The sequence below is a fragment of the Rhineura floridana genome, chromosome 16, assembly GCF_030035675.1.
Source record: "Rhineura floridana isolate rRhiFlo1 chromosome 16, rRhiFlo1.hap2, whole genome shotgun sequence".
In the NCBI taxonomy this organism is placed as follows: Eukaryota; Metazoa; Chordata; class Lepidosauria; order Squamata; family Rhineuridae; genus Rhineura; species Rhineura floridana.
The window spans coordinates 16,328,906-16,400,673 of record NC_084495.1 but is presented as its reverse complement, the minus strand read 5'-3'; the positions used below and the strand labels follow the sequence as shown (position 1 = coordinate 16,400,673).

At 43.3% G+C, this 71,768-nt stretch overlaps 2 protein-coding genes across 4 annotated transcripts; one reads left to right on the top strand and one right to left on the bottom strand.

Annotated features, from left to right (window-relative positions):
• Positions 1–5,218: 5,218 nt before the first annotated feature.
• Positions 5,219–8,415, top strand: LOC133371329 (SH3 domain-binding glutamic acid-rich-like protein 3). Its single transcript, XM_061598633.1, has 3 exons — positions 5,219–5,282; positions 7,183–7,350; positions 8,207–8,415. Exons 1-3 carry the CDS (start codon positions 5,235–5,237, stop codon positions 8,306–8,308), a joined length of 318 nt encoding a protein of 105 aa, XP_061454617.1. The 5' UTR covers positions 5,219–5,234; the 3' UTR covers positions 8,309–8,415.
• Positions 8,416–11,668: 3,253 nt separating this feature from the next.
• On the bottom strand, positions 11,669–70,742 carry SH3BGRL (SH3 domain binding glutamate rich protein like). 3 transcript variants are annotated; one of them, XM_061598223.1, is made up of 4 exons: positions 52,576–52,911; positions 31,074–31,259; positions 23,860–23,940; positions 11,669–17,421 (listed from the first exon to the last, which is right to left on the bottom strand). In XM_061598223.1, exons 1-4 carry the CDS (start codon positions 52,852–52,854, stop codon positions 17,389–17,391), a joined length of 579 nt encoding a protein of 192 aa, XP_061454207.1. In that variant the 5' UTR covers positions 52,855–52,911; the 3' UTR covers positions 11,669–17,388. The 3 variants fall into 3 exon arrangements, with proteins under 3 accessions (XP_061454207.1, XP_061454208.1, XP_061454209.1); XM_061598224.1 differs by lacking the exon at positions 52,576–52,911 and adding an exon at positions 70,507–70,742 and having other exon boundaries at positions 16,535–17,421; XM_061598225.1 differs by lacking the exon at positions 52,576–52,911 and adding an exon at positions 45,361–45,683 and having other exon boundaries at positions 16,535–17,421.
• Positions 70,743–71,768: the final 1,026 nt, after the last annotated feature.

Sequence of the window (71,768 nt, the reverse complement as noted above, 5' to 3'; positions counted from 1 at the left end):
TCCATGCCCATGGGGCAGTGGAATCCACTCTGGGTTTTAGTCCAAAGAGAACAGTTCATTGAAAGTTCAGACTAAAACCTGGAGCGGATTCCACTGCCCCACTGACATAGAGCCACCAGTCCCCACTGTTACCAACTCAGATTGTAGCTGGGACTCCAGGTCTGTTTTAATCCCTTGCAGCAGCTTACTTGGTAGGGATCTCACCTCATTTCTCTTGGACTCTCTTTTGGATTCTCTTGAACTGCCACTGTGTTAATTCTAATTCCTGCTGAATGTACTGTTGGACCTTTGCTGGACTGTGATTTCTGTTATGAGTGCTGTTGCATGCTCCACATGGATTTCCTCACCAGACCCAAAGAAAGAATTCTCCTGGAGATTAAGGCTATCGATGGCTACTAGTAATGATGGGCATGTTCTACCTCCACTGTATGGAGGCAGTATGCTAGGAATCAAAAGCAGGGAGAATGCTGTTGCAACCAGGTCTTGCTTGCGGGCTTCCCTCACACATGTGGTTGGCTGTTGTGAGGACAGGATGCTGGACTAGGATGGGCTTTTGGCTTGATCCAGCAGCCAGGCTCTTCCGATGCTCTTCTCAATCCCACTCCTAGTGCCACTGCTAAGTACCCCCAGCGTCCATGAGAGGTGAAATATCCAGGGCCAATGCTACAGGAGGATTTAGATTAGCCGGATGTGAGAATGAGCGCTGGGCATTTATGGTGTTTCTGTAATGGCAGTTTCTCTACAAATGTACGAACAGATCCTATTGGAAGTAAGCAGGTTCCTAACAGCAGGTGACACAACTGCTAATCCTGTACAGATTTCCGTGACACATCACCAGGCGCATCACCATAAGCCAAATCAATCACAGCTCACTTCCCTTCTATCTTTACCCAGATTCAAGCTTCTTTACACTATTCTGTGCTTCTCCCCCACCCTATTAGCTGAAAAGTATCTCCTTCCAAAGGCAAGGGAGTGAGATTTCCAGCTGTCAATGAATGTTAATGTTCTTCTGTTAAATCCCTGACCCCAGACTGATTGTCATCTGACAGGTGCATTCATTCAAGGCAGTGAAACTCACTCATGGCTTCCCAATGTTGGAATTCTCTTCTAGTGGAGAAATGTATATGCTCCATCACTGATATCTTTTTGCTACTAATTGAAGACCTGTCTGCTCTGCCTGGCCTTTGGGGGTTCATTATATGGCGAATTGTTGCTGTGGGGCAATGTCTCGTCCTGCTGTCATCTGTTTTTCTATTATTGTAGTTTTATGGTTTCCTTGCTGATAGTTTATTCTGTATTTTAATATACACTCCATACCGGCCTGAGAAAGTCAGTTGAAGGGTTGTCTAAAAATATGATGGATAAATTACACACACATACACACATACAATCAGGAGGAACAGCATTTCCAAATGATCTTATGAGGCTTGGTTTACACATGTGTATGCATGCATGAAAAAAATAAATTGCTCAACACCAGAAGCATTGTAACTTATACATTTCCAATCCAGCCAAAGCTAAACCTTGGATTTCAACAGGATATTTCAGCACATGTTTAGATCTACCTCACTGAAATCAACAAGACTTACAACTGCTTAATATTGGCTGGAGTATGTCCCATGTGTGTTGTAGAACTGGAGAGCCAGCTTGGTAGAAGAGGTATTACAACGTTGAAATGAAAGCTGGCAAAGATTTTATCCAGTGTTGTTGTTTTTTAAATGAGGTGCTGGTACTCATACCTTGAGAAAAGAACTGTGGATGTCAGTACCCATGAGCAAAAAAAAAAAAAGGTGCCGTTACTCCATTCCATACAAAAAAGCCTGGTTTTATTTATGGGAGTATGAACTGTTCACAAACCTAGTGACATTTAGAACCCCTCAAATAGTTGCTCTTCTTGGAGAATCATATGCATGCAGTATGGACGCCTTCCCCCTCCCCTTTTGTCTTACTAGATTCTTCACCAGGCCACTTCCTGTGTTCCCCCAGTGGCATATTGAATTCCCTCCTATATATGCATAAATGGTCATTGGCATTATTTGGTTCACAGCATAACAACAACAACCAGTAGTAGTAGTAGTAGTAGTAGTAGTAGAGTAGTAATACACCTAATGCTGGACTTTGCACAAAATGAATGCTCAAACAATCTGCTTCACCACATTACTTCCGGAGGCTGACAACTCTTAATAAAGAAAACACTTAATTTCACTTTATATTCTCATAAAAGGAAATCCATTCACATGTGGCAAGTTAAAGTGAAAGGCAGCATACACACCATACATTTAAAGCACATGACTTTCCCTAAAGAATCCTGGAAAGTATAGTTTGTTAAGGGTGCTGGGAATTGTAGCTCTGGGAGGGGTAAACTACAGTTCCCAGGATTATTTGGGGGAAGTCATGTGCTTGAAATGTGTGGTGTGCCTACAGCCTCAGCCTTTCTCTTAAAGCTGTGACCTGGCCTTTGTTATAATCCAATATGCTAAAAGCAAATACTAACAGCAGGCCATGGGCAGCCATCACCAAGCCTTGCACTTGCTTATCACAAATCCAATGCTTAACATCTTGGAAAGCTCCTTGAAAGTTCGGACTAAAATCAGGAGTGGCCACACTGACATGGAGCCACCAAATCCTCTCCACATCTTTAAAGGCAGAATTCTGACCATCCAGCACCTCATTCCCACCCACCCCCAAAATTGATGCTGGCCTCTTGGTAGCTAAATAAAATGAACTGCAGTTGCATGGATCATTCCTAGTTGGAATGGCCCCACTCACTTCAGTTTCCTGCCTTTCCCCTTTCAGGCAATCAAGAGTAGCAGTGGCCAGTCTTTCTGGTAAATGGGCCACAAGGAAGTATATTGGATGGTATTCAACTAGGAGTTTTGCTTGTGCTGACCCTCATCCCTGTACTCTTACGAAATCTGCTGTGAGGAACCCCTAGAACGGATTTAGGTGGCACGCAAGGGGAAAGTCCCATCGCTCAGGTGGAAATCCTTGCGCTGATAGGATGTTTTCCTTAGTGCTACTTTGGATATATCCCCATGCCACTTAGTGTACCAGTACCCAGGGCCAGCCCAAGTCATTTTTCTGCCTGAGGCAAAAAACCAAAACAGCGTCCTCCCATTCCATATATAAAAGGTGATCAGCCTGGCAACTGAGATGTTCTTCAACAATGGCGACAGGAGAGCATCCACCAGAAGACAGTGGGCTAAGTTAGGGGGCACACACAACCCTGTTCTGCAACACTTCGCTGTTGCTCCCTGTCTCCCAGGAACTGTTCACTGTCCCTCCACCTCTGGATGCCAGGTGCTGGGAATTACAAGTGGGGAGAGTGTTGTTGCGGTCAGATTTTACTTGTGGGCTTCTCATAGGCATCTTGTTGTCCCCTGTGAGAACAGGATGCTGGACTAGATGGGCCACTGGCCTGATCTAGCAGGCTCTTCCTATGTGCTTAAATCCCTTCTAAGGGAGGCAGCCCTCTCACTCTACCTGATGGCAGGCAGCCTGATGCTGTCACACAAACACATCTCCCATGCCTTTGTATGGATTTGCAGTGTAGGACTGACTCTGTGCCACAGTGTATCCCAGAATAGTGTCACATGTGGCATCTATATACCACACTTAGCCACCCATAACACCCAGTTCAGACAAGCATTGAAGTTCATTTGTTATCTAGTTTGTTTTAACTAACTTTGGATAGAACAAACAACTGTTCCCGGAGATTTGACCCTTTTTCGGCAAAACAATGCAGTGATGGGATACAGCTGTATCTGATGAATTGCGACTATTAAAGGTTGAATCACGAATAGGCAAAAAAACTTGTGGTTTAAGAATGTACCTATAGCCAACAGATATTTCTATCAAACTTTAAAAAGCGGAGAAATTGGGCAGCTATAGTGAATGCACCAGGGGAGCAGGAGACCTGACCTCCTCTCTGAGATATTGTACTGCCCTACAAATTTGTAGGGCACCGTTAAAGACCTTATCTTGGAAGGCAATCTTACTCGGCCATGAGTGATTGCAATGATTACTATTACTACTACTACTAATAAAATGGCAGTATTATTATTTATTAAACTTATATCCCACCCTTCCTCCCAAAGGAGTCAATTAGTATTAAAAATACTAGTAGTAATAATGATGATGATAATAGTAATAATACCACCTCCTCCCAAAACAAAAGTAACAACCTTACAAAATAATGAAATAAATAGTTTATTATCTAACACTTTAACAAACACATAAAACTAGTAATTTAATTCACTGTGGTGTGGTGTAAGGGTTACAGTCTTAGACTAGGGCTGGGAAAATCTAAGATTGATCTCCATTGAGTGACCTTGAGTCAGTGCCCCCACCCTCTCAGCCTAATCTGCCTCATGGGGTTGTTGTGAGGTTAAAATGAGGGACAGAACTATCAACTCTGCCTTGAGCACCTTGGAGGGAAAGTGGGGTATGCATGTAACAAACACATAAAATCAATAGAGCACCAGCCATCCTCCAGCGGGCCCTGGATGCTCTACAGCAGGAGCATGAGATGCTGCCTTATAAAGGGTCAGGCCATTGATCCATCTCGCTCGTCATTGTCCACACGGATTGGCAGTGGCACTGCAGGGTTTCAGGCCAAGACCTGGAGAGGCCAAGGACTGGACCTGGGTCCTTCTGCATACAAAGCAGGTGTTCTGCCACTGATCTAAACTATGGCCCTTCCCCTCCATCGCTGCACCCTCCACCTGTTTTGGATTACAACTCCCATCATCATCCCTGACCATTGGCGTGCTGGCCGATGCTGATGGGAGTCGGGCGTCCATAACATCTGCAGGGCTCCAGATGTTGGCTGTCCCTGCAGCTTTACTGCAATAAAGCCACAATCAGAAGAACAAGTAACGCTTGCTACGGCCCCCCCGATGCTGTCCCGCGCCCGCCCACAACCTTTTCCACTTTTTTCCCCCGAACGCAGCCGTAGCGTTCCTCGCAAGCTTGGGGGCGCCAGACAGCAACGGCCAGGAAAAGGGAGGGAGGGAGGAGATGAGTGGCAGCTCAAACAGACCAATCGGAAAGCACTGCAACGATGAATGCATGGAAGAGGACGAAGAGGGTGGGGGAATCCAGGCACATCAGCTGTTTCGTTTCCATAGCAACTGCGAAGAGAGCGGCTCGGGCGGGCGGCAGGGGAGTTTATTGGGGGTGACGGAGAGAGGGGAGGTGGGTGGGCGCGGATCGGGGCCCCTTGTCGGTGCACGATGGGCAGCATTCGGGTCTATTACACCAGCGTTACAGGATCCAGGGAGGTGAGGGAAGGAGGAGGAGGTTTAGGGGCGAGGTACTGCCTCTGCATCGCCCCAAATTCCCATACAAATGGGATGCCATGAAAGACTCTTCCTGACTGAGCATCAAATCCTGTTTCGGGGTGGATAGGGATCTAATCCACCACCTAGCTCTGAATAGAGGGGATCATAGCGCCCGAGGAGACTGATTGGAACACTAAACAGTGCAACCCTAGGCATCTCTACTCGGAAGTAAGTCTCACTGAGTTCAGTGGGATTTACTCCCAGGTAAATGCGTTTAGAATTCCCATGGCTACCAAGTAAGGCCTGCATACACAACATGCCTTTAAAGCACATGGCTTCCCCCAGAGAATCCAGGGAGCTGTAGTTTACCCCCTTACCTAGCTACAGTTCCCAACACCCTTAACAGACTATAGTTCCCAGGATTCTTTCGGGGGGGGGGCAGTGGAATGTGCTTTAAATGTATGGTGTGATGAGTTGGGTCAGGCTACATAACACACACTACAAAGCACATTTGATGCACATGATGCCCCCAAAGAATCCTGGGAACTAGTTAAGGGTGCTGGAAATGGTAGCTCTGGGATGGGTAAACTACAGTTCCCTGGATTCTTTGGGGAAAGCTGGGTGTTTAAAATGTGTGGTGTGTATGCAGCCTCCAGCTTCCAGTAGGTATGTGTGTTTAGGAGTGAAGCCTTACACAAGCAACACATGCATGCTATTCACCCATGCCAATCAGAGGGGATTGATTTAAATCAACAGGATTTAATTCATGGTTTGAAACTACCAAGAAAGGAGGAAAACGCAGATCTGGTTTCATTCGAAAGCTGAGCAACATTGAAGAGCTCAAGTAGTTAAGAGAACATAAAAATGAGTATGTACAAGATGCCTCAGGCTGGCATAGTGGATGATAATCATAGGGTGATATCACCAGCTGCCAGAGGCGTGAGACCAGTTTCTATGTTTGTATTCTAATTGTGTCCTACTGTTAGAATATTTGTCTTTGTATCCTACTTTGAAAACTATTGAAAAGCAGGGTATCAATAAAGGAAATTAGTACATGAGGACATGCCATATCAAGCCTGTATTAATAATACAGCATATTACTATGTTATTATAATAATTTATATAGTGCCTTTCATTTCAAGAAGAAATAGCAATATTGGGCCATGTTCATGGTGCTTGATAAAAAAAACCCTGCACCTAGGCGTCTGCTACAAAGAAAAAACAGCTTTTAACTCAACATATTTGATACGTCGCCACAGATTTCTTTTCAAGACGTGACAAAAGCATGTGGTCAGATTTAATTTTAATTGGGCTACTTTAAAGAAAAACTTACATTTTTCATTTTGTTAAAACAAAAAGTCAACTGATACAGAGTCCATTCTTTGGGATCAGGGAAAGCTTGCTCAAAAAGATGTGTGTTTACAAAATATCTGAAGCAACTTGGAAGTAGCTGATAAGGCTTCACGAATGGCATAGGAGAAAGCATTCCAAAGGAACAGCGAAAAACACCCATGTCCGGGTCACTGTTCTGTGATATTCTGGTCAGGTGCAGCGTCATGATAACGATTTCCCCAGATGGTCAGAGTCGGATGGGGAACCTCAAGTCCAGGGACCAAATGTCTACCTCCAGACACCTCTATCTGGTCCTCAGGCCCTCCCAGGCCATGTCCCCTCTCCTAAGGCATGGCCCCTGACCTGTCCTACTATGCACCCTCCTTGAGTGCTTTTTTTCTGTGGCTAAAATGTGGTCCTGCGTTGTAAAAATGGGTTCTAAGTGCTCCTACAGGTCTGCATGGGGGCAGGGGAGTCCTTCATTTAAGAGAGATTCTGTCATCCAAGTCTATCTGAAAGCCTTTTCATCTAACAAACCTCTTCAACAGGAATGTTTGTGTCTGGCTAGGTGAAGCAGAGGCAGTCTGAAGTCATTCGTATTCTGGATGGAAATCGTATGAAGTACCAGCTAGTGGATGTCTCCATCAGTGAAAATTTGCTACAAGAGATGAGGGACAAAGCTGGGAAGCCAGATGCGATTCCGCCTCAGATATTTAATGGAGAGGAGTACTGTGGGGTAAGAAATTAGACTTCTTTTAAAAAACTAAACAAAGCAGCTAGGGTGCATATGAAAAGCCTTGCTGGATCAGCAAGCCATCTAAATTGGTGACCATTACCTCATCTGTGGAAACAAGTTCCATAGTTTAACTGTGTACTGTGTGCAGGTTTTCCTTTACTTTTAATTATTATTTTAAAAACACACACCAAGATACACTGTTCATTCTGTTAATTTGTACTGGCATTAATTGGATCTCCGAATTAACACATTCACAAATTATACATATTATAGCTATTATACATATTAAAACTTATATTAAATCATTCCAGAGTATAAACAAATGAGGTGGGGGGGGAGTTATCTGAAGTTCTCTAGTTTTGTTTCTAGATTGAGTTTTCTATTCCAATACATAATACACTTATACCAGTTTTTCAGTTTATCTTTTCCATGTGTACCTTCCCACAATGACATTATTTTTCAATTTGACCTATTGTTTACATGTTTAGTCTATTCTTCCTCCAAGGTCAGGGCAGCATCCATTGCCCTTTGCCCATTATCCTTACAACCATCCTGGGACGTAAGTTTGGTTGAAAGATAGTGACTGGTCCAGTAAGCAAGAATGGAGATTTGAGTCCAGGTGTCCCAGGTTCAAGCCTGCCCCAGCTTGATGATGCCATCCAGCTATGCTATCCCAGCCAGCATAGCCAATGGTCAGCTATGATGGGAGTTGTAGTCCGGGAATATCTGGAGGAAATTAGTTTAAGTAAGCCTGCACTAGCCACTGTACCGTACCATCTCTGTGAAGCCTGGACATGCAGCTGAAGCTTTGTTTGTTTCCTGATGCTACAAAATGTACTGTTTGCATTTATTTTAGGATTTTGAGATGCTGTACGAAGCAACTGAAAACGAAGAAGTTAGGAAGTTCCTGAAGATAGGACGTGTTGACAATGTGGCAAGAGAAGAGATTACCATCTGAGATGGGGCTCTACATAGAGTTCAAATGATATTAAAATATTGATTAGGTTTTTTTTACTTAGACAAATTACTTAGACAAATTTTGTGAATTCTGCACACCAAAAAGATTCAAGTCACCCTGAAAAACAAAAATACTTTAGTTGCATGAGTGACTATCAGCTTTTTATATGTTTGTCTGTGAAACAAGGTTCTACACTGCCTCCTTCTGAAGCTTAGCAGAAGCTCACTGTATTCACTTTTGGAAAACCACAACATGAGAACAAGAGTGAGCAACCTGTTTCAGGCCAAGGGCCACATTCCCTTCTGAGCAACCTTCTGAGGGCCACGTGCCAGTGATGAGCAGGGCCAGAGGCAAAAATGGGCAGGCCAACAGACATAAAGTTTACCTTTCCTCTCTATGCTAGTTTCTACACACACTTGCATTCCCTTCTCTATCCCCCATCCAGGCAAAAGTTCAAGGATACAGTCCAGCCAGACAAAACCACGGAAGGAAGGTGTGAAGCAAGGCCGGTGGGTGGCGTGGCCTGGTGTGTGTGTGTGGTTTGGGGCAGGGCCAGATTATCCATTAGGCTTAGTAGGCTGAAGCCTAGGGGCCCGGAGCTCAATCCGCAGAAGCAGGACAGGAGCCGCGGATCGTGGGACAAGAGCTTCCAAACTGCCCACCATCCCCCCGCTTCATTTACCTTTTTCTCTGCTACATGCACGCATTGCTGCCATAAACCAAGATGGCGGTAGAGGCTTCAGCCCCTTAGGGAAACCTCGGCCGCCATCTTGATTGACCGCAAACCTGTGCGTGCAGTGTGCGCAGCCGCAAAAAAACAGGAAAGGTAGGTGAAGCGGGGGGGATGGGATGGGACGGGAGGCAGCTCAGAATCAGCCTAGGGGCCCTCCTCAGCTTAATCTGGCCCTGGTTTCGGGAGAGTCTTGAGGGCCAGATATGGAGGCTTGGAGGGCCCCATGTGGCTCCCAGGGCAGAGGTTCCCCACCTGTGCAGCAGAGTGTAGGCACTGGAAAACATTGCTCATGTGGAATATTAATTTAAAAGGCAGCTGTTATGAACACAAAATTACCTTAACTTTATCTGACTTTTGTCTTAAGGGTAATAGGCCCACATCCAGATATGCCCCATGCGGCGTCTCCAAACAGTTTTTAGAAAGAAAAACAAAACGGAAATGTTATTTTACCAAAGCGTGCACCGCCACACAACTTGGGAGCACATGGAATTAAGTTAAGGCAAGAGCTTTGGGATGACGGGTTCAGATGAAAAGGGGCCTGACTACATGGCCTCCTCCGCTGTCATGTCTTTGTGACATTTTGTATTAGATGGGCAAGATTCAGCCATGGATTCAAAAGTTATCCATTGTATAAACATTACGTTATGTGTATCACTATGAGATAGGGAATTCAAAGATTCCGAGGGCAAGATGGTTGGTTTTTTCCAACCCTTGCACAGCATGTTACAATAGATCTATCAGCAAAACTCCATGTGTACAATGCAGATCCCACTCGTTGGATGGGCCAATGGTTTTTATTCTTGCATTTGCAATTCTGACCCTGAATATCTCCCTGGTCAGTGGAATTGTTTTGCAAGCCAAGCTCCCAGAGTTGTACATTTAGTGGCCAGTTTTCACATATAAAACATGTTTTCCTTGTCTTCATGACTGCACAGAAACATTGAAATGATCTTGCCCTACCCACAGCACAAAAGGCACCATTTTGTCATGAATTCAGGGTTTGGTGGTGTACAGTCTATGAAGTCGCCATCCTCTAATCTAGTTCCCTCCCATAACAGAGCAAGCACATGTATGAATGAATTCCATTTTGAAGTCTCATCTTCTTGGGGGTGGAGAAAGAAGATTGTATTAGGGTAATAGCATCTGCAAGAAAGAATTGTCCTGGGGCAGCAAGTTTTGTACACCCATTGCTCCCCTGCGTACAAGGCTGATTAATGATGGTGTTGAGACCAACCAACTGCAGTGGTGTTGGTACCAGCCAACCTACAAAGCTGATCACTGTGTCTTTAAAAAGGAATGGAGCGGCCCACACCTGCACTTGAGAATAATAGCAAGACAACACTGTGATAGCTATTTGCATTGGGAAGAAAGCTTCCATTGGTGCCGATAAGAGCTTTCCTCCCACAGCAAGCAGCAGCTTCAGAGGATCAATCTGCAATTGTTTTTTTAAAGATGTCTTCAAAGCTTTTTTAAAAAATGTTTTAAGATGTTTTGTTTTAATGTATTTTAAAGTCTGTTTTTATGATGTTTTAAAGTGTTTTTGGTGCTTTTGTTTGCCACCCTGAGCTCCTGCTGGGAGGAAGGCGGGATATAAATCAAATAATAAATAAACAAACAGGACCACAGCAGTACAAGGCTGGGGAGGGGCCAAAGCACACTGCCAGAGCATCTGGTTTGCATGCAGAAGGCCCAAGGTTTCATCTCGGGCATCTCCAGGCAGATCTGGATATATTGCCTGCCTGAAACCCTAAAGAGCCACTGCTAGTCAGTGTAGACCAGGTGTGGGGGACCTTTGACACCCCAGATGTTGCTGAATACAACTCCCATCATCCCTGCTTGCTGGGACTGATGGGAATTGTCCATGCTTGCCAGGGATGATGGGAATTGTAGTTCAACAACCTCTGGAGGACCAAAGCCTTCCCACCCCTGGTGCAGACAATACTGAACTAGACAGACCAGTTGTCTGAGACAACTTCCTATGAAAAAGCCAAATCCTTTCTCCTCAGCTATTACGATCCTGGTAATCACCATCACCACCATTAAATGTAAAAATATGAGTATCATGTTACAGGTAGTTTGGCCCAAAATGCTGCTATGCATCATCACTTCCTCAACAGGAGTTCCAACACCCACCCTATCCATCGGCTGAGGTTGCATGGCTACTGAGCATGCTCAATCTTCATGGGCTATTTTGGTGGCAGCCCCCCTCCTTAGGGTACTTCTGCAAGCCTCAGTGTTTCTCAGTGCTTGTAAATATCTCCCTCTTATTTTTCAGCACTCACAATGCGAGGTTGCTGTTAGAGAACGCGATTAAATAAAAGATAATGAAATAAAAGTTGGGTCCGCAGTTGACGATAAAAGGAAACTAGAAGACAGGCAGTGGTCTCCAGCTTAACACAGAGACATGTTGCACATTACAACTAAACGGAAGTTACTAAAGCTTGCAGGTGTTGTCAAGTAGAAACTTTTTATTATGAAATGCTCACCCCGTAACATAAAACAGTGAATGGTAAGAGGCAGATGTGCAGCCATTACTACAGATTTTTGGAATTTGAATTTCGTCACGGTGTGTCGACTATCAATATTAAGACTAACTTAACGGAAAGACAAAAAACTCTACTAAGAAATTTGCAATTCTTGTGAAATATCTTTTAAAAAAAGAGAGAAGGAGCTAGAACATCTCATGACTAGGGTCTCCAATGCAGAACCCAGAACAGTCACAGAAGGGAAAAGGTTTTTTTAAAACAACAACTCCAAACCATTAAAAACAATAAAGACAGCCATGAATAAAACAACTTTAAAAAACCCAAGGTAGTTAAAATGACAAGCCTGATTTTTATGAATAAAAACAAAAGTGTTCTCTCTTAAGGAAAGAGTAAATTCTCTCTTTGGGCTTTTAAATTCAAAGCATCAGAATGCAATTTCGTTAAGTCTCATAAAGCAAATGGGAAGGACTGCAGAGATCTCAGCGTAGCTCTCACTTTGGTGGACATACACCTGGGTTTACTACTATTACTATTGGACATTGGAATGCTCCTCCGTACAAACAAAACAAAAACACACACAACCTCCACGGAGAAATCTAGAAGAATTCTAGGTTTCTCCCTGACATGCTAGACCCTTATATAAAGGGACTTTTCTTTCTGCATGATGTAGTGCCAACCTATGGTCACACAATAAATTATATAATAGTAGTAGTATCATTTTTGTACAGAAGCACATTAGATCACTTGAGGCTCAGATGTATGCTTACCACCTCAGTGAGAACTAGTCTCTTGCTGGATTATTAAGGTAGACATTGAAGCATTTTGAGGTACATCATCTTTTTCTTTTTTGAGATAGCAAAAATGTTGGTTATGTCAGATCTCCTATAATCATTGCTTGCTGCTTCAACCAGTAAGCCAATCTAGAGATAATAATTGCCACAATGGCATTCAGAGTTGAAAATCTTTCCTCCCCAAAATCAGAAATGATGAGAAAGTTGACCTGAATGGGGCCTGAAGATGGAGCTATGACAAGACAAAGATCAAAGCCGGGCATAATGGCTACAACCAAATCAGTATAGTGGGAATTTGATCACAGCACTGATTAAAGCCTGTCCTTGCTTTGACACGAACATAAAAACCTTTCTAGATCAGACGAAACTGAATGTCAGTTCTAGCATTAGGTTTCCAAATAGTGCCTAGTCAAAAGTTTCCAGAAAGCACACAAGCAGGGCATGCAGCCAGCAGCCCCTCAGCTGCTGCCCTCAGCCACTGATATTCAGAGGGAGACTACTTCCAAACTTGGAGGTTTCTTTTTGTGATCATGGCTAATAGGCACTGATAGACTTGCCCTCTATGAATTTATCTAATAAGCTGTTAAATCCATGTAAGCCACGGACCATCCCATCCCAAGATAGCAAATTCTACAATGGTGTTGATACCAACTAAATGCTGTGTCTCACTGGAAAAGTCTTAATATTTTACAAATACACTAACTCAACATTCACAGCTGCTGACTTTGTAGGGGTTCTGATGATGGGGGGGAAAGTCTGATTTTAAAAGTTTGTTTTCAACAAAAAACAACAAAACTTAAGCATAAACAGCTGCAATTTGCAGGCCATTTGAAATTGCTTTATTGCAACACTATGAGTCAGTTAAACACTCCAAGATGTCTCATTGCCTTATTGGTGACGGAGATGACAAGAAAAGGAAAGAAATCAATAAATTCTTTCTAGGGTGCTTTCCCAGGAATGCCAAAATTGCCTTCCGAAATTGCCAGATGATGATGGTGATTTACAAAGGAACATTTGTTCCCACCTTTTCGATACATATCTATTTGGAAGAAGCGACACCTCCTGGGAGGAGAGTTGTGGCGATAACAGGCCTTGTACTTTTGGATACCCACCACTGATTCATGCAAATTCAAAACAGAAAGTAAGGACTTGCATTCAAACTTAGAAGAGCTATTTCCCCATTTTTTTGACTTTGTAAGAGTTACATTCCCAAGTCCTAAAGCAGCCAAATTAGTAAGAAAAGCATTTCTCAACTTCACTTGTAAAAACACCCTGAATCAGCAAACATCCATTGCAGAGTCTAAAATTTCTCAGTGCTTGTATAAAACTGAAACATGCACATACATTCAAGTTCAGTATATGGACTGCAACTTAAAGAGACCACTGCTATACTTTGCTATGAAGTGTGTTCGTGCTTTGTCCTTCCCAAAGGAATTATTCTAGCCCACCCTTGGAACCATTTCCGGAGGAATGCACTTAGAACTGAAGTGCTGCCAGATGTTACTGCACTGGAGAGAAGAGAAAGGCAAAAGGAGGTTTCCTACCATATGGCAAAGCATAAAAAGGTCTGGTTCACACTGATGTGGCTTTGGGTATCCGTGGCCAAATGCAGTATGGGAATCACATCCCCATGGCTATGAGCCACAACAGACCTAGTGACTTTGCCTGTTTCAGTTATTAAAATTGCCACTGCCTATATCTCCGATATTCTAGTTCACATATAAAGGATTAAGCCAGGGGGTGGGGAATCTTTTTCAGCCTATGGGCCACATTTCCTTGCCAGTAACAGGCAAGGGCAGAAGTGGGTGGAGCAACAAATGTTAGTTTATTCACACATCCCTCCCTATCCTCCATCCAGGCAAGCGAGAACCCTCATTGGAGTTCAAGGACACATCCCAGAAGACACTCAAGGAAGGAGCAAAGCAGGGCTGGTGAGGGGTGGTGGCAGCAGATTGGGTCAAAGGCTAGATATAAGTAGCCCCCAGACCTGAGATTCGCCATCCCTGGATTACGCCATGGAGGATAAGGAACACGCTATGGGCTTTACAGCTCCCCTTCTTTCTTGTGCACCGACTGCTTCCTCCATTCCCTGGGTTGCTTCCAGACAAGCTGTTTATTGAGCTTTGCTCAAACACCAGAACTCACAAACATCCGGCGAAGCGGAATGTTGGAAGGTTCAGGACAGACCACAGAAAGTGCTTCTTTTGCAAAGCACACAGTTAAACTATGGGACTCACTCCCACAAAAGGCAATGATGGCTACTAACCTGGGTGCTTTAAAAGATGATTAAATGCATAGATATCAAAAGCAACTAGACATGATGGCTATGCTCTGCAGTACACTTCTGAATACCAGTTGCTGGAAACCGCAGGAGGGGAGAGTGTTTTCTGCTCAGGTCCTGGTTTTGGATTTCCCACAGGTATCTGATTAGCCACGGTGGGAACAGGATAAGAACATAAGAAGAGCCTGCTGGATCAGGCCAGTGGCCCATCTAGTCCAGCATCCTGTTCTCACAGTGGCCAACCAGGTGCCTGGGGGAAGCCCGCAAGCAGGACCCGAGTGCAAGAACACTCTCCCCTCCTGAGGCTTCCGGCAACTGGTTTTCAGAAGCATGCTGCCTCTGACTAGGGTGGCAGAGCACAGCCATCATGGCTAGTAGCCATTGATAGCTGGATGCTGGACTAGATGGGTCACTGGCCTGATCCAGAGGCTCTTCTTATATTCTTAAAGTCTGTGGGGATGTTATATGATGCCCACTGTTACCAAGCATTCAGTCTGATTTATTTGCAGTGAGGTTTTGTCATGTCAGACAACTGTTATGTCACACTTTCTAGTGTGTTTTCCCATCACTTTCCTTACCACAAAAAGTCAATGGGAAGGGGAGGTTTATCGTGCAAGAGTACCAAATCAATTTTAATTATGCAGCCTGAATTTTCTGATATGCAGTTCAATCCCAACCTCAAAATGGCAATAATCTAGAAGTGGCTTCCTCTTTCATTTGTAGGAATAATTAGGAAAAAATGGATAGCATGACCCTCCAAATTTTGAGACTATAGATTTGAGACTTAAGAAGGTTTGCAAACCATGGTTTGGAGACAAATTGTAATCCATAGCTGCTTGATGTAGATGTCATGGAAAACTACGGCAATTTCAACCCAAGAACAGAAGAGGAAATCTGTGCAGGAGAGGGATGAAAGCAGCACAGGAGCTGACAGCACATTTTCAATCCAAACTGAGCACAAGAGCATGTCCAGAGAAACGGCCCAGATAATTCATTTGTTCAAAAGCAAATAGTGTGAGCCACTTCACAGATTGCCCTGCTTCCAATTCTTTTGGACTACAGATTTTATACAATAGGGCAGCTGATTGCGGACTGCACCAATTTCTTCTAACATTATATCTAACATTTTCCACAGGAAGTAAAATGCAGATTAGCAGAGGCAGTCGCATAACTTTCTATCTTTTAAACTCCTTTTTCTTCTCAACTCTTTTGGATATGGATACTGTGCTCCTCAAGCTCAGCAGCCAGGTCTAAGGAATGGTAAGATAGTGATAAACTACACTATGATTAAAAAGTGAGCCTGATTTTCAGAGTGCTTGTATTTTGGAGAGAGTCTTGCAAATTGGTATGAATGCCGGACATAAGCACACTAAGTTGGTGTTTGAAAGGGAGGAAAGTCCTTAAAAGTGAAAATACTTGATAACAAGCATGAAGTTGACTATTATGATTAAAATCAATAGATTAGAAATGATCCTTGTCCAATATACAAGGGAACAAGAGTGGAAGTGAGGCTAACAGACTAAAGGTGTATGGCAGGATATTATTGGATTGGAGCCTTGGGGTTCAGCCCTATTCCTATGTACTTCTCCAAACCGACACTAATATTTCTTTCTAACTACAGGCTTTGATGAATCAGTCCCCCAAGAATGCTTTTTGGCTGAAGTTCTTGCCTGCTGCATGATAACAGCTCAATATTGCACAGAGTGAAAATCATCAGCACACTTCCTACAAGATGATCTACAGATTGCTGAAAGCAGCTTCATGGCATTGCAAATCCACACTGACAAGCCAAGAAATGTGGACCTTACTCACAAGATACCTTTTTTCAACATAGCAGCAAAAATTTACACAAACTCAGAACAACTATTATTCCCACGAGCAATTACTTGATCGTGCCTTCCAAGATCTAAATACACAAGCGCAGTTGAATGGAACTTTTGCATAACATAACATGAAAGGCTTTAATTTTTACAGAAGAAAGGACCAGAGCAGGATTTTGTGTTTTGGCTTATTTGTAACACGACATAGCTGTCAATGCACTTTTTACCATGACTGCACTAAAATGTTGCACATGTAGGCATTTTCAGGTCCCCAAGAGGCAGTTTTTTATGTAATAATCAAACCTCTGGTTTGTGAGAATTCCCCACGTTGGTCACTCCAATGAGAATCATAAGGCATATTTTAAAAAAGAGTCTAAGCTGTGTGCTGAAAAATTACGATAGACAATTTCAATATCCATCCTGCAAATTATTGAGATACCCTAACCTCAGCAAGCGATTACAATTATTACTACACTACATAATCTTATTTTTTTAAAAAAATCATGTTTTAAAAAGACATCAACATTATGGTGTTTTGTTATTTTTTCAGTAATGTTTTTGAGGCACTGGGGTTTATTCATAGAAGTTTTGCTGCCATGTTTAAACAGATCTATAAGTATAACAATAGCTCTCTATTACTCATAGTAAAACAAGATGCTTTTGTACATTTACAAAAACTATGCAATTGTTGAAAAGAAGATTACACTATTCAGCTGAGTGGGTGATTGCGAATCCACGATTTCTAAATGCTTCCTTAATGATATCTTCTGTCCTTGCGGCAAGAGTTGAGTTTTCATGGCACCATGTTGTATTCATTTATGGTGGGATGCTGTGTACAGCAAAAAGCATTTTAGGGACAAAAACAAAAACAAAATTTTCTTGAAGCAGAGAGAATCTTGCTACTGTATAAAAAGCTGCAGAAATTTCCCTTTGCAGATTATTTAAGGCTTTAGGCACAGAGGAAAGCATTCATGCTTCTTGCTTCGCCAGGGCTTCTGCCTCCTGGAACAACAACAACAACATTGTAGATGAATAAAATGGAAGAGTGTTATTGTTACTATCATTAAACAAAATGACAACTTGGACATGTGTGTTTGTTTTGATGGCTGCTGGAGGCAGACAAGAAAGGAAAAATTGTGGTGCAACTTGGGCAAATAACAAAGTCACATTGTGTAAATGGCAGAATTCCCACTGATCTCAGTTTTATTGCCGCTAACAGGATGGAGGAGACACTGTGTGCTAACACACTGCTAGCCAGGAGACACAATACTGGGCCTTTGGCTGAAGGCAGGCAACAACAGTGAATCAAACACCTGCTGAAACCCCAGCCTCACCTCTTCGCATTGGCTCTGTCGCTCATTCTTGCCGCTGCCTCTTCTGACCGGGGGGGGGGGGCTTGGACATCAGACTGAAAGTGCTTCATCGGATTTCCCCAGGTAGTAGTGGGCTGGGTGGGGGTGGCATGTGGCAAGGGAGCCATTGGGAAAGGGTAAGATGACAGGGCTTAACAAGGGTGAGGGCTGCAGCCTGAGTCACTTAGATGCCTGACAGTTCATGTTTCAAGGTGGGCTCAGAGAGTATCTGAAGAACGCAGGGGAGGCTGGTCCATTCGGGCAAATGGGGTGCTGCCCCACCCACCTGTCTGCCCTCAGCCAGCCCCCGCTTGCCTGCCTTCTTACTTGCAGGCAGGAGAGGGGGTGGCACTGCCTGTCAGCTTCCTCCCTCTTAAGGCTCAGTGTTGCTCTTGCAGAACTCAGCAAGGAAGAGGATGGTAGAGTAGCCTCAGGTGGAACAGAGACCTGTCTGGACTCGCTCCCGAACTCTGCCCTGTTGATATGGAAAGAGGTAAAGCAGGGGCTAATCTTTTTGTCCTTGCCTCCCAGGCTCTAGCTTCCCAAAGGCTGCTAACAGGCTTCATCAGAACAGCTTCACTGTGCCTCGTGGCCTAGTCTTGCTGTTGTAGACCCTTTGTTCCGGCACCCTCTGTGAATCTTTCCCGAGCAGTGGAGGTTTGCCCGTTAGGACAAATGGAGCACTGCTCCACCAACTTCAGTCTGTCCTCAGCCAACCCCACCTGCCTGCCTTCTTACTTGCATCCAGTCCAGGAAGTGACAACCTGTCGGCTTCCTCTTCCTTAGTCTCAGCCTTGTCCTTGAAGAACTCAGCAGGGAGGAGGAAGATGGGGGCAAAACTAGTTAGTTGGCTCTGCCTGTCATTGGCTCTAGCTCCCCCTACTGGTGGCCTCCCTGCCTTCAGTCCTGCCAGTCCCAATGGGTACCAACCATCGCTGGAAGAATGTGTTCCATTTTTTACATCTCTCACAGACCTGAAGTAGCATTCTAATTTACATAACAGCAAACCAAGAATGCTCTCCCTAGAGAAGCTCACCAGGTTCCTTCCCCAGCTTCATCCCTGTGTGTTTCAAAAGGCTTTTGCTGGCAATGAGTTTTTAAATCAATCCTTTGTTGGATGTTTCTGTTTTAGAAGCCTTGATGCTTTCAACTGTTTTTATTATTATTATTATTATATTATATTATTATTATTATTATTATTATTATTGTCTTTATTTATACCACGCCATCCTTCCAAAACTGGAACTCGCGGCGGCTTCCAGATAAAAAACACATATAATTAAAACATACAGAGTCTAGATTAAAATAAAATTAAACTAATTCCAATATTAAAACCATTCATACTTATAGCTAAAAGTTAATCAAAAAACCAGTTTAAAAATGGAGGAATTGGGCATTAGCAATGCAGTTCCCGTCACGCCCTATCTTTAGCAGCCGTCAGTACCAAAGGCTTGTTGGAATAGAAAGGTCTTTGCTTGACGCCGGAAGGACTGCAAGGAGGGGGTCATTTTTACATCCCTAGGAAGGGAATTCCAAAGCCTAGGGGCAGCCACCGAGAAGGCCCTATCACGTGTCCCCACCAGTTGTACCTGAGAGGGCGTGGGTATTGAGAGAAGGGCCTCTCCTGAAGTTCGACTGTTTTGATGCCTTAAGCTGCTTTGGATATGTTTTTAACAAATGTATACCTAAAGAAAGGTATCTATATCTATACACAACACCATCCAGGTTTGTCACCAAGCATGCACTTGATACAGCCAATCCTGGCTCCAGATATGTTCACAGGCACATCACATCACAGCTTTAGGTGAACGTAACCTATTAGAATTCTTTGAGAGTGTCAACAAGCATATAGATAGAGGTGATCCAGTGGACATAGTGTACTTAGACTTTCAAAAAGCGTTTGACAAGGTACCTCACCAAAGACTTCTGAAGAAGCTTAGCAGTCATGGAATAAGAGGAGAGGTCCTCTTGTGGATAAGGAATTGGTTAAGAAGCAGAAAGCAGAGAGTAGGAATAAACGGACAGTTCTCCCAGTGGAGGGCTGTAGAAAGTGGAGTCCCTCAAGGATCGGTATTGGGACCTGTACTTTGCAACTTGTTCATTAATGACCTAGAATTAGGAGTGAGCAGTGAAGTGGCCAAGTTTGCTGACGACACTAAATTGTTCAGGGTTGTTAAAACAAAAAGGGATTGTGAAGAGCTCCAAAAAGATCTCTCCAAACTGAGTGAATGGGCAGAAAAATGGCAAATGCAATTCAATATAAACAAGTGTAAAATTATGCATATTGGAGCAAAAAATCTGAATTTCACATATACGCTCATGGGGTCTGAACTGGCGGTGACCGACCAGGAGAGAGACCTCAGGGTTGTAGTGGACAGCACGATGAAAATGTCAACCCAGTGTGCGGCAGCTGTGAAAAAGGCAAATTCCATGCTAGCGATAATTAGGAAAGGTATTGAAAATAAAACAGCCGATATCATAATGCCGTTGTATAAATCTATGGTGCGGCCGCATTTGGAATACTGTGTACAGTTCTGGTCGCCTCATCTCAAAAAGGATATTATAGAGTTGGAAAAGGTTCAGAAGAGGGCAACCAGAATGATCAAGGGGATGGAGCGACTCCCTTACGAGGAAAGGTTGCAGCATTTGGGGCTTTTTAGTTTAGAGAAAAGGCGGGTCAGAGGACACATGATAGAAGTGTATAAAATTAGGCATGGCATTGAGAAAGTGGATAGAGAAAAGTTCTTCTCCCTCTCTCATAATACTAGAACTCGTGGACATTCAAAGAAGCTGAATGTTGGAAGATTCAGGACAGACAAAAGGAAGTACTTCTTTACTCAGCGCATAGTTAAACTATGGAATTTGCTCCCACAAGATGCAGTAATGGCCACCAGCTTGGACGGCTTTAAAAGAAGATTAGACAAATTCATGGAGAACAGGGCTATCAATGGCTACTAGCCGTGATGGCTGTGCTGTGCCACCCTAGTCAGAGGCAGCATGCTTCTGAAAACCAGTTGCCGGAAGCCTCAGGAGGGGAGAGTGTTCTTGCACTCGGGTCCTGCTTGCGGGCTTCCCCCAGGCACCTGGTTGGCCACTGTGAGAACAGGATGCTGGACTAGATGGGCCACTGGCCTGATCCAGCAGGCTCTTCTTATGTTCTTATGTTCTTAAATCCTGGAATGTGTGATAAGGTAGCCATAGATTCAGTGGCTGGGTTTTGAAAAAGTCGAGATGTCTCCCCTCTCAGTTCCCCTCCAGAAAAGGGTGGTAGTGGCCCTCCTTACTGGGTTGTTGAAAAAATATAATAAAGATGAAATGAAATTTTGCACCAACACACACACACACACACACACACACACACACAGAGAGAATTCACAATGTTTCAGAATTCAAATGCTGAATATTTTCACATTTTGCCCTTTAAAAAAAAATCAAGGGGCCAATGAACATTAAGGCTAATAACCTTCAGAACAATAACCTTAAGAATCAACTTATCAAATTCAAAAGGTGGGTTGGAGAGAAAATTTAGCTCCGTGTACTTTGGACAGCAACTCAAGAAGCCTCCTAATATGTTCATAGAAAATACTGCATAGCTGGTAAGCGAGTCTTGTCCTATCGAAATCAGAGAAGAGTTTTCCCATTTTGAGGCTCTCCACAACAAAATGGAAATGGAAAGCCTTCAAGTCGATTCTGACTTATGGTGACCCTATGAATAGGGTTTTCATGGTAAGTGGCAGTCAGAGGTGGTTTGCCATTGCCTTCCTCTGAGGCTGAGAGGCAGTGACTGGCCCAAGGTCACCCAGTGAGCTTCATGGGTGTGTGGGGGTCGTAGTCCAACACCTTAACCACTACACCACACTGGCTCTCAATCCAGTGCTTAACTAGCCTAGACAGTGACACAAAACAGATCCATGGCAAAAATCTATTACAAAGAGACAGCATGTTCAAAGGATGTTCAAACATTTCTCTGCAAAAGGTTCAACTTCATAACAGATACTTTTTTAAGGCTGGCCTCTCCTATCCCCTTCCATGGGTTGTTGCCCCCCTTCTCTTTCTCACACATTATGGTAAACACAGGATTTAAACAGTCTACTTTCTTTCACATAAAGCAGCCAACCTGGGTGAGGACTGTGGCATGGAAAAGGAGGGTTAACTCTTTCCTCCCTGCACTATGTCCCCATCGAGGGGGCTACTTGCAACAAACAGCATCTTCAGTGTGTGTGTGTGTTTGTGATATATATATATTTGGTAGGAAAATGGCACAGAAGGAAAGAGTTAAGCCCTGTCCCCCTCCCAATGCTGCATAGGGGGGTCCTCCGTAGCTTATTTTTATGCAAAATAGAGAGCGGCCAGTTGCAAGCACATAGTTTGACTTTCTGAAAACAAATGGAATTCTGCCTTCAGAGCTACTTTCATGTCTTGCTAGCAAGACGAAAACACTTGCGCAAGTACAGTGCCGTGACAAAGTAGTTGCCCCCTGTCTGATTTTCTGCATTGTTGCATATTTTTGGCACTGAATGTTACCAGATCTTGAACCAAAACCTAATAGTAGAGAAAAGGGAAGCTGAGTGTACAAACAACACAAAATCTTGACACTTATTTCATTTATTTATTTAAAAAAGTTAGGCAACACCCAGTGCCCCTCTGTGAAAAAGTAATTGCGCCCCTATTAACTCAACCTAATGAAAGGGATTGTTAGGGCCAGAAGTTTGAATATCTTGGTAAACAATCAGGCCTGCTTTGGGCCAGCCATGCCCAATATAAATCTGACTAACTTTGGCCCTTGCCATCAGATTGATGTTGCCAGCAGATAGGTTCCAAACCCACATCATGCCACAATCGAAAGAAATTCCTGAATACCTCTGGAAAATAGTTGTTGATGCATATCAGTCTGGAAAGGGTTACAAAGCCATTTCTAAGGCTCTGGGGCTCCACCAAACCACTGTCAGAGCCATACCGACCAAATGGAGAAGGTTTGGGACAGCAAGAGTGGCCGTCCTGTCAAAATCCCTCCAAGAACAAGACATAAAATCATCCAGGAAGTCACAAAGGACCCCAGAACAACATCCAGGGATCTGCAGGCCTCTCTCGCCTCAGCCATGGTCAGTGGTCATGACTCCACCATCCGAAAGACACTGTGCAAACATGGGATTCATGGCAGAGTAGCAAGTCGGAAACCACTGCTCACTAAGAAGAATATAAATGCTCATCTAGAGTTTGCCAAAAAGCACCTGGATGATCCTCAAGAGTTCTGGAACAATGTTCTATGGACAGATGAGTCAAAGATGGAACTTTTTGGGTGACATGGGCCCTGTAATGTCTGGCGAAAACCAAACACTGCATTCCACATGAAGAACCTCATACAAACAGTCAAGCATGGTGATGGCAGAGTCATGGTTTGGGGATGCTTTCCTGCATCAGGACCTGGATGACTTGCCATCATTGAAGGAACCATGAATTCTGCTTTGTCTCAGAGAATTCTACAGGCAAATGTCAGGCCATCTGTCCGTCAGCTGAAGTGCAGCTGGGTCATGCAGCAAGACAATGATCCGAAACACACAAGCAAGTCTACATCAGAATGGTTGAGGAACAAGAAATTTAAAGTTTTGGAATGGCCTAGTCAAAGTCCAGGCCTAAACCCCATTGAGATGTTGTGGCAGGACCTGGAAGGAGCAGTTCATGATCGAAAGCCCACAAATGTCACTGAGTTAAAGGAGTTCTGCATGGAGGAGTGGGCCAAAATTCCACCACAGTGCTGTGAGAGACTGATCAGGAACTACAGGAAGCATTTGGTTGCAGTCATTGCTGCTAAAAGTGGCGTAACCAGGTTTTCAGTCTAAGGGGGCAATTCCTTTTTCACATGGGGGCACTGGGTGTTGCTTAATTCTCTTCAATAAATAAATGAAATAAGTATCAACATTTTGTGTTGTTTGTTCACTCAGGTTCCCTTTTCTCTAATATTAGGTTTTGGTTCAAGATCTGACAACATTCAGTGCCAAAAATATGCAACAATGCAGAAAATCAGACAGGGGGCCACTACTTTGTCATGGCATTGTATCTGACATTAACATAAAAAAGCAATGCATACCTTTGAACCAGGTGGGGCAGTCAGGCCTAAAAAGGCATACACTGCATTGTTCTCTCTAGCTTCAAAGAAAGCTTCATAGTCCTTTCAAATGAAAAAGGAGAAATATATTAATATTATAGCAACAGGAATTTAATCAGGGAGGCTAGTCCAGGCGTCACCAACATACTACCCGTGGGCGTACTGGAGCCCTTGAAAGCCAGTCAAGAAGTAGCTGCTTGCTTTCCTCTTCCCTCCCCATTCCCTTTTCTTCCTTCCTTGGAAGAGGAATTGATTGTTATACTAGTCTAGGAATTGTAGCTCTGTTTGTGTGTGTGTGGGGAATCGGGGTCTCCTAACAACTCTCAGCACCCTTCACAAGCTACAGTTCCCAGGAATCTTGGGGGGACTGTTAAAGTGGTATCATAGTGCTTTATATTTATAGTGCAGACGGGTACGAATGTTTTCTGAAGCTGCTGCACAGATGTTTGTGTATGAGTAAATTATTGTTGTAAAGCTGGTATAGCACAGGGTGATTTTCTTCTGAAATTCCTTGGTCCGTTCCATTATCCAACATATGCTTGCAATATGATATCTGGTGCCTTTTCCCTTTCTAAATCCACCTTGGACATCTGGCATTTCTCGCTCCATATATGGCAAGAGGCTTTGTTGAAGAATCTTGAGCATTACTTTACTTGCATGGGATATTAAGGCAATAGTTCGATAATTACTGAATTCCCTGGGATCCCCTTTCTTTGGAATTGGGATATATATTGAATGCTTCCAGTCTGTGGGCCATTGTTTAGTTTTCCATATTTCTTGACAAATTTTTACCAGATTTGGACAGATTTAGTCTCAGTAGCTTGTAGCAACTCTATTGGTATGCCATCTGTACTTGGTGATTTGTTTCTTCCAAGTATTTTACGAGCAGCTTTCACCTCACATTTTAAAAGTTCTGGTTCTTCATCATAAGGTTCCTCCATGAATGAATCTGTCATCCTGGCATCTCTTTTATACAGTTCTTCACTGTATTGCTTCCATCTCTTATTTCATCTCGGTCAGTCAGTGTGTTCCCCTGTTGATTATTCAACATCCCCACTCTTGGTTTAAATTTCCCTTTAATTTCTCTAATCTTTTGGAATAGGGCTCTTGTTCTTCCCTTTCCTTTTTGTTGTCCTCTTCTATTTCTATACAGTAACTATTGTAATAGTTCTCTTTGTCCCTACGTACTAGTCACTGTATTGTTGCATTTAGGGTTCTGACCATGTTTCTATCTCCTTTTGATTTTGCTTTCCTTCTCTCTTTAACCATTTCAAGTGTTTCTTCAGTCATCCATTGACTTTCTCTCTTTTTAACTAGAGGTATTATCTCTAGCATTCACTATAGCTGCCCAATTTCCCTGCTTTTTAAAGTTTGATAGAAATATTTGTTGGCTATAGGTACATTCTTAAACCACAAGGTTTTTTGCCTATTAGTGAATTTCACTGCTTTTTAGTCCAGGAGATAAGCATTCCCCTCACAGAGCTCCAATTCCTCAAATTCTGTGGGAAGAGGGGCTGACTGTTAAACCACTATGGTCACTGGAGCTCTGTCGGGAGAATAGGAGTCTCCCAATTAACACTCAACACCCTTCACAAACTACACTTCTCAGGATTCTTTGGGGGAAGCCATGACTGTTTAAAGTGGAATAAATGTCTGATGTAGATGTATTCTTAGGTTGCAATCCAATACACACTTACCTGGGAGTAAGTCCCATTAAACCCAATGGAGTATTTTTCTGAGTAGACATGTATTGGATTGCAGCCTTAGTCTCTGGAATTCCCTGTCTATTAGTATCATAAGGCAGGCACTTTCATTGTACTGCTTTCAACACCTGTTTAAAACTACCCAGTGGTGTAATTTTATCATGCACAATTGTTTTTTAAATAGTTGATTTTGTCTATATTTTGATTTTTATTATGTCTACTTGTTTTTAAAATCTGTTTATCTCATCGTTATTTTCTTATGTTTATTTGATGTTATTTTATGTGAACTGCTTATAGTTTTTTTTAAAAGTAAGTGGTATATCAACTAAAAAAAACTTGAATCACTATCTTGACTTTATAAGACAGTATTCTTTTTAAAAAATCAGCATTTCTTTTCTTTTTTTTAAGAAAAAACGATACTGGATTGTATTCAACTAAGTCCTACTCAGAGTAGACCCACTGAAATTAATTAACCTAAGTTGGTCATGTCAATTAACTTCAATGGATCTCCTCTGATTAGGGCTAACACTGAATACCACCATCCTATGTACACTTGTCTGAAACTCAGTGGGGCTTACTTCTGAACAGACAGGCAGAGGACTGCACTGGTAAATTCCAAAGCATCTTAAATGATAAAAAATGTAAGCTAACTCAATCGTGAAGCCAAAAGCAAGAGGGCAATCTATACTGCAGTAGGAATGGGTCCAATTTGCCTCAGGGAAAGTTCAGGTTTATTTGCTTAGACAGATGATATATTTTGGTAAGAGCTGTGTTTGTTTTTTTTAGATGACAGCTGGTAATCTAAACCTATAATGATATCCTGGAGGAAAAAGGATAATAAAAAACAAACCACCTAGAATGCATACTTTTCTTTCCATTATTATTATTATTTCAGAATTATTAGCAACATTCAATATATTATCGCATTAAATCAAATCAACTCTACATTGGCAAGCACGGCATCACAATACAGAGAGGAAACCAGTAATTTTGCAACTGCAGATGAGAAAATGCTGATTAACAGAGGTTTTTCAACTTCCCCTTTTTTTCCAAGCGGCTCTGCCTTTTTTCTCCCCCTCTTCCTGTAATCAGCCTGGCCTTTTAATGGGGATTCCCCCCCCCCAAGAGAAAGACCACAGATCTACTGCACAGCTTGCACAGGAAACCTAGGTGAAGTTAGCCAGGAAGCAGCCATTAAGGGCAAAACATTCCTGGTGTCTACAAGTCAGAGAAGCCAGGTGCCTAAAGCAGAATCTCATCTTATGAGCACAAAGAGATTAATCCACAAAGTTTTGGACCACCTATGAAGAAAGGGGGAAAGCAACAAGAAAGTTAGCATTCTGCTGAGAAATTTAAACGTTGGGCAACTTATTACATAGCTTTAAATTTAATCACAAAACTTTTAGGGCTCTCAGAAAACTTACAGATTTTTTAGTTGATTATACTATATTTGTATTTATTTATTTTATTTAAAATATATACAAACCACACTTTCATATAAAATCACAAGACAGTTTTCTGGCCGAAAACACAGTACTACACCAGAAACAGTAAAAACTTCTATCACATCAGTACGAGTGGTTGGCAAAGAATCTTGGATATGAAAGGCCTGTCTAAATAATAAGAGTTCTTAAGACGACATCTAAAAACAAGAAGGGATGACTCCTGCCAAATCTCTATTGGCAAGTAGTTCTACAAAGAAGGGGCAGCCACACTAAAGGCTCAGCCCCTGCTAAAGGGCACCCAAGCCTCAGGGGCATGTGGTACCACCAACAGTGCCCCATTCAAAGACCTCAATGATTGAAGAAATCAGGTAGAAACATACTTATTAACACTTCAGCAAAGGTGACTTTCTCAAGATCCTGAAGGGGAGAATTGTTCTATTACTATTGATTATTTTTACAGTCTCGCCAGTGCACACAGGGTTTTAAGCATAACATACAGCAAACAAGACAGGACCCTGCCCCGAGGGGGTTATAATCAAAAGTTTCAACAGTGAGGAAAGACAAGAGGGCTAAGAGTTACAAGGAACCAATGTCAGCAAATGATATCCATTTAGGCTTCCTTTAGAGTGGGGATCAGGACTGAGGTTTTCATTGAAAACGTTTTGAGGAGGGATCTGAAGAGGATTTAAAATCGCTTTCCCCCCCTATAAGCCTAATGTGGCTGGTAAAACAAAGACGGGGGCACACTGCTCACTGCAAAAACAAGAGAGTAAAACATTTTTATTGGTGTCACTTTTTTTTTTTAAAAAAAAGATTCCTTTCTTCTTTGAGGGCTGATCTCAGTACTGACCTTATTCACTCAAATGGCCCCTCCAGATGTTATTTTATTGTGTATCCATGATAATTTGTGCTCATGATGGTATTGGGGCAGTTATACACAATCTCCCTTTCAACAGTGTTTATACCTGCGAAAGTTGCAAGGTGGACATACTGTTTCCTTTCCATTCAGTGAATGTGCCATAACTTCCTGCTGATATCCTGTAACTTTTCACAACACAAATTTTCCAGTTTTGTTGTGTCCCACTTTTGTTGCGCTACAGAGCAAGAGTGCCCCACCAGATGGCAATTATGCAGTAACACTGAGGAAGCATCGCAGAATGATGTGTGGACGGTCCAGTATAAATCTGCTACTAATGCACTATTATAGTGTCACTGACATGTTGCAGAATACACCCGGAAAAAATAGAAAATAATAGTCTGGAAGGACACAAAAATTCAAGACGCCTCTGAATGAGATCAGCCCCTGAAGGAGGAAAGAATCCTTTCCTAAATGTGTCAACAAATAACATCCGGTGCTTCTTGAGAAAAATAAACAGTTGATCAGTTCCTGATTATCTTATGCTAAGATCTTGACCTGCATCTCTTCCCGTCTGAGCGTTCCTGCTCACTAACAATCAGACATGGAATGGAATCAATTGAGTAATATCGGTTGAAATCAACTCCCACTAAACCTGCTAAAAGTAATGAGCCCAAGTTAGTCACATCTATTAATTTCAGGTCTACTCTGAGTAGGGCTAGCACTGAATACTGCCTGTAATCCTATATATACTTGCCTGGGAACAAGTCTCAGTGAATCCAGTGGGGCTTATTTCTGAACAGACACTCCTAGGAATGTACTGATGGTGTTTAATACCACCTTATATGAAATTATTTTGATTGTTGATGTTTCTACTGTTAATTGCTTTGAGACGCTGCATAGGAAGCATCCACATGTGGGGTGTATGTCTACATAGCACGTCTTCCCTACTCTGAGGGAAGCTCGGTGGATGCCAACAAGGGAGAAGACCTTCTCAGTGGTGGCCCCCAAATTATGGAATGATCTCCCTGACGAGGTGCGCCACTGTTATCTTTTTGGCGCCAGGTTAAGACTTTCCTCTCCTCCCAGGCATTATAGCATGTGTTTTTAAAATTGTTTTAAAAATGTGTTTTAAATTTGTGTATTTGTTTTTAATGTTTTTAATTGTTGTAAACTGTCCAGAGAGCTTCAGCTATGGGGCGGTATACAAATGAAATAAATAAATAAATAGCAGTCATAGGGGCCCTGATCCAGATGGGGATCTACTGTGTGGGAAGAGGCGGCTTAACCCTTCTTCCCAGGGGTAACGTTGATGAAAGCCTTCCTGGCCCTGGAACAAACAAAGCGGCTAATAATTCAGGAGCGACGCAAGTAGACATACAAGGGGCTTCCCAAACAACCTCCTATCCAGATCCTGACCTGCTTAGCTGTTGCTGCTTTAGCGCTCTGGCTATGGGCAGAAACCACCCATGCTGGAGCCCTGATCTGGATTTCAGAAAAACACACAGACAAGCAATCATGCGTTTAAAGTAAGAAATAGTTTGACCCTGTTACACCAGGGAAGGCTTTATGCCAGGTGCCAGCACCCTTCAAAGACGCATCAATGAGGACCTCCTTCCTTACAATAGTGATTCCAACACTTTGAAAAGCTTTCCAACTCTAACCTCTGGCTGCTTTTTTTTTTTTTTTTTAAGGAGACAAGTAAAAATAATTTTGTTTAGATGTGCTTTAGGCCTCTCATAGGAATGGAACTTTGGTTGCATGGACTATTATGGCTGTCAGTTGATAGCAATTTATTTAGTTAATTAATCATCCGGCATTTAAATCTATTAAAATTTCTGACTGCTAGAGAGCAGAGGAAGTTTGCAAACTAGGAGAAGGGAGGGTCAACTATATGCATGCAATGCATGAAAGCCAGGAATGGGTCATCTGTGGCCCTCCAGATTCTGCTGGACTACACCTGCCAGCATCTTGGGCCATTAGCCATGCTGGCTTGGACTGACAGGAGTTGGAGTCCAATCCCATTTGGAAGGCCAGAGGCTCCCCATGTTGATGCGGGCATTTGTCTCCATTCTCCAGTAGGACCGCAGGTGTGCTTCAGTCGCTTCAACCACTGCCTTTTCACTAAGAAACCCACTATTCAATCAGCGGAGTCCTTTAAATTGCGCTTAAATGCTTTAAGTAGTTAATCACACTAACGGAACATCAATCCAAAACTGCAACTCTGCTTATTACAGATGTTCTATTTTTAGGTGTGTTGTCTTAAACGTTAGAAGGGACTTCGACTTCAAGGAGAGCAAGTCACAAATAAATTAAATTTATTACTTTTTAAAATCCTTAAAAAAAAAAAAAAACCTTGTTGTAGCATAGGGTTTTTTTAAGTGGCAATTACCCAGAAAGGGCACCGTTTCCCAGGAAGCTGTCCTATGCACTGCAATGAAAGGGGGCACCACAAGACTTTTAGAACTGGTGTGTGAGCTTGCTTTCCCCCTATTCCTTCTGCATCCCTTTTTTCTTATGTGATTTTAGATGAGAAGCCTGAAGGCAGGGACTGTTGAACGTTGTAAAGTCCTCTGGGAACCCCCTAAAAAGTGGGGTAAAAATGCTTTAAACAAATAAGCATGGACTCCATACTCTCTGGTCTAGTCACTCCTGGGGACGGGAGACAGGTAGGTCTCAGAAGGTGATGCTGGGGTACTGTCATCACCCAGCTATGTCCTTCTTCATAGGTAAAGGAGGCCTTTGGGTTTCACAGGGTTCCCTTTGTTCTGTTGTGGCAGAAATACATAGGAACATAGGAAGGTACCTTATACAGAGTCGGAACATTGGCCCACCTGGCACAGTGTTGTCTACACTGACTGACAGCAGCTTCTCCAGGGTTTCGGGCAGGTGTCTCTCCCAGTCTTACCTGGAGATTGAAACTGGGACATTCTGCATGAAGATTCTACCACTGAGCTATAGTCCTTCCCCAAACTTTTAACACAAAAAGGAGGGAAATAAAAAGAAACTGCTGCTATCACAAAACCTGTCAAAATATTCACCCACCCACCCAAATTTGGCACCTGCAAATGGGATGATGAATTTTGGACTGGGGGAGAGGGGATTTTTTCTCAACCCTAATTTCAGGGCTTGCACAGGAGAACTTCCTAGTGTATCTTTCCAGAAGACAGGTAACAGAGGCCTGGTTCTCACCCCAAGGTACCGGCTGTCATTAAAGATTCGTGGGGGCAAAGGATTCCCAGTGGCCGGCCGGCTGTCTGCAGGGACATTCTCTCGCATCCATTTGCGGTTCTCTTCGTTGGCTGCAATGTCCTTCTCCTCAAACGCAATCTTGTTGGCTTCCAAAAAGCCAAGCACGTCTTGCTGTTGCTTCTTAATCTAGAACAAATAATTTTCAATCAGTTAAGGGACGGATTTTAAAAAAAAAAAAACACACAGAAATTCAGTAATAACAGAGCCCAGTCTTAGAGATCAGGGAAAGCCTGGGCAAAAAAATATGCCTTTACGAGATGTCTGAAGCAACATATGGATGATGTTTCGTATACGGCAGAGTAAAGGGCATTTCACAAGGCAAGGCAATGGTGGAAAAATGCCCATTTAAGGGTCATCTCCCTTTAATATCCTATAGGGTGCAGTGCCACATTTTCCCAGATGATCTAAGTCGTCTTACAGGTCCTTACAAGGACTGATGGTCTTTCAGTTTACCTGGTCTTGAGTTGTTCAGGGCTTTCTATGTTAGTAACAAGATCTTCAACATGCGCCAGTAACTGATCAGCAGTCAGTGCAGTTCCCTCAACAAAGGTGTCATATGTGCATGTCCAGGCGCTGCAGCCTACTTCACCAGCTGCAGCTTCCAAATCAGTCTCAAGGGAAACGTCACATAGGACACCTTACTACAGTGCAATCGTGAAGATACTAAAGCATGAATCACGGTGGTCAAGCTATCCCTGTTGAGGAAAGGGCACAGTTGGCTTAACAAACTAAGCTGGTGACCATCAACCAGACTGACCTTACAGAATGTCCTCCAAGGCTGATTTAGGCAGGATCATATGGGGCAGGCTGTCCTTAATGCTGTAGCATCCATCTCTGTCTCAGGGAAAGTGACATGAAACAAATGAACTGCCATAGCTTATCTGAAGACCTCAATTGATAGGGCTGTCTGTATCTCAGCCAGAATAGTTTTCCACAAATGTAGAGCTACCACAGTGAGCAAGAACGTTGAAACCTGTGTTAACCAGACCCAACAATAAAAACAGTGAAGACCCCAAGAGGAGTAAGCACTGCAGTCTGCAACCTGGATCCAAATAAAGCTGCATGAACTTAGGTACTGGGTATTTATTCAACACCATTAGAGTCACATTATTTCATGTTGCAGTTGTATGTTTCTTTCTCTGTATAATGTTAGTATGTTTTTACAGTTTTAATATTTTATAGTGCTGGTATTTGACCGTAACAAATGATTGAACTTAGTTACCATTTAAAATTAATGGGAGTTAAACACAAGTCATTCCTAACTTGTCCCGTTGATTTCAATGGAACCTAAGGTCAACCAGCTTAATCTGGATCCAATCCTGTATCTACAGCACAGGTTCCCAAACTGTGGTCCACAGACCACTAGTTGTCCATAAGCTTCATTCAAGTGGTCCATGACACGTCTATAAAAATACAGTTAAAACCATACAGCATCTAGCACAACACCTTACAATTGCTGCAATGAGCAGCGAAATCATTAAGTGGCCCACCAAGACTCTGAGCAGCATCTTCGTTTGGGAGGGCAAATTTGAGATTCGCATTGCTTCTTTTAGGTACATTTACACACTCACACACAAAATGCATTTGCAAGAGGTGGGGTGACATTCACCTAGTAGCTTACTACCAACACCTTATAACTGAGCTGTCATGGAGGATCACAGCTTGAAGCTCAGCTTGTATCAAACAAGATAGAGCGACTGAACAATCTTTGCCTGTGGTGAATAACCTTGTTTGTCGAAGAACAGTTAAGCCCCAAAATGATTAAATAATTGCTTCAGGGTGGGGGGCGTCAGGGGATTCCCAAGTTTCAGCTCTGCATACTATGGAGAAAGCAGGAGTATCTTGCAGTCATCTGAAATGACCACTTCTAAAACAGTTAAGAGAGCCCATACAACCTGCCCAATCAGAGTATCTAACCATGTTTACCTTTGTTCATCCAAATGTAACCTATATTATCCATTCACGCAGGGATAGGTAATATCCTGGGTGATACATTTCTCTACAGCAGCCTTTCCCAACCTTGGGTCCCCAGATGTTGCTGGACTACAGTTCCCATAATTCCTGACCATTGGCCATGCTTTCTGGAGCTGATGGGAGTTGTAGTCCAACAACATCTGGGGGCCCAAGGTTGGGAAACACTGCTCTACAGGAAGGGTCATAGCTCAGTGGCGGAACACCTATTTTGCATGTAGAAGGTCCCGGGTTCAATCCCCAGCACTGCCAGGTAGGACTGGGCATGTCCCCTGCCTGAAACCCTAGAGGGCCACTACCAGTTAGTGTAGACAGTACTGAGCTAGATGGACCAAGAGTCTGATTCAGCCTGAAGGCTGCTCCCTACGTTGTTATAACGAAATTGCAGAAACTGTCCATCTCCAGATCGCTCCTGTCACAAGGAAACCAGCTAAAAAGAAAAGAAAAAATAGGCTGGCTTTAAGTTAATTAGCCCATTGTGAGAAAAGCAGTAGACACTGTTACTTCCGATTCAGGCCAGATACGGGACTTGTCAAGCAGCTTTCCCATATATGGAAAAGTAAAAACACCCAAATCTTCCACGGAGCAGATGTGGGGTCAGTGGAGAGGCAGACAAACTCCAAATATGGTAGCTGAGCTCCCTGGCATGCAGGAGTATAGTGGCTGAAAGAGGAAGCAAGAGGGAGAAATGCAAGCAATTCTTAGATCTGAAGCTTGTGGTGGGACGTTCACTGTACCATGTACATTGCAGCAACGCAAAGGAACACAGAAAGCTACCTTATTCTGAGTCAGACCTTTAGTCCATGTAGATCAGTATGGTCTACACTGACTGGCAGCAGGTCTCCAGGATTTCAGACTGGGGTCTCTCCCAGCCTTACCTGGAGATGCTGGGGACTGACCCTGGGGCCTTCTGCATGCAAAGCGGATGCTCTACTGCTGAGCCACCGCCCTTCCCCAAAGGTTGAAGATAGAGGCCTGGTCTACACGTGCAGCAGAACAAGACGGCAAAATGGACTGAACTCATTCAGGTGGCAAGTCTGAATGTTGCCTTAAGATAAAAGCTCACTCCCTGAAAATGGGAAACCAGCACAGCAGGCAAAGGGCTAAGCTAGAACTCTCTCCCTGGTGCCCTAATTTTCTCTTTGCAATGAGGTGTTTATTAACTTTTTAAAACAAAAAAACAAGGAAGAACATTCAGGAGTGGTACAACCCATTCTACCACTTCATTTCACTGCACGTGTAGACCAGGCCCTACAGATTAGACCGACCTTTGCCAACCTAATGCCCTCCAGATGTTTTGGACTACAACTCCCATAACCCCTATCCCCCTGTCCCATAGTGTTTTATTGACTGGGGCTAATGGGAGTTGTAGTTCACAACATCTGGACAGCACCAGGTCTAAACTGTGGTGCAGCCTTTCCCAACCAGTGTGCCTCCAGGTGTTGTTGGACTACAACTCCCATCAGCCTCAGCCAGCATTGCCAATGGTCAGGAAAGATGGGAATTGTGGTCCAACAACACCTGGAGGGAAAGGCTGGTGTAGCGGAAGTGGGATGAACTCACATTCGCTGGATTCTGATGCATTACTTTTCAGGGCAGAGGAAGTGTGTTCAAAACCACTTCCACCAGAGTTTAAAACAGGGATGGGAAAGAATGACATGTTTCCCATCACTGGTTTAGAATGTTTGTCTGTGCATCGTCACCTTATTTATTCAACCCAGTGTTCTGACCAGTTTTATGGTTTGAGTGGCTGTTTGTGTTTTTCTTTAAAAGGTCTTGTTATTTGGTCAACCTGGCGCCCTCCAGATGTTCTGAAATATAACTCCCATATGCCCCTGCCAGTATGGTTAATGATGAGGGATTATAGGACTTGTTGTTCAACAAACATCTGGAGGACACCACGGTGGCTATCCCTGGCTTTGGTACAATTTATTTGCATTTCACCCTCTCTCCTAGAAGCTCAGGGTGGTGGGCACGGATGTTATTTCATTTTATCTTCACAACAACTCTATGAAGCAGCTTACTCTGAGTGAATTGATGGGCTGAAGGATATCCAGTGAGTTTCATGACTGTTTCAAAGAACTCTCCCAACCAACTCCAACATTTTTTCTGCTATGCAGTTTGTTTCCACACCCTCTTCAGGGAAAAGTCTCCGTAGTTCCTCAGGGAGAGGATAAATTATGCAGACAGTTGCTCACCACCATGAGGCTTTCCTTGGAATGTGTAGCCACAGCAAGGGAAGAGCATTAATATAGATGAATACACTAAAACAGGAAAAAGCTACTATGCCTTAATTCAGCCTTGTTCATTCAGGGAGAACATTAGAAGGGTTCAGCGGGATCAGACCAATGGCCCATCCATGCCAGCATCCTGTCCTCACAGTGGCCAACCAGATGCCCCAATGGGAAGCCCACAAGCAGAACCTGAGTGCAAGAGCACTCTCCCCACCTGCAATTCCCCCAAAACTGGTATTCAGAGGCATGGGCTGTGGCTTTAATTTCCTTAGGTGAGAGGGTGTCTGGATTGCCCCAAGTGAGGGGGGTTGGAATGAGTGGCGGCGTTTTCTCCTGCTGCTCCCATTTGCCCCAATTGACAAACCTTAGCTGCTCAGGGAAGATTCACAGAGAGTGTAGGAACAAAGGGTCTAAAAAGCCAGACTAGGCCGTGAGGGACAACGAAGCTGTTCTGGCGAAGCCTACCAATCGCCTTTTCTCTTTTCCCAGGAAATGCTAGGAGGCTAGAGGCTGGGAGGCAAGAACAAAAAAGATTAGTCCCAGCTTTGCCTCACGGCAGAAATGTGGAAATCTGAATTTAAGATTGGAAAAATGAGAAACTGAGAGAAACAAAGTTAACAGATGCTTGCATCTCTAGTACACACCACACATTTAAAGCACATCTCCCCCCGCCTCCACAAATATATATGTAAAAATATCTTGGGAACTGTAGTTTGTTAAGGGTGCCACAGTTCCCAGGATTATTTTGGGGACGGGATGTGCTTTAAATATAGTGTGTGTACGCAGCCACAGCACAGAAGATAAGAGGCCTCAGCAGCTTCACAGAACCACAATTCCCAGGGTGCCCTTAGAGGGGGCTACAACAGTTAGCCATGTGTAAACCTGGACTAGGTTTTGCAATATGGGCTGTACCCAAAGTACTGTACTGTACGTATAATTTCTGGGATACCACTAAATTGCACAGGGCATCCTTCGTGCCAGCCAACAGCATCGGCCCATTCAAATTGCCTGAACTGCTGTTGATCAAACTCAGAAGAAGAGAGTTGCATTTCAATGGGGCGGTAACAAGAAAGGTGGACTATTGCCAAGTCAAATTAATTTATCCACAGGGAACTGAGCTAGTGTGAGGGCCTAACTGTGTGTTTTGCCTTCATTTGACATTCCACAGAACACAAGGAATGCGCTTCCTGTTCCAAGTCAAAAGAGCACCCTGCAAAAATGCCCAGCTGAGAACAAATGTTATGCTTCTAAAACAAGAGAAGCGTAAAGCTGTCCAAGAACTTAACTGGTGTGCCGCAAAGAAAAAAAGAAAGATAGCCAAACACTTTTCTTTCAAAAGGGCACAGATTTCCCTAGTGTTACAGGCAACTGCACATCAGACTTCACCACCTTTGAAGCACAAGAAAATTCCAAGGCTGTCTGAATCGAGCTTGGCCTGGGGCATTTTGCCTTTTAGTTTTTCGAAAAGGTGGCTCTCTCCACACTCTCTCACCACACAGCAGTGCTTAAGGTCAACTTGTGCTTCACGTGAAGCAGAGCACAAAATTGCAAGTTAAGGAAGATATTGATTGGAAGCATATATACGTTAGGCTTTCTCTCCTGAGGATTTTGAAGGTCACATCTGCACCTGATATTTAAAGCACTATTATACCACTTTAAATAGCCATGGCTTCTCCCAAAGAATCCTGGGTAGTTTGTTAAGGGCACTGGGATGTGTTAGGAGACGCTAATTCCCCTAACAGAGCTACCATTCCCAAAGTTCCCTGGGAAGAGGGATTGGTTGCTAAACCACTCCAAATATTATTTCTAATATAATGCATTCTATTTGTTATTTTCACAAATATATGCATATTTATGCACACTTGCCCCTACTATACATATTTTTGTAAATGTTATTTGGTTGGAGAACTGCATCACAAAATTTGGAGAAGCATAGCGAGAATCCCAAGGGCCAGGTAAAGAGGCCTGGCTGCTGCTGTTGTTGTTATGTGCCTCCAAGTCGATTACGACTTATGGCGGCCCTATAAATCACCAACCACCAAGAGCATCTGTCATGAACCACCCTGTTCGGATTTTGTAAGTTCAGGTCTGTGGCTTCCTATATGGAATCAGTCCATCTCTTGTTTGGTCTTCCTCTTTTTCTATGCCCTTCTGTTTTTCCAAGCATTATTGTCTTTTCTAGTGAATCATATCTTCTCATTCTGTGTCCAAAGTATGATAACCTCAGTTTCATCATTTTAGCTTCTAGTGATAGTTCTGGTTTTATTTGTTCTAACATCCAACTATATGTCTTTTTTGCAGTCCATGGTATCTGCAAAGCGCTCCTCCAACACCACATTTCAAATGAGCTGATTTTTCTCTTATCTCTTTTTTCACTGCCCAACTTTCACATCCGTACATGGAGATCAGGAATACCATGATCACGACTTTAGTGTTCAGTGATATATCTTTGCATTTGAGGACCTTTTCTAGTTCTCTTATAGCTGCCTTCTCCAGTCCTAGCCTTCTTCTGATTTCTTGACTATTGTCTCCATTTTGGTTAATACTATGCCAAAGTACTGATAATCCTTGACAAGTTCAATGTCCTTGTTATCAACTTTAAAGTTACATAAATCTTCTGTTGTCATTACTTTAGTCTTTTTGATGTTCAGCTGTAGTCCTGCTTTTGTGCTTTCCTCTTTAACTTTCATCAGCATTAGTTTCAAATCATTACTGGTTTCTGCTAGTAGTATGGTATCGTCTGCATATCTTAAATTATTGATATTTCTCACTCCAATTTTCATGCCTCCTTCATCTTGGTCCAATTCCACTTTTCGTATGATATATTCTGCATATACATTAAACAAATAGGGTGATAAAATACACCCGTCTCACACCCTTTCCAATGGGGAACCAATCGGTTTCTCCATATTGTCCTTACAGTAGCCTCTTGTGCAGAGTATAGGTTACGCATCAGGACAATCAGGTGCTGTGGCACCCCCATTTCTTTTAAAGCATTCCATAGTTTTCCATGATCTACACAATCAAAAGCTTTGCTGTAATCTATACAGCACAGGGTGATTTCCTTCTGAAATTTCTTGGTCCGTTCCATTATCCATCGTATGTTTGCAATTTGATCTCTGGTGCCTCTTCCCTTTCTAAATCCAGCTTGGACGACTGGCATTTCTCACGCCATATATGGTAAGAGCCTTTGTTGTAGAATCTTGAGCATTACTTTACTTGCATGGGATATTAAGGCAATAGTTCAATAATTACTGCGTTCCCTGGGATCCCCTTTCTTTGGAATTGGGATGTTTATTGAACACTTCCAGTCTGTGGGCCATTGTTTAATTTTCCATATTTCTTGACAAATTTTTGTCAAACTTTAAACAGATTCAATCTCAGTAGCTTGTAGCAGCTCTATTGGTATGCCATCTGTTCCTGGTGATTTGTTTCTTCCAAGTATTTTAAGAGCAGCTTTTACCTCAAATTCTAAAATTTCTGGTTCTTCATCATATGGTTCCTCCGTGAATGAATCTGTCGTCCTGGCATCTCTTTTAGCGAGTTCTTCAGTGTATTGCTTCCATCTTCCTTTTATTTCACTTCGGTCAATCAGTGTGTTCCCCTGTTGATTATTCAACATCCCTACTCTTGGGTTAAATGTCCCTTTAATTTCTCTAATCTTTTGGAATAGGGCTCTTGTTCTACCCTTTTTGTTGTCCTCTTCTATTTCTATACAATAACTATTGTAATAGTTCTCTTTGTCCCTACGTACCAGTCGCTTTATTATTGCATTTAGGGTTATTACTGTGTTTCTGTCTCCTGTTTTTGCTTTCCTTCTCTCTTTAACCATTTAAGAGTTTCTTCAGTCATCCATTGGGGTCTTTCTCTCTTTTTAACTAGAGATATTGTCTTCTTGCATTCTTCCCTGATAATGACTCTGACTTCACTCCATAGTTCTGGTTCTCTATCAACTAAGTTTAAAGCCTCAAATCTGTTCCTTATTTGATCTTTATATTCTTCTGGGATGTTATTTAAATTGTATTTTGGCATTATGACTGCTCTGGTCTTCTTTTGCTTTACTCTGATTTTCAATATGACCAGTTCATGATCTGTACCACAGTCTGCTCCTGGTCTTGTTTTCGCAGAAAGTATGGAAATTCTCCATCTTTTACCACCAATTATATAATCAATTTGATTCCTATACTGACTATTTGGTGATGTCCACATGTACAGTTGTCTTTTCGGTTGCTGAAAAAATGTGTTTGCAAGAAACAAATTATTGGCTTCACAGAATTTGACAAGACTTTCTCCTGCTTCATTTCTATCTCCTATGCCCCATTTCCCCACAATTCTTAGTTCTTCTCTGTTCCCTGCTTTGGCATTCCAGTCCCCCATGATTATCAGCACATCTTGTTTTGGTGCGTGATTAATTTCGTCCTGTACTTCTGTTTGAGAGTAGACTTGGATGATGGTTATGTTAATAGTTTTTCCGTTAAATCTAATTGATATAACTCACTCCGACCTTGCGTTGTAGCTCTTAATTGCTTTTGCTACATCACCTCACTATTAAAGCAATCCCATTTCTTCTTAATTTCTCATTTCCTGCATAAAATATTTTGTAGTTGCCTGATTGAAAATATCCCATTCCAGTCCATTTTAATTCACTCACGCCAAGTATTGTAATGTTATGTTCCATTTCTTGCTTGACAATTTCTAACTTTCCTTGGTTCATGCTTCTCACGTTCCATGTTCCTATTGTGTGAGTCGTACAACTCTGGACTCTCCTTTCGCATCTGTGCGCATCAGCCTCTGGGCTTCCTTTTGGCTTTGACCCAGCTGTGTCATTAGTCACAGCACTACTGGTACTTGTCCTTTGTTCTTCCCCAGTAGCTCGGTGAGTGCCTTCTGACCTGGGGGTCTCATCTTCCAGCACTGTCTCATGTTGCATTTTGGATACTCTGTTCATAGGGTTTTCGTGGTAAGAGGTATTCAGAGATGGTCTAACAAAGCTTTCCTCTGAGTTTGGATGCATCTTAGTCTGGTGTCTCAGCTTTGACCATTCCGCCTTGGGTGCCCCTGCTAGGAGTCTAGCTGCTTGGTCTAGACTCCTGATGGCATTGCGCTCAGCTTCTTCAACACTCTCAAACCCCTTCACCACGTTAAGGTGCGCATCTTAGAGAGGGAAGAGGCCTGGAGCATTCCCCAAAACCCCAGGCTTGTGGTTCCCTAAAACCTGCTTTTGGAAAACTGACACCATTTTGAATTATGTTGCTGGCCAGGATGCCTCTCTGCTTCCCTCCACCCCACATCCCTATCTGTAATCAAGATAAGGTAAACATTGTTTCCAAAACTTTCTGTTTACAAGGAAACTGAGCCTGTAAAAATGAAATGGGGAGTACAAACAAATCCTACTGAAGACTAGGGCTGCAATCCAATATACTTATCTGGGAGTCCCACTGAACCCAACGGTGCTCACTGCTGAAGAAACATGTATTGGATTGCAGCCTAGCTGTGTTATCCTGTTGAAGCAAAGAAAAAAAATATCAATTCCTAGGCTTGGTTTAAACACTAAAGACAAATTAGATATTCTGGGCCTGCAAAATATGATGCCTTTCAGTCGAGACAAATGCTTGCTTTTATTTAACGAAGCAGAAAAGACCTGGTTAAAAGTAGAGATTATGGGGGCCCTCTGTATATCCCCAGTTGGCCTTAGGGATTTTTGCAAAGTAAAAAAATGGCTCAAACAAAGAGAGAATCACAAGAACCTGATCATTAGGACCAAACCATTATTTGGCTATGCTGCCTGAACAAAACAATAATGCAGGGTTTGGGGGAACTGTGGCTCTCTAGATGTTGCTTGACTACAACTTCCAACGTCTCTTATTATTGGCTATGTTGGCTGGGGATGATGGGAGTTGGGCATCCAACACCATCTAGAGGGTCACCGGTTCTCCAGCCCTGCCTTCAAGACAACCAAGGTTACTACTGCAGATGCTTTGGTAGGCAACAGGTGATGCATTAGTACACAAATTCATCTCACAAGTGCCATCAGACACCACTAGATTTAAAATAGTTATACTTCCAAGTTTCCTGAAAGCTCCATAATGACACAATACCCTGGAATATTATACCTTTCCACTCCTTCCTAAAAAAAAGAGCATTAATAAACATGGGCCATTTTTTTTCTCCAGTCTTTTCCTTTTTCCAGATACTCAGTTTGCACAAACCCCCACAACATTCCAGTGAGAGACGCAGGAGGCAAGCTTGCAATCAATCAAAGCCATGCCTGTTTAAAGTGGAATAAATGTATGGCGTGAATGTGGTCGTAGAAAGGGCATGCCACACAGAGGGCCTGCTCTTTAGAATTTACTACTGCCCCACTGAATTGCCACCACCTGAAGAACATGGTCACGGTCATCTCATCCCCTCAGTCACTCAAGGACTTCCAGCAGTCCTGCTAATTGGGTGCCGAGTATCCTCAGCCGGTGCTGACATCTCTTAAGAACATCGGGCATTTAAGGAGCATCCGAATATTTGCAGCGAACAGCTCCAAATGCTTCCCCTGCTGCTCTGCATTGCATCAGGGCTGATAATACATGTCTATTTTTAGAAATGGGCGATTATGGCTGAACTCTTCCTGCTGCCGCTGTCGTCTCAGGCAGATTTTTTGAGCCAAGAATCACACATAAAGCAATGCCACCTGCAAAAGCTTACAGTGCTGGTTCCAGCTCGGTGACACAATATTCTGGGCAACTGCCAGACAGTCAAAAGCACATGAATACCTATGTCCTGGATGGCATCTTTAAAATGCCTGTGCAATGCACAAAAATGCTCAGTCAGGAATCCTGTCTGCAGGAGAAGGAGGAGGAAATGCATATAACAGAAAAAAAATAGCTATAAGACAAAGGGAACTTTTGGTTCCCAGACTGAACATGCCTCACAGAGCCACTTCTTAATGCTACTATTTACTATGTGAATTGTTTATTACGTACTTATTTAAGACACTTATATACCACTTAATCATTCATATTTCTAAGTGGTGTACATAAAAACAAACTGTGCAGAAAATGAAATAATAAGACAATAAACATTTATCATAAAACCAAACACTACCTTAAAATGCCTGCTGGAAAAAGAAAGTCTTTGTCATGGCTCGTGAGCTTTGCCGAAGGGTAACTTTAAAATCTTTGTAACGGAATTCCTCCATTTAACCAGGCAAGCACTCCTCCACCAGTTCTGAATCTCCTTCCAGACCTTAGCTCATGGAGGAAAAGGAAGGGAAGGGGAAGAGCCTGGATCCTTGGTGCAATATCCAGGGCTCTGGGTGAAGGGTCTGAGCAACTGGGTGAGTTGGGCTGCTGAACAGGTGTGCTGGGGTTTTCTGCTGGGCCCCAAATGTCTTCCTTGAATGAAGTTCTCCCAGGGTCTACATCTGGGGGAAGGACTGTAGCTTCGTGGTATTGCTGAAAGATTGTGACAGGCCCAAGGTCACTCAGTGAGTTTCATGTCTGGCTGGAGATTCAAACCCCGGTCTCCCAGATCCTAGTCCAACACATAACACCACAGAGGGATTTGACGACATAATATCTTGGGCACTTGTACTTTTAACTCTTACCTACCTTGCATTCTGTTCGCCTACAGTTCCAGCTCTAGTGCCTGAACCTGTCTGGACCCCTTTCAGTTCTGAGGTTGCCTTTAGCACAGATGCACTGTTCCTGCTTCTACACCACAACACCCCACCCCCTTGCTTTGGTCTCAGCTCGCTCGGACCCTGATAGGAGGAACTGACGTTGGAGACAACCCTGTAGCACTTCAGACAACAGGAGGATGGGAAAATAACTGTTGCTGGTCATAGTAAACACAGTGGAGATTCTTATCCCAGTCTGTATCTGTACTAGAATTGAAGTTTGTTTTATTTAACAGGATTTATATACCACTTAATCATCGAAACGTCTGAGCAGTTGACATAAAATATACATTAAAATCACCAATGAAATTAGATGTTCAAAACAGTTGGCTTACCATCATTATTTTAAAAATAAAAACAGCAGTTATAAAAATATACATTATAAAATAAAATTGCACATTAAAATACATGTCAAATTTACATGTCTGAGTAGGCTTGCTTAAACAAAAAGCTTTTCGTTAGTGCCACCAACAAGACACCAAAGGCATCTTTGGCGTCAGGGAGTTCCAAAGTGCCACTGCTGCCACAATGAAAGATTGATTCCTTGCATGTGTGGAACAACCATTATATGGTATTTGTACAACTGTGTCTTACACAGTATATGTTTTACAGTTAATGGCTTCAGGATGTTTCATGGTAAACAATTCATAAATGCCACTCTGGGCTACTTTGGGAGGAAGGGCGGGATATAAATTGAATATATAAATGAAATGAAAAGAAAAATAAACAGTAAGGCAGATATGGATAATAGCTGGGCTTTTGTTTTTTAAAAATGAGGAGCACCCATTGCTCCTTTATCTCCAAATCTCGGTGGCAGAGCATCTGTTTTGCATGCAGAAGGTCCCAGGTTCAATTCCTGCCATCTTTAGGTAGGCCTGGAACATGCCCTCTGCCTGAAACCCCAGAGAGCCACTGCCAGTCAGTGTGGTCGATACTGAGCTAAATGGATCAATGGTCCAGCTCAGAATAAGACCGTTTCCTGTGTTCCCATGATAACTGTTGCTCCTAGAAAATACATTCATTCTGTGATGTCCATACTAGAACAGAGTCTAAAAGCTAACCTTACATGGCTACAACTGTACTTTGGCTTTTCCCTTCTCTTCTGTCCTCTCTTCCCCACCCCACCCACAAACTCCCTGAAACACTCCACCCACCTGGTTTTGTGTAACATCTTGCCTGGCAAAGAGTTCTGGAGAATCTGAAAGTTTGCCACTATTTTGTGACCTTTTAAGGAATTGCCCAACTGCGGATTTTGAAGGGTTTTTTCTTCCCTTATGGAGCAACACAGATGCGGCAGCACTCAGGGAAAAGGCTATGCTAAAACCTACTTTTACATTACTACTTTTGCACGGAGGAGCACATTCTATCACGCTAGCTGCAAGACACACTTGGAAGGGATTCCGCTCTTCCTTAAGAACTAGGCTGAAGTTTTAAGCTATGCCCTGGGTGAAAGTCCCAGGGCTGAATTCTGGCCTCTGGGATTCAATGCTATTCTTGATTCAGCTCTTCCAAGGTGAGACACAGTGAATGAAAAAAGGAAAGCAAAAGAACCTTTCGTGCTAGGATAGCATGTTTTTTTTGTGTGCATTTTTTAAAAGTTAGTTTGATACAATCGGAGCACAACCTCTTATTCTATGTATCAAAAGAAAAGTATGCTGGAGGAAGCAGCTGAGTTGTATGCAGTTGCAAAAACGCACAAGATTGCATTGCTTCCAATAACTTGACAAGAAAGTAAACCAAAAGCAGCTGGTTTTACTCCAGGGAGGCAGGGACAATCAAATGGGTCTCCCAACTGACACCGTTTTAAGTTGCACATGGATTTAACATGAGGAAGCCAGTCCTCCTTAGGGGAGCCAACACAGGCTCTGCAGAATTAAACTGGGCCTCTGTGCTGTTCAAATTTTATCCAGGCATGTTTACTCTGTGCGTTAATACAATAAAAAAATGTAAATGTACTGCCTTCAAGTCGATTCCGACTTATGGCGACCCTATGACAATGGGGCAGGAAAAAGCTACATTTTGTGGAAAGGACAAAATGGGAGGAATGAAGAACTAGGAAGAACACAGAATTAGAGATTATTCTGAAGACCTCTGGAAGGGCAGCTTTATGAACATTACTCAAAACCGCAAGTTGCCCTTTAGATTGTGATGTTTAAATTCCAAGAATTATTCTGCAGCAACAGCATGCTTATGCTGTACAAAAATTCACTTGCAGAGTGTTTGTACATTTAAAAAAGGTGCTTCAAATGATTGTTCATTATACAACACAGTATAACACAGGGTTCTTTATACAAGTTAACAGAGAAGAGCAAAGTATTTCCAAGTCACATTCAGTATATGAATTCCCTCCTACCATCCTGAAGGAGAGCCTTAAATCAAGGCTGGCCTCTTGCAATGTCCAAATATTCCAGGGTCTGGTAAACTGCTCAAAACGTTTTATGCATGTGCCTTTTTCCAGTCTTTCAGCAGAACAAATTTCACACAAGACATTTTCCAGTACTATCCAAGGAGCCTATTGCAGTTTAACAATTGCAAAACATATTCCACAGTCTATTTGTCCTCACGACAATCGTGTAAGGTCCAGCACTATTGTTGTGTGTGTGTTTTAAATTACAGATAATCAAAATGGACAGATAAATCATTTGTCCAAAGCCATCCAGCAAAACACACAGCTAAATAAGGATCTGAATCCAGGATTACATCCAAATACTTCATCTGCTCAGCTCCAAAAAAGTAATTAACTGACAGACTGGCCAATCAAGAGGTCTAAAGTTCAGTTTCTTTCACAAAAGCTGGTTTTAAGTGAAATTTAACTCACATGTCCTGCCCTGCTGACATTAATGTCTGCTTCCTGGATTAGACCAAGGTCCATCTAGTTTAGCATTCTATTTCCAAGGCATCCAGACAATTGCCTCTACAACCCCACAAGCAAATAATCACCAAATGACTATCCTCAGTTTGCCCTTTTAAAGCCACCCAAGTTGATGGTCAGTTTTACATCTTGTGGTAGCGAATTCCATGTCTTAACTATGTCCTAGAAGCATTACTTTGGTCTGTCTTAACTCTTCCATTATTCAGCTTCATTAGATGACCCAGGGGTTCCATAAAGATCCATTCTGTCTCTTATGCTATTTAACGTGTACATGAAATAGTCCAGAACTGTCATCCAGGGATTTGGAGCATGGTGTCATCAGTATGCTGATCATAGAATAATACAATAGTAGAGTTGGAAGGGCCCTATAAGGCCATTGAGTCCAACCCCCTGCTCAATGCAGGAATCCAAATCAAAGCATTCCTGACAGATGGCTGTCCAGCTGCCTCTTGAATGCCTCCAGTGTCGGAGAGCCCACCACCTCTCTAGGTAATTGGTTCCATTGTCGTATGGCTCCAACAGTTAGGAAGGTTTTCCTGATGTCCAGTGGCTTCCTGCAACTTGAGCCCATTATTCCGTGCCCTGCACTCTGGGACGATCGAGAAGAGATCCCGGCCCTCCTCTGTGTCACAACCTTTCACGTACTTGAAGAGTGCTATCATATCTCCCCTCAGTCTCCTCTTCTCCGGGCTAAACATGCCCAGTTCTTTCAGTCTCTCCTCATAGGGCTTTGTTTCCAGTCCCCTGATCATCCTTGTTGCCCTCTTCTGAACCCGTTCCAGTTTGTCTGCATCCTTCTTGAAGTGCGGAGACCAGAACTGGACACAGTACTCAAGATGAGGCCTAACCAGTGCTGAATAAAGGGGAACTGATACTTCATTCAATTTGGCAACTATACTTCTCTTAATGCAGCCTAATGTAGCATTTGCCTTTTTTGCAGCCACATTGCACTGTTGGCTCATGTTCAGCTTGTGATCAACAACAATTCCAAGATCCTTCTCACATGTCATATTGCTGAGCCAAGTATTCCCCATCTTACAACTGTGCATTTGGTTTCTTTTTCCTAAGTGCAGAACTTTTCATTTATCCCTGTTGAATTTCATTCTGTTGTTTTCAGCCCAATGCTCCAGCCTATCAAGGCCCTTTGAATTTTGTTTCTGTCTTCCACGGTATTAGCTGTGCCCCCTAATTTTGTATCATCTGCAAATTTGATAAGCATGCTCTGTATCTCCTCATCCAAGTCATTAATAAAAATGTTGAATGACATCCAGCTCTCTCATTCCACTCCATCGGAATCAGGAGAGGCTGTGAAGGTGTTAGACAGGTGTCTGGAGACAGCAATGGGCTGGATAGGGCCAATAAACTGAGGTTGAATCCTGCTAAGACAGAAATGCTATGGGTGGGTGGCTCCTGCGTCCAGGAATTAGGTATATTACTTGTTCTGGGAGGGGCTGTACTCTTTAATAAGTTACTTATTAAAATTACTGATTCATAAGAGAACCTGTTCTCTTATCCCATAACTGCTAAGCTTGTCAGGAGTCCTTGGTGTCGTGTTTTATTGAAAGCTTTTTGAAAGTAAGTATTGTTGTCTGGATCACCTCTATCTATATGCTTATTGACACTCTCCAAGAAATTTTATTTATTTATTTAAAATATTTCTATCCTGCCCTTCCACCCTATAATAGGGCACTTGGGATGGCTTCCAAAAGTAAAATCAAACTCGTACATAATAAAATTGTAAACAATAAAATCACAAAAACATTAAAATAAAAAATCTAAAAGGTTAGTTAGATGTGTCTTACATATGCAGAAGCCAAGCTGGTTCTTTGCCTGGTAATTCTTTCTTTTTTTAATAAATCTTTTCACCAGTTTTCCTGGAACAAATGTTCAGCTAACTGGCTTGTAATTTCCCAAATACTTGTGGTTCCCAAATTAAAAATTGGTTTAACATTGACCACTTTCCAACCCTCGTGCATGGACGCTGATCATAGGGGCAAGTTACAGATTTTAGTTAGAATTTCACATTTGAGTGAAATTGAATCTTGGATGCATTCAAGGTTTCTTGACCCTTTTCCATGCTAGCTGGGGCTGACGAGAGTTCGCGTCCATGTCGGAAGGCCAACACAGAGGTTCCTTTTTAATCTCATATCCAACAATTGCTGTTAGATTTATCTGTCAGTGATACTAGTGACTGTCACCAAATCTTGGCTGCAGACTAGTAGCTGAAGTACAGGGGTGCACCATTACTATAAATACAAAGGTTACCCAGTGAAATAATATAGGCAGGATGAGGACATAAAACACCAGTGGGACCTGCAACAAAATGTTGCAGTGTATTGCTGCTAGCTAAAAGGGTGCCAGTCAGCTTGAAACAGGATCCTTGCAATGCTGTTCAGGCCTTGTGGTGAAAAGGAACCTTTTTTTCCCTCCTTTTCTCTCTGCTCACCGGCCACTTCCTCCCTAGTTACCTGGGAGTAAGTCCCATTGAAACCAATGGAGCTTGCTTTTGAGTAGACATGCATTGGGTTGCAGCCTAAGTCCGGAGTTTCCCTACCCAGCAATACTGCGAATTGTTCTGGGAAGGGAAACTCCAGATTTAGTTAGGAGAAAAGCGGAGAGGGCAACGGTTGACAGGTATGGATGAGCCTATAGAGTGCTCAGGGTTGGAGCTGGCTGCCACTCCTGAAAAGGAGCACTTTATTGATCTATTGGGGCAGGGGGAATGTCTCTGTTGAGTGGGAAAGAGAAGAGATATCCTTATTCCTTTCCTACCTCCTGAAATATCCCTATATAGTGTGGAGGGGTGGGGGGAGAGCATTCTTTTAGCCACGCAGCACACATATCTCCCACCACCACCACACACACACTGGATACATACTATCAGCTGCTATAGGGGCTTGTGACCAGAGCAATTCCCCCTTCCTTCCCACACCTCCTCAAATGACACCTTGATATTTCATACATCCTGACAGTTCAGATGACCTGTGCTGGGCTGCTCTGACAGGTTTAAAACACTTCTATTTCTTTTAGATTCACACATCTGTATAATTCTGCATACGTAGGGAGTCCCCAGAGCATTTTTTTTTAATCCTTTATTTTTGGCAGGCCTCTTTTTGCTTGTAAACCAATAGGCATTCAGCCACCTGACTTCACTATTTGAAAGGTCAAGGACTCTGCACATCTGCAAAAGGCAAGGAGTCTTAGGAAAAGCGCAACAAGAATTTGTTTCCTTTTGGATGGGAATACATTACAGACTTATGATATTGTTGTAAACCAAAAGTATTACAAGGAGAGCATAGTGGAAGCAAGCAGGCTCCTAATGCAGCAGTAAAACCACTAAAAAAATGGCATTTCAATACCTGTCACTGGGATGAGAGTATCTGTCAATTTCAGTTCTCTCATTTTTCCAATCTGAAATTCATTTCAGCAGGAATTTCATCTGTAGTTAGATGAAGTGCTATGTGCTGCTATTTATTTATTTATTGTATTTGTATACCGCCCCATAGCCGAAGCTCTCTGTACAGTAACTAAAAACATTAAACGGGGCTGGCGGTTTTAATTGTTTTGCTTTTCTATAATGATTGATGTATAGTGCTTTAAGAAATGACTTGTTTTGCTTTTGTTTAATCTGTTATGTTTAAAAACAAGGTTGAATTTATGTACTTATTTTTTACTTGATTTTTATTATTTTCTTCTTGAAGGCTAGAGGATATTTTGTTCAGCCTATTATGTTGTGAATTCTTCTTGTATTTTTGTAGTTGATTTTTATGTGCAATTGTTTATACTAAATGTTGATACTAAAGGGGATGCTCTGCTCAGTTATTAGTTTTGTTTTATAGACAGTAGGGGGGTTTTGTATTTGCTGTTTAAGTTATTTTAATTTATGTTGTAAACCACTTAGAGCTTCGTTTAAATATGAGCTGTATATAAATTGTCCAAATAAATAAATTTGCATTGATTGAAAAAAATCTTCATGAAAATTCTCCAGCATTTTAGTGTGAATTTCTCTTAATAAATACACTTTTGTATGCAGTTTTGACTAATGTACACATTTTTGCAAGCAATTTCTCTTAACAGAATGCATTGTTGTGTGTTATTTTCACGAATATATTCATTTTTATGCACATTTTCTCCAACATATGCATTTTTGCAACTTTTTTTTGGTTGGAGAACTGCATTGCAAAATTTGGATAAGAGCAAATTTTGAAGAGTGGCTGGGGTTTTTTGTTCTCATATTGTTTCGGAAAGTGCGAATTTGATAAATTTGGCTTTAAATACAATCTGAATCAAATTTCTCCCCCATCCCTGCCTGTTTCTCTCACATACACCCTTTTCCTACTGCTTCCAGTCCAGCTAAATCCTATTCCAAAAAATCCTAGTTCTCCGTTTGAACCTGTGAGTCTCCAAATTCACACTGGGAAAGTGACATCAAATTGCCCCTCCATCAACTGAGCGCTGTTTTTCATAGGTCAGAGCGAGACAGATTCCAAGTCATCAAAAATACATTCCCAGTTGTCAAGGAATGTTAATATTCTCTCATCAAACTGCTGGTCCAGTGTAGGATTATAAGTGTTGGACTAGGCTCTGGGAAACTAGGGTTCAAATCCCCATTCAGACATGAAGCTCACTGGGTGACCTTGGCCCAGTTACAATCTTTCAGCTTAATCTACCTCTCAGCATTGTTAGTTGGATAAAATGGGGAGGGGGGAGCTCATCAGAGGAAAGGTGGGATAAAAATGCAACAATAAATAAAATAATAAAATAGATACTTTAGGCAAAACTTTAGGGATAGACCCATTCACAGCAAAACTCATATAATATCAATTGTGAAAGACTCTAGCAATGTGTTACAATTCTGGAATGCTTAAGCACAGATGTGGATCTTCAGGGTGCATTGAGACCATCATCAGTCACAGTGCTAAAGATGTATTTCCTTTCACATAGCAGACAATTGTCTTTTTAGTCTTGGGGAAAATGCCAGAAGCACCGCTTCTGTTTAGGTTCTCTAATTGAAAAGAGAAGTCTTCCCATCTTCATAGAGTAACTGCAGGGCTTGAAGAGCATAATGAATACCATAGATTAAGGAGGACACAGTTTGTTCTCAAGATGACCGAGCAACGTTGGGTTCAGGCCTGCAGAAATTTCAGGTGCCTAAAAATTTGTGTGCCAACTTCTAGTGCATGGACCCCATGCACAGGGAGACTTCAAGCAAGCCATCCTTTGACACCCACTAGATGCGTTCAGAAGTGTCAAAGTCCACTGGCATGACTGCTGGCAGAAGCTGTTTATTTAAACCCGTTTTCATTTTATTTTATATATATAGTGTGCAGTGGTGGCTTGTGCCCATAGGGACTGGAAGGGCGGAAGGCAAGGAGGCCAACAGTAGGTGGAGCCAGAGCCAATGACAGGTAGAGCCAACTAACTCTAGTTTTGTCTCCCTCCTCCTCCCTGCTGAGGTCCACAAGGGCAGTGCTGAGACTGAGGAGGAGGAAACTGACAGGAAGGGCCACCCCCTGGAGTGGCTGTAAGCAAGAAGGCAGGTGGGGGCTGGCTGAGGGCAGACTAAGGTTGGTGGGGCAGTGCCCCATTTGCCCTAATAGATCAGCCTCCACTGAGTGGGTGCACATATAATTAATATAATATATAAGAGAAGAATAACTGTGGATGTAGAAGGTCCTAGATTCAATCACTGTCATCTCCAGGTAAGAACACAGTAAGAGTTCTACTAGGTTTCTTCAAAAGTCTACCTAGTCCAGCATCCTGTTCTCACAATGGCCAACCAGACACCTATGGGAAACCTGCAAGCAGGACCTGAATGCAATAGCACTCTCCCCAGCTGTGATTCCCATCAACTGGAATTCAGAAGCATACTGACTCTGACAGTGGAGGTAGAACATAGCCTTCGTGGCTAGTAGCAATTGATACCCTTACTTTAGATAGGGCTAGGAAAGGCTCATGCCTGCAACCCTGGAGGGCCACAATAGTAAGCGTGTAGGTACCAATGGTCTGAGCCGGTAAATCATCTCTATTCTGTTTTCCTATTTATATGTTACCCATCAACCTCAAAGGCAGTTAACAATTCAAATAACTTAAAATATAATCCATTTAAAATACAGAAACTGAAAAATAAATCAATTTAGAATATAAAATCAGAAGAACATGAACACTGGACATTAAAGCATTTAAACCCAGAGCCAGGAGGATAAAAACAGATAAGGGCAACTGAAAGCCAGGACAAGTAAAAAGGCCTTCAGTTGATGTTGAAAAAATAACAGCAAAGCCACAGAGAAGGGAGGGCATGCGAAGTGGTTCACGCAGCACGGCAAGCCAAAACTATGCAAGACCGTGCAAACATGTTGGCTTCTGGAGAGGAGCTTGCAGCCATTCCCCGTCTCCCTTTGCTGGTCCTTTCTAGTGCTGCACCACATTAAGCCAATGTTTGACTGAGTGTGCCATCTGAACCCCTGGACTCATGGTTAAGTTCTCTCTTCACTATCCATGAGCTGTAGCCACATTCTTGGCATCAACAAATCTAATGTCAAATAGGTGAGACAGTGAGATCCCCCTCCAACGTCCTAGGTGGGCCCAAGTGCCCTGGTCAGTGGTCTTATCTTCTTACTACAAAAGTTTCTGAGATTCCAAGTTGAACTGCTAACATCATGCCTGGCCTTGAAATCATGAGATCTGGAAACTTACTTTTGAGTTCCTTCTGAATTTGCATGTCACTGCTGCAGAACCCAGCACCAGGGATGCCGTTGTTCCACAGATATCGGAAAGGAAGTTATTAATAACTATCATTGGTTTCCCTCCTTGCAAAACATACATGGAAACAAAAAACAAATTTCTACGAAACAAATGGCAAAAACCACTAACTTCCGTCTGCAACACAATGCAGTGAAGCACTATCAAGTTTAAAATGTATGCCTTCCAGCTTCTTTTTAGAGCACTGAGCACCACCCAAATCATCCTAGCCATAACCCCCAATTACTGCCTTTCAGTAGGAAAAAGTCTGCCCTTTAGCAGTCTCTGAAATCAGCCAAACAATGTTTGATTTACACGCTTAAAAGTGGATTTTGTCTAGTCCAAAATAAACACCGTGGAAAACTTCCCCAATTGCTGGAGGGCAGCCGCTGAACATGGGTTATCCATTAACTGCTAAAAAAAAGTTCAGCAAAGGAATATGAGCACTGACATAGTTTGCTTTCATGTTGTTTATAACCCCATTGAGCTTTGGGGAGTTTGCCTTAATCGAGGCCGATTGAGATCACATTTTTCTTATTTTTAAAAGCCTTTGGTGTGATGGCATCTAATTCTCCACCCGTAGCCATAACATTTTAAAACAAAGGTTGGAGTTGTCGATAATGAGTAGCCATTGTGCCAACTCTGCCCGCAGAGTTGTGTGTATTCTACAACTGCACCACACAAGAACAGAAATGAGTATTAAGCACAGGGTTCAGTGGGTCAGTGATTCCCATTTTGTTTGGTTAAAAATCAAATGGCTAGTCCTCATGACTGCAAAGCTAGGCTTCAAAGCTTGTAAGCAATCCCAAGTGAAAACACTGCCTCTCCCACCCATTCCCCAAAACAACCTTTATATGGCTACAGTTAGAGGAAGTCTAGTAGGTGCTATGGGATTCATGACCACCATCCAAAACTGTCCTCCCCATAAATGGACACAGCCCACTGTGGTAGGGATGGATGAATTTCTCCATTTTGGTTTCTCTCAACGTCTCATTTTTTCAGTCTTAAGTTCAGTTCTCCACATTTCTCCATCAATTTGTCATTTTTTCTAAAGTCCTCATGAAAATTCATCTTCATTATAACGCAAATTTATCCTGATACACACACTTTTGTATGCAGTTTTGCCTGATATACACATTTTTCCAAAGCAGGTTTTCCTCGTACAATGTATTTTTATATGTTATTTTCACAAATATATGCGTTGTTATGCACACCTTCCCCTAACATACACATTATTTGGTTGGAGAACAGCATCACAAAATTCAGAAAAGTGTGGATTTTGAAGGATGCCTATGTTTCAGTTCACCTATTTTTTCAGAAAGTGTGAATTAGGTATGCCTGCATTACGATCCGAACCAAACAAAACTTCTCCCCCAACACCACAGCCTCTTTATTCTCACATGCTGTGCCCCACTCACTCTTCAGCTCCCAGACCTTCTCAGTTCCCTGGGAAGAGGGATTGCTAAACCACTCTGAGAATTGTAGCTCTTTGAGGGGAATCACGGTTTCCTAACAATTCTCAACACCCTTCACAAAATACAGTTCCCAGGATGCTTTGGGGGAAGCCATGACTGTGTAAAGTGGTATGATACTGCTTTATAGTGAAGATGGGGCCTAGACTTTTCAGGTCTAACCCTTTGATGGTTTGATGGTATAGATGTGGCCTAAACCATTCCAATGACAACTCACAATTTTATTTGGCCGGAAGGAAACTGGTTTGAAGGAGATGTATTAGTCTGTGGCTTCCAGCTCTTGACGGGCTGCTCATAGCAACAACAAGGCAGGGAAGTCAAGAGCCCAGGCCGAAATTTTTTATACAACTTGCAGAGTGTTCTGTGCACTTTGCTACAAAAAGAGAGACAATTTTCTTTAATTGACCATGAGTGACAATAGTAGCTCCCAAAGAAGCTACCACAAAGAAGATGTGGAACAATTCCTTAAATGATTTGGCAGACAAAAGAAGATGCCACCAGTTACAAGGAGAAAATAAAAACAGTAACCAATCAGCTCTTGTTTCCTTGTTCCCAGTGGTGGCTGATACTCATTCGGTCTGGTAGGGCGGAAGGCAAGGAGGCCAACAGCAGGTGGAGCCAATGAGAGGCAGAACCAATTAATTCTTATTTTATGAGGGCAACACAGAGACTACAGAGGAGGAAGCTAACAGGCAGTGCCACACCCTGGACTGGATGTAAATAAAAAGGCAAGGAGCTGGGGGCTTGCTGAGGGCAAACTGTGGTTTGTGGGGCAGTGCCCCATTTACCCTAATGGACCAGCCTCCACAGCTGGTCCCATTTTGACGGCCACCATTTTGGCTGGCATACCTATGACACAGAAAAACACACTTGGCTCTGCACCATTTGCTCACTATTGCTGCTCACCCATATGGCTGCATTCAACTAGAAATGAGCACGGTTTTGTGAGGCACTGACAGGGGTCAGGCTCCAGGCGGTCAGTTTGCGGGACAGCTGGCCAACAGCCCAAGGGGGCCAAAAGCAAGTACGTGGAAGGAAGCAGGCTCAAGTTCCAGAGCAGTAACAGTGGCTGGGAAGGATTTCGGCCAGGGCTCGCCAACCTTTTGGGGCACATTTGGAATTCTGAAGAAGTGCTGAGGGTGCCAGTCACAAAATGGCTGCCTTGGAGTGAATCTAGAAAGAGCAGGAAAAAAAGAAAGGACTAAAAAATGGTGTGAGCATGCACTCATGAAAAAATTCAAAAATCCACTTACATCAGCCACTGCCACACTCACTCACAGAGAGAAGCTGTTTGCACCTTTCCTCTGTTCAGAAGAGATGAGAGGCATCCAATGAAATGTGGGCATGCTGAAGGGGGTACGTTTAATGTAGAGTAGGCTGAGCCAGCCCAAACAGGAGCTGAGCAGGAAGAGCCTCATGTGCATTTGGGATTGATAAGATGATTTTTACAGATAAGGTACTGGTGGGCACATAGGTGACCCCTGTTCTAGGCAGCATCCTCGTACAAAAGATGAGCTTTGAGGACAACATTCTGAGATTTTATAACACTCAGTGGATGGGTTGACCTTTGGGGGTCCCTTGACATACTCAGGCAGACTGGGACTGCCACCTAAATGGCACCCTGAAATCACAGGTCTCAGTTTGCCAGGCTTGCTATGGAAACAGAGTTTTGGGGAAGGGTCAGAGCTCAGTGACAGAACATCTACTTTGCATACAGAAGGTCCCAGGTTCAATCCCCGGCATCTCCAGGTAAGGTTGAGAGAGGCCTCCAATCTGAAACCCTGCTGAAGCCACTGTCAGTCAGTGTAGACAATACTGAGCTAATGGTCCAATGGTATAAGGCAGCTTCCTACGTTCCTATGATAATGGTCCCATTTTGAGCAAAGGAATTTGATTGCTGGGAGGCCAGGTATAACACACACACACAAGACATCTTGCACATAGTGCAATGGAACTGTGAGCCCTTGATTTCATCTTTCTCCTCTTTAATAGGTCTAGGTCAGGGCTGTGCAACCTGTGAGCCTTACTGGACTACAACACCCATAATCTCTGATCATTAGCCAGGCTGACTGAGGCTGATAGAAGTGGAAATCCAACAATATCTGGAGGATCACAGGTTTCCCCACCACAAGTGTACCTTACCAAGGACTGGGACTTTCCAAACAGCCCTGAGAACTTTAGTTTGAGGGGTGCATGCATCTGGAGGAACAGCGTGAGACTATGAATATCCAGTGAAAATTACAGTTAGAATTTTCTATGAGTGCTGGAACCTGGGAAAACTTCAAAATTGAAACAGAGATTCTTGTAGTTTAGCACAGTCCTGAGTTGTGTTGTACAACTGAAATTAGGCAGATATGGAGACCTCTCAACAACTGATCTAAAAATGGCATTTTAAGGATGCTAAAAGCCTGGAATTTAACCCAGCTGTTTGTTTAAGCCTGCCAGGAAACCATCAAACATTTTAAAAGAATTATGTTTCCCCAGAGGCTAGTTGCTGTGCATTTCTGTGCTGTGCTGTGCTGTTTGTTTTTGATCAATGGATCGCCTTCAATAAAATCTTTGTATACTGACTTAACCCATGTTTATATATATTGTAACAGGCAGCAATGCTACCCAGTAGTACCGTACCACAATCTCATGATTAGCCCGCCTTTCCTGAGCTTTCCTTAAAAGTGCTTAAGACAGATTTCAACAATGCACATACGTTGTCGTTAAATGATATCACTTGCAGATCACCCAAGTTAGCACACAAATTCAAACTGAAAAGCAGCAGTGGAATGGAAAAAATAAGCAGAGATACCAAGATTCCCCCAACATTCTACCACAACATCAGAGAGTGAGATCTGAAAAGCCTACGTTTCAGAACAAAAAATGGAAATGGATTGCCTTCAAGTCGATCCCCACTTATGGTGACCCTATGAATAGGGTTTTCATGGTAAGCAGTATTCAGAGGGGGTTTACCATTGCCTCCCTCTGAGGCTAGTTCTCCCCAGCTGGCTAGGGCCTGCTCAGCTTGCCACAGCTCCACAAGCCAGCCCCTTCCTTGTCTGCAACTGCCAGCTGGGGGGCAACTGGGCTCCTTGGGACTATGCAGCTTGCCCACGGCTGCACAGGTGGCAGGGCATGTAACTCCTGATCCACTCACTGTGGGAGTGATCTTTAGCTGGCCCTTGACACCCAGGAGACACGAGCAGGGATTTGAACTCACAGACTCTGGATTCCCAGCCAGGCTCAAAGGTCCTTAACCCTTCTCCAGCAAAACCAGAGAGCTTGATTTCAGAACCAAAACACCACAACAGAAAGGCCCTGCTGTACCATATTTACAGATCTAGGGTGGATGCAACAATGACCTGTCAGGGTTCAGCTCTGCCCAAACCTTGAACCTGAGAGAGGTTCCGGGGAGCAAGACCCTCCCAGCAGATCTCCACACTGCCAAGGACCACTGTGACCAGGGCTGTGGAGTCGGAGTCGGGAGCAATTTTGGGTGGAGTCGGAGTCAATAGAAATGTACCAACTCCGACTTCCAAATAAATTTTGATTGACAAGAAGCAATTTTGGGTGGAGTTGGAGTCGGAGTCGGACAGTAGAAAAATAGAGGAGTCGGAGGTTTGGCGTACCGACTCCACAGCCCTGCCTGTGACACCATTGGATCTGGACATCCATATCGCAGGACGGGAGGTCTCCATACCAGTTGCCTGGGTTTCTGACTGGCTTTCAGGCCCACCTCATTTTCCCTAGGGCAGAGGTAAGGTCCCTTTTTGGGGCCACATTCCTTCTGGACAACCTGTGGAAGGCCATGTGTCACTGGTGGGCGGGGCCAGAGGCAAAAGCAAGTGGAGCAACAAATGTACATTTTGACTGCGTACAACAGGCTAGTTTCCACACACACTCACATACCCCTCGTTACCCTCCATCCAGCCAAACAAGAGGCATTATCAGAGTTCAAAACACTCAGGGTGCAAAGCAGGGCCAGTGACAAGTGTGGCCTGGAAAGAATTCCAAGGGGCAGAGAGAGAGGCCTTGATTGCAGTTGGCCCCCAGGCCAGACACTCTCCATCTCTGTCCTAGGGATGCAGCAGGAGCAGACAGGGCTGTGGAGTCGGAGTTGGAAGCAATTTTGGGTGTAGTCGGAGTCGGTAGAAAAATCCACCGACTCCGACTTCAAAATAAAAACTTATAATATTATAACAATATATGGTAAATATACCATATACTTATATTTTATACTTTTTTATTTTTCAGGAAAAATATTTATAATTTTGATTCACAATTTTTTTAAAATATAAATTCACAATGTCAAAGAAGCTTCCCATGAAGTCAGCTGTATTTGAGCCAGGGCTGTTGAGTTGGAGTGGGAAACAATTTTGGGTGGAGTCGGACAGTAGAAAAATAGACGAGTCGGAGTCGAAGGTTTGGCGTACCGACTCCACAGCCGTGGGAGCAGAGGAGAGCATCTCCATGACATCTCCAGAAGCTCCCCTGCCTGAAAATCTTGGATAGCTGCTGTGAGTCACTGCAGACAATACAGGAATACCTCGCATTAATGTACTCAATGGGACCAGAGTGAGTACGTAAAACGAAAATGTCCTTAAAGTGAAGCACTACCTTTTAAAACTTTTACCTCTCCTTCATGCAGAGCCTCAAAGCCCCGCACTAAAGCCTCTGCTGCTGCGCTGCTGCGCCTCTCAGCTGATCGCGATTGCGCCTCCCAGCTGATTTGCGGTGGCGCGATCGCATCTATTTCCACCCCCAGGCACCGTTAAGTGTCCATAAATGTGAAGCAAGCATATGTAAACAGGGGCATGGTGGAGTATGGAGTATGTCCGTAAAAGTGAGTGTAACTGAAGGTCCGTATAGCGGGGTATTCCTGTACTGAGCTAATATCAAACAAGATACAGCAACTGAACAATCGTTACCTCTGCTGAACATCCTTGTTTGTTGAAGAATAGTTAAGCCTCAACCTAATTAAATAATTGCTTCTGGACATGGGGGGGTGTTTCTCAAGTTCCAGTTCTGTATGCTACTGGAACACCCTGATCTCAGCCAAAGTGACCACCCATAAAGAATTAAAAAGTGTCCATACAAATGAGCAAAGTGAACTATTCCCAAGGTGAGCAATGAGGACAGCCCTGCCCAGCTGGAATATCTAACCATGTTTGCCTTTGTTCATCCAAGTGTAACCTACGTTACCCAGGATATGAGTCCAGGTGAGTGGCTAATACAGTCCTCTACAGGAAAGGCGATAGCTCAGTGGCTGAGCGTCTCTTTTGTGCATGCAGGAGGTCCCAGGTTCAAACCCCGACACTGCTAGGGATGGGCGAGAATTTTGACTCAGTCCACATTTCAAGCAGAATTTATCAAATTCGCACTTTTCAAAACATTAAGAGAACCGAAACACAGCCATCCTTCGAAATTCACATTTATTAGAATTTTGAGAAGCAGTTCGCCAACTAAACAATATTTACAAAAATGCATGAATTAGGGAAAGTGTGCATGAAAATGAATGTATGAGTGAAAGTAACAGGCAAAAAGGCATGATGGGATGAGAAATGGCTTGCAAAAAGGTGTACCTTTGTTAAAACTGCCTACAAAAATGTGTTTATTTGGATAAATTTGCACTAAAATGGTGGAGAATTTTCATGAGGATTTTTTTTTTAAAAAAATTGCAGCTTGCTGCAGAAATGTAGAGAATTGAATTAAACATTGGAAAAATGAGAAACTGAGAGAACCTAAACTGACAGAACTTTCCACCCCTAGACGTCGCCGTGTAGGACTGGGAATGTTCCCTGCATGAAACTCTGGAGAGCCACTAACAGTTTAGTGTAGAGAACTGTTCTTCAACCTTGGGCCCCCAGATGTTGCTGGACTAGAACTCCTATTATCCTTGGCCATTGGCTAAGCTGGCTGCGGTTGATGGGAATTGTAGCCCAACAACATCTGGGAACCCATGGTTGAAGAACAGTGGCGTAGACGATACTGGGCTAGATGGGCCAATGGTCTGACTTGGTATAAAGCAGCTTCCTTGGTTTCTAACTTCAGAGCCGCCCTTAAAGTACTCAGCTAGCTGAGCTCAGGAGAAGGGGAAAGCACATGGAAACTACTGCTCCAATCAGAGCCCGACTAAGAGCCAGGAAGGGATGGAGTCTCCAGCTCCTATATAAGCTCTCTGCCTGTGCTACCTCATTGTCAAAGTTAACAGCTCTCATCCAAACTCCAGCCTTCTTGATCTGAGGAAAACAGACTGCACCTGTTACCAAGCAGGAGCTTGAACCAGGTCCCAGCCCATTTGCAAGGTTCCTATAACATAAGATGGCTTCAATAAGTGTCAAGAGATGTCAGCACCTCCCAGCACCTGCTGGCTTACTCTGCCTAGCTCAATATAATAGAGTCATTGTTTAGATGTTATTAACATTCTCCTTTGCTCTCTTGTCATTAACACAACCATTTACCAAGTGGGAACTTACCATGGTGTGCATGGAACAACTTGAGCCACTGGGCTAGCCATTCCCATGGGTTCAAATTACCCCTGGGGGTGGGCAGTCTTGCACAGATAAATACACACAAGTAGTTTGGTAATTTGTATTAGCCTGCCAGCTGGTGAGGAGTTTTTTAAAAAATTAGATGGAACTACGAGGTCCCTTTGAGCCGGTCCTACCACTAGGCAGAGTGAGGCAGCCGCAGCAGGCTGCTGATTTTAAGTGTCATGAAAGGGCAGTGAATGGTTTTGGTTTTTACTTGCAGGGAGAGGCACTTGTGAGATTTTCTGATTCAGGTACCAGAAGGCTGGAGTGTCAGGCTAAGTCTAGTAAAAAAAACCCACGTTCAGATTCCAACTCAGCCACGAAGCTCACCGGCTGACCTTGAGCCAGGCATTATCTCTCAGCCTATCCTACCTCGCAGGGTTGTTGAAAGGATAAAAATGGGAGAAATGAGATGTGCTGCTTTGAACTCCTTAGATGAAAAGATGGGGTACAAATGCAATTAAAGAAATAAATACCCTGACCAGTCCTGGGTATTGTGCACCTTGACTGGTGCCAAAGTGGGGTTGCTGTTCTGCTTCAGGAAGCAGAGCATCTATGAATTGCCTGTATCATCCCATAATCTCCCAAGGGAGTAAAATGCGGTGCAGGGCCTCACCAGCTGCACATGGGAAACTGTACTCTCAATGTTGTGGCATTAGCCCTGAAGCCTGAGAGTTTGTCAAATGAGCTTTAGTACAAGATTGATCTCATTATATTTCCCACCTCTGCTTCTCAATGACAATAAAGATTATGGACTTAAGTCTGCAAATATTTATTGTTATCTTTAAAAAAGCAGCCCTTCTGGATCGAAGAAGACTCCCTTACTGTGGGAACTTTACAAGGAGTCTATAACCCTGCAGGATTAAGCCGTGCCTTGTAAAGCAATGGGAAAACAGGGAGACCACACCCAACAGTAGAAAAGCCAGTAGACCTGGCTATGCTCCCAGGCATTTTAAAGCGTTTAATGTTACAATTTTAAATCTCTTTGTTTCAGTTTATTTATTGTGATATTTTGTATTTCTGTACTTTTAATCTTTTGTACACCGCCCAGAGAGCTATTCGCTATGGGTGGTTTAAAAATGAAATAAAATAAATAAATAAATAATAAAAGGGAGGCAACAGCAATCATATTAAAAAGGTGTGACCTTGGCAGTTTGGTTTACAGAAGGGAAACCAGAATCTGTGTCAAATGCCATTACCTGAATATTTGAGGGCAGTAGCACGGTGCTAGAGCATCTGTCTTGCATGCGGATGGTCCCAGGTTCAATCGCTGGCTGGGACAGCTAGAAAAGACTCCTTGCCTCAAATCTGGGAGAGCCGCTGCCAGTCAGAGGAGATGATACTAGGCCAATGGTCTGACCCTGTGTTCCTAATTATCTACCTTTGCACCAGCTGCCAGGGGAAGCTCCGAAGCAGGGAGACACGCAGCATCTCCACATTCCAGTGTGAAACAGGGGAAAAGACCCCTCTCTGGAGGAGAGCCAGTGTGGTGTAGTGGTTAAGGCAGCGATTCCCAACGTGGGCGGTAGCGCCCCCCTGGGGGGCGTTACAGCCTTTCAGGGGGGCGTTGGCATGACTACAAACTTTATGGGGGCGTTTGGGTTCATTAGGGGGGCGTTGACATTTGGCAGTCTGATGCGACAGTTGAAGCATTTAAGTTTAATTTTATTTAATACACAAATCATTAATTTTTAAACTGTTTTGTCCCCAGTTAGAATGTATTTAATAGTCTCAATTCATGGAAATAACACTATAAATAGTGTGTGCTTTTTAGTAAAGAAATTCTGAATAGCGGCCGGTGTCATAACAAGGAATGGGGATATTAGCGAAGCCCCGGCACTAGTTGATGTTCCGATGCTGTCTTGAGGGATGTTGGAACCAATCACGAGAGAGTGTTTGATAAGCTGGGTGTATTGGTGGAGGGCGCATTCTTCCTACGGATGAGTGCCGTGTGCAAACGGGTGACACAAACAGTCAGTTATTCGCTGGTTTTCTTCAGAAATGGGACACACTCTCTACCTGTTTCTGTGATGTTTAAATGAACTTGTTTAATGAAACAATGCCGGTAAACTGAATTAGTTTGTTGTTAAGTATATTAAGTATAATAGGAAGCATTGGCATATACTTAATCTGAGGGGGGCGTTGGGCACAAAAAGATTTTGCAAAGGGGCGTTGGGTCAAAAAAGGTTGGGTAACGCTGGGTTAAGGTATTGGACTACGACCTGGGAGACCAGGGTTCGAATCCCCACCCAGCCACGAAGCTCACTGGGTGACCTTGGTCCAATCACTGCCTCTCAGCCTCATGAAAACCCTACTCATAGGGTTGCCATAAGTCGGTACTGACTTGAAGGCAGTACATTTACATTCTACCTCTCTGGAGACCTCTGTACACACCAGAGGACTTTGGAGAGGAGTGGGTTTCTCTCTCTCTCTCCCTCTCTCCCCCTCCCTCTCTCTTTTTAGACTGAGCTCTTGCAAAAAAAGAGAAGCGGTTCAAGTCTATCTAGAGAAGCAGCGAAAGCAACAAATCCCACAAAGGAAATTTTGAGAGAGAAGGGTTTTGCACTCTGGATGCAGAGCAAGTGCTGCCCCTACAGCCAACTGAATGTGTGGACCCTTCTGGGAAGCTTCCCACACAAAGAACCTCAATTTATCATGCAATAAAAAGCCACCCAAAATATTATTGATTCACCAAGAATTTCCAAATGGCAACTGAAGGAATCAATGTCTTGGGGTTGGGCCTCAAATGGTTTCATTATTGGTGTTATGCACATGCCACCATAGCTATGCATGATGCTTTAGCACAAGGATGGCCAACCTGTAGCCCTCCATACGTTGCTGGATTACAACTCTCATCTAGGGATGGGCAAATCTGACCATTAGGCTTCTCTCCGTGTCTCATTTTTCCATGCTTAGTTCTCCACATTTCTGCATTAGTTTGCAATTAAAAAAAAAAGCCCTGATGAAGATTCATCAGCATTTTAGTGCAAATTTATCCTAATATATACACACTGGTATGCAGGTTTGCCTGATACACAAGTTTTTCCAGGCAATTTTCCCTAGCATAATGCAGTCTAATACGTTACATTCACTGCTATGTGCGTTTTTACACACTTTAGGATACGAATTTTGGAAGCATTACTTGGCTGGTGAACTGCATTAAAAAACTCGGAAAAGTGTGCATTTCTAAGATGGCTATGTTTCTGTCCATGTATTGTTTCGGAAAGTACGAATAAGTTAGGTTTACCTTTATGTGCAAATTTCTACCCATCCCTACAAGTCCGCTCATCCCTGACCATTGGCCAGGGCTGATGGGAATTCGGCACATAGGAAGGTGCCTTATACTGAGTCAGGCCAATGGTCCATCTAGCTCAACACTGTACACTGATTGGTAGAGGATCTCCAGGGTTTCAGACAGAGGAAATTCCTAGTCCTACCTGGAAATACCACTGAACCTGGGACCTTTTGCATGCACAGCAGACACTCTACCACTGAGCTACATCCCTTCCCCTATTAGATTCCAACAACCTTCTGTACTCAGGGAGGAGAATACCCAGAAAGACACAGAAGCCTCTCGTTCCTCCCTTTCTGCCTGGCCTGCAACCATTTTTGAGATCCAGAGTTAGCAATAATTGCCACCAAATGGGCCCACACCATCAGCTCCTTCTCATGACAAGCTACTCCTTAATTACATCCTCTGCTTGAAAGCATGCATCAGCTGCGCTTATAGCAATACCTGTTACAACGGCCTACTCCAAAACACCCACAGCAGCTGCCATGATACAGATCTGCTTTTGCTGTGCATTCCACATTCACGTCACTGCATGCAGCCATTGTAGGGGACAGTCAGGTGCCTTTTAGGTGTTCTCCCAACCGCATGGGAGCAGGTTATTCAGGAGCAGTTCTTGTGCCGCTGGGAGAATGTTTAATGAACAAAAAGAGCCCTTCTAGATCAAAACAAAGACCTATCTAGTCCTGAATCCTTTTCTCGCAGTGTCCAACCAGATGCCCATGGGAAGCCCTTAAGCAGGAACTGAGTGCAACAGTCCTCATCACACTTGTGGTTCCCAGCAACTGGTATTCATTCAGAGGCAAAATATAGCCATCGTGGTTATTGATAGCCTTCATTTCCACGAGTTTGTCTAATCCTTTGTTAAAGCCCTCCAAGTCTGTGGCTGATTGAGCGACTCTTTCACATCAAAATCAGTGCATGCACACAGAGATATCAATTCTCTAAGTAAGATCTATACAATCAGCTTCCATTGTTTAAGTGTCCCAAGCACCTAGGCAGGAGCTGTTCTCAGATTAAAAGGTTCCAAACCACTGTGTGATGGGCTTCTTTAGAAGAAGATAGGTCCTGCTACTGGGTCAACATCTGCAGTTATGATGCGAGAATAAAGCAATTATCCAAATCCACCTCAGAAGTGCCACACATACCTTTCCCACACATCCAACAGTGCACACTTACTTTGGCAGCCACTGTGCAATATAATCCACATAGAATTGGAATGCCTGAAAGGTTCCAGTGTATAATGAATTCCTTTATAGGTTCCTGCTGCAGAAAGGCTGCAGATCAGTTTTTGCTGGAAAGGGCAATGGCCTCGTTCACATGCCACTTTAAACCACAGTTAAACTTCATAGGATGAAAACCGTGCATGCACTGCTCCTTGTGACAGCTAAGCTATGGTTTGGCTCAGCATTAAGTTCAAACACAGGTTCATGGGCTTGTTTCTCTCCAAACAAACCACGAGCAATAACCAAGGTTTGTTCTTGGCTGACCACTCATGGTTTGTTTTGGGGGAACAATCCATGAGGCTGTGTTTGGACTTAACACTGAGCCAAACCATGCCTTGACTCCTGGTAGCACAGCAGCAGGAGAGAAGTGAACGTGCCCACAATTTCAGGTCTGTGTACCAACATGCTGCACATTCACCTTTAAACCACAGTTTAACTATGGTTTAAAGTGATGTGTGGACAAAGTTTCCCACAGCCAATCTACTTGTGAGTAAGCACGCTCTCACCAACAAGAAACTGGTGCTGCTTTTGCAGAGTATGCATAGGGATGCTTTTTCAGATTTTAAGTGGGGAGTAGCAAACAGTAATGACAACAGAAGATTTATGCAACTTTACAGTTGACAATGAGGACACTGAACTTGTCAAGGATTATCAATACCTCGGCACAGTCATTAACCAAAATGGAGACAATAGTCAAGAAGTCAGAAGAAGGCTAGGACTGGGGAGGGTAGCTGTGAGAGAACTAGAAAAGGTCCTCAAATGTAAAGCCGTATCACTGAACACGAAAGTCAGGATCATTCAGACCATGGAATTTCCAATCTCTATGTATGGATGTGAAAGTTGGACAGTGAAAAAAGCGGATAAAAGAAAAATCAACTCATTTGAAATGTGGTGTTGGAGGAGAGCTTTGCGGATACCATGGACTGCAAAAAAGACAAATAATTGGGTGTTAGGACAAATTAAACCAGAACTGTCACTAGAAGCTAAAATGATGAAACTGAGGTTATCATACTTTGGACACATCATGAGAAGACATGATTCATTAGAAAAGATAATAATGCTGGGAAAAACAGAAGGAAGTAGAAAAAGAGGAAGGCCAAACAAGAGATGGGTTGATTCCATAAAGGACGCCACAGACCTGCACTTACAAGATCTGGTGGTTCATGACAGATGCTATTGGAGGTCGCTGATTCATAGGGTCGCCATAAGTCGTATTCGACTTGGAGGCACATAACAACAAAGGAAACATATATCAGGAGGGGGCGCACAAGATGAATCCCAGTAAGTTTAAAGGCCTACTGTCAGATACATTCTGAAATTAAAATACAGTGCCACCTTTTGAATTTAAGGATGTCTGTTCTAATTACTTTGCAGTTCTCATAATAATGCCACCAGGGGTGGCTAACCTGTGGCCCTCCAGATGTTGCTAAGCTACAACTCCGGTCAACTCCAGCCAACATAGCCAATGGTCAAGCTTTATTGGAACTGTCATCCAACAACATCTGGAGAGCCACAGGTTCCCAATGCAAGAACTACAGCAAAAAAGGTCAGCATACCCAGGACAAGGCCTGCTCCCTCAGCCTGCGGAATTAATGAGTGGACCAAAGAAAAAGGAACTTATAAACAGGATAATCACAGGTGCCTCCTGCCTTCTAACCCCTGCCTCAACAGCAGATCAGGTGCTTACCATAACAGGGAGAGTCAGATCTGGGAAATCACAGGAAGCTGCCTTTATACAAGGTCAAATTATTTGTCCATTCAGCCCACTATTGTCCACCCTAATTGGCAGCATCTCTCTAGATTTTCTGGCAGAGGTCATTTGTCTGGGTCTTCTCTATAGCAGGCTGGGCTTCCCTGGTGGACCCCCAGCTGAGCTAGCAGGGTTCCAGCTCTGCCGCAGCTGAGCTGGAGCGAGAGGCTTATGCTGGCAGACCACGGCAGAGCAGGAACCCTTCTGGCTCCATCAGGGGTCCACCACATCCAACTCCCCTCAACCTGGCATAAATATGAGTTGGCCTGTGCCCTAGGTTATGTTTAGATTGATTTAAAATTTGAGTCTTTTTTATAATATTTTGTGGTGTTATTTACTGACACTTTTTCATTATTAGGTTCTGAATTGTGCGAGTGTGTGTATGTTTATATACACACATACATACATACATGACATTGTATTATTCTTGTTATGGAAGCCGCTTTGGTGATGAAAAGCGGCATACAAATATACTAAATAAATAAAATATACTAAAGAAATAAAATACATCACCTAATCCCTTTAACTGGAGATGCCAAGAGTTCAACCCAGGACCTACTGCACCAAGCTACAATTCCTCCTGCTAGGAGGCAGTGAGGGGGAGGAATCGTTCTTCAAACGTAACCTTAGACCAGACAGTTCAAAGTGGAATGCTTCTTCCTTCACCAGTGTATGTGGGCTAAAAAGCCAAAGTATTTTAATACAGTCACACAAATCTCGTATGCCGTGGTTGGAGGTGCATTCTTTCAAAACAAGACTCAAAACACACTCATGCACAGCCCACTGATTGTGTGGGTTGTTCTTGCCCACGCAGACTATAATTCTGCACAGCAGCCCTGTAGGTTGTTGGCTCCATGGTGGAAAGGCCAGTACTCTCGATTCCAAATCCAGCACGTCCAAGTTCAAATCTCAGTGGATCTGTTTGATTGGACCATTACTCAGTGACAGTCCCAAATTCAATCCCCAGCTTCTCTTGTTTGAAAAGGTCACTGGCAGGCAGTCTGGAAAGCACCTCAGTCCCAAGCCTTGATCATCATAATCATCTAGTAATAATCTCAGTTCTCCAAGCACCATTCCTTATAGAGCCAAAATGGCACAAGTGGGAGGTATCAGCAGATTCAGGGAACCCCATGGTACACAGAAGTACCTTTATAAAGTAAAAAAAAGTGTGGCGGCGGGGACCTAAACACAGCCTATGGAAGATTGAACATACGCAAGAGCCATGGGCTGCTTGAGGAAGGGGAGATGCAGGAAACTGGTGCAATGGAGTCTCCTAAGAAGGAGCACTCCATACTGCAACATTTTGTTGCAGGTTCCACTTATTTGTATTGCATTTGTATTCAGGTTGTTCCTGTGGTTGTTGTTAATGTTATTATTAATCATCATCATCATCACCACATTTGTATTCCACCCTTCCTTCATAGCACAAAGGGGGCACATACGGAGTTTCCCTACTTTTTGCTCCTAACAACATTGTGTGATAGGATGAGTGAGAGTCAGAGACTAGCTGCTCAAGCTTGATGGCCACGCAGGACCTAGCACCAAGGTCTGCCATGTCCAATACTTCATCCAAACTAAGCCACAGGGGTTACACTTGATTTACTCACTGGCTTATAGCCAACCGTCAGGCGCCTGCCATAGCTCTATTTTGGAAGTTACACAGGCCTGCATCTGGAGAGTACAAAGATGAGAGACTGCTAGGAACTCCATCTATGCCCTTCTGAGCTCTTTGGAGGGAGAGCATGCATAAATGCAAAAAAAGGAAGAAGACTGTGGAACTAGATGTTGAAAGGTAAAGCAAAACAAAACACAAAACACAAAAGCAACACGGGAAAGATTAATGCTTAATTTCTAAACCGGGGGGGGGGGGAATAGAATCTTTGCAGTTCAAACAGCTGCCTTGAGGGCCTTTGGGGCAAAAGACTGGATAGAAATAATAATAATAATAATAATAATAATAATAATAAATGATGTATATCCTTTCCTTCCTCCCATGGGAGCCCAGAACAGACCCATTGAACTTAATGGACCAACTTGTTTATTGATTTCAATGGATCTACTCTGCTCAAACTTAAGAGAAAGGCACTCTGCACATCCTCGGATGCACGTTGTACCTTCATACATTCCAGGCAAATAGGTTTGGAGACTGAGATCTGGCACAGATTAAGTCCACCTGTCCAGTGAAAGCACACAAAATGTAACTTGCTGCCCAAACCACTCGCCCAACGCAGAAGAAGTCTAAACCTAAGGTTGCAGTAACAGTTATCTCAAATAGTTGGGGGGGTGTTAATATTATTATCTATTACATTTATATCCCACTCTCAGAAGGAGCCCAGGGCAGCAAACAACAAAACACTAAAAACATCTATAAAGAGTATTAAAAACAAGGAATCTTTTAAAAAATTCTAAAAAAGTATTAAAAAATATCTTACAAATAATTCCAATACAGATACAGACCAGGATAAGGTCTCTACTTAAAAAGTTTGTTGAAAGAGGAAAGTCTTCAGCAGGTGCAGAAAAGACAGTGCCTGTTTAATAGGGGGAGGAAATTCCAAAGGGTAGGTGCCACTACACTAAAGGCCCGATTCCTCTATTGGGTGGAACGAACCTCTTGATGAGATGGTATCTGCAGGAGGCTTTCACCTGCAGAACACAGTGATCGATTGGGTATATAAGGGGTAAGACCATCTTTCATGTATCCTGGTCCCAAGCTATACAGGACTTTGTACACCAAAACCATCATCTTGAACTTAGCCTAGTAAATGAATCTCCCTTCCCCAAGGATAATTGCAAAAGAAAAGAAAAATCCAGGACCCAAGAGCTCAATCCAGTGTGTGCTTCATTAGATGCACATCCTATTAAAGTCAGTGGGAAGTTGAGTTCCAGAGGAAGAGCCTTTTGTTGTTTTGGCACCTACAGCTACACTTCTAGGCTCATTTCCCAGGGAGTAAGACCAACCAGAGGACTGATTTCCAAAGTGGACATGTCTAGGATCGCACTGGAACAGTTCTGTGGCAGCTAAAGAGATAAACTGCAGCCCAACCCTTTGCATGTTTACTCAGAAGTCCACCCCAAAGTGTTCAGTGGGAAATTGCTCCCAGGTAATCACACACAGGGCTTGCAGCTGGCATCAACGTCCTTGGACTAGAAGTTCGTGGGACGCAAAAGTTGAGGCTGGAAGTCCTCTGGCGTGTTTACAAGGGGGGAAGTCGTACTGAACTGGGGCTTGCCTCAGAGTAAACATGCTTAAGATTGCACTTGGAAACATGGAAGCCTTGAGGGTGCCACATCAATGTGTGTGGCTGGCCCGCCCCACGCCCCAAGAGCACATAGCATTGCCGCTCAAACGCTGCTAAAGCTGGTCTCAAATTGCACACCGCAATCGGCAGCGTCCTTCACCTCCTATTTTTATTGTCGTCTTGAAAGGCTCCCACAAGAAAATATTGATATATGTCGGGAAATGCCTTGAATATGAAAGATTGCAATGGGGGAGGGGAGAGAAGGGGAGGGGAAGGCGAGAGGCTGCTGTTGCAACTTTCCTCCGGTACAAAGGGGTGGGGGGAAGTTGGGAGAGCAGCTTCTGGAGGGGGGGGGAGAGAGGAGAGGGGAGGGGCTGGTTTCTCCTTACCGCCGTAGAGCCCGAGGAAGAGGCGATGTAGACTTTGATCACCATCCTGAGAAAGAGCGCGGGCGCTTCTTCGCGAGGGCAGAGCAAGCCGCGGGCGTGCAAACTGGCTCAGCCAAAACGAGCGCAGGAGGATGGGCAGAGAGCGGGCGAAGAAGAGGCGCAGCGCCGGGCGGTGTAAACGCGAAATGCTCCGCCTCCTCCGAGCTGCTGCTGCTGCTGCGATTACCGCGCACGGGACTCGCTCGCTGGTCATCGCAACCCCGGAAGAAGCGGGGCGAGAGGAGGGAGTGTGTTTGCATCGCCGAATCCAAAGGAGGGGAGGAAAAGATCCCCAAGGGGATCCAGCGAGCCCAAGCAGAAATGCGCAGGCATGTGGGCTCGCTCAGTAGTCTCGCCAGATGTGCTGGGCCTGGGTCGTTCATGGAAGAGAGAGAGGGTGTTGCTTTTGGTTTTGGGCTGGGGGGGTGGGGTAGAGACAGATCTTTTGTTCACTGTCCCCCGGAATCCTCAAAGCGGCCCACACGGGGTTTGTACAATAAGTGGTTGCGCTGAAAACCACGCCCATCAAACTAAAACCAGCTCATCTGGGCAAGAGAGGGCAGATCCCTGCCCCCGAGGCGCTTACAATCTGAAAACTACCGATTATTACGTTTAAGATCATGCTTAGTGCCTGATTTCAAGTGTTTGTTTAATAAGACAATTTAAAACTCATTTTGAGAGCAGGCTTCCCTCACAAGGCAGCATGCCAGAAGTTAATACCGAATAAAATAAAATATTAAAAATATTAGTAACAATCTAAATGGCGGTAGGCCAAAAAAAAATGGCATCAAAATAAAAATGGCTTAGTCAGATCAATAAACACCATATATAAAGGTCAGATTTGCTTCTGGCATTTTTCTTGAAGCTGTCATGCAGTGAAGATCATATCCACTGTCCCCCTGAATGGGCAGAAACCATTTTGGGATTTGGGGAGGATATCTTCTGAGACAGGTAGGAGGCGATTTGCAAGGATTCTACCTGCAGAAGCAAGAAGAGAGATGCCTTGATAGTTCCCACAATCTGTTCTACACCCTTCTTAAAAAGAGTGATAATTTTGGCATACCTGAAGTCTTCCGGGATCTCCTCCCTCATCCAGATCTTTTTGATGAGCTTATGAAGTTGTTGCATAAGTTCAGGCCCACCTTCTTCAAAGACTTCAGCAGGAATCCCATCAGGTTCACTAGCTTTGTTATTTTTCATTTGTTTAATGGCTTTATTGACTT

Excerpts from the sequence above, each read along its gene's own strand:
- LOC133371329 (XM_061598633.1), top strand. The coding sequence starts at position 5,235 with ATGGGCAGCATTCGGGTCTATTACACCAGCGTTACAGGATCCAGGGAG. Across the intron at positions 5,283-7,182 it reads GCGTTACAGGATCCAGGGAG|GTGAAGCAGAGGCAGTCTGA; the intron begins GTGAGGGAAGGA and ends GTGTCTGGCTAG. Across the intron at positions 7,351-8,206 it reads ATGGAGAGGAGTACTGTGGG|GATTTTGAGATGCTGTACGA; the intron begins GTAAGAAATTAG and ends CATTTATTTTAG.
- SH3BGRL (XM_061598223.1), bottom strand. The coding sequence starts at position 52,854 with ATGGCTAGGATGATTTGGGTGGTGCTCAGTGCTCTAAAAAGAAGCTGG. Across the intron at positions 23,941-31,073 it reads ATGACAGCCGGTACCTTGGG|GACTATGAAGCTTTCTTTGA; the intron begins GTGAGAACCAGG and ends TTCATTTGAAAG. Across the intron at positions 17,422-23,859 it reads CTGCCCCACCTGGTTCAAAG|GAGGCAGAAGCCCTGGCGAA; the intron begins GTATGCATTGCT and ends TTGTTGTTCCAG.